Raw genomic sequence first — 60,323 nt, forward strand, 5'->3', positions numbered from 1 at the left:
TTACTCAATGATTTTGAAACAGGTCACGGAATTGTTCATCAGTGTGTGAAGTTAAAGTTTGTACAGTAGCATGGTGACGGTTATAATCGATAGCCTAAGGCGTTTACCTTATTGGTCGTTTTAATCAGGCATTACTATACAGTAGTGGTCAGTACTTTCAGGTTCAAACACATTCGAAATTGGAATTATAAATAATTTGTTTGTATTAAAATACAATGATTCAATCAATGCAAAACTTTACCTAAATGTTTCTGACACACCAAAACCATTATGATGATGATGATGATGATGATGGTGGTGGTGTTGGTGGTGGTGGTGGTGATGATGATGATGATGATGATGATGATGATGATGATGATGATGGTGGTGGTGGTGGTGATCATGGTGATCATGATGATCATGATGGTGATGATGACGATGATGATGGTGGTGGTGGTTGTGATGAATATCATGATGATGATGACGATGATGACGACGATGATGATGATGTTGATGGTGGTGGTGGTGATGATGATGATGATGATGATGATGATGAGCGGGCCGACGGGCATTTTGGCGGGCTTATGGGCGCGCGGCAGGGCGGCATGGCTTTTGGGCGGGCTGGAGTGACGGGGTTTCGTTTGAGCGAGCGAATGATTGAGATGACAACGACGATGATGATGGCGCTGGTGATGTTTATATGCTCTACATGAAAAATAAAATCTGGACGGAAGATTTCAAACCCTGTTCAAGGCAAACATCATTGGCTGAATCAATTAAGGGCGTCTTCTGTTTCTTTCATTGAGAACCCCTCGGTCATTTTCCATAAAAACCACCCCGGATGTATGCCGGTATATCAGTAGAAGTAGTTCTTTTTTTAATAATGGTATCAATTAGTTGTAGTTTTAACGTGTATGTTGAGCCTGACTTTAAACTAATCGTAAATGCAGAGTAAAAGAGTAAAGTTCCACTGCAAAATCGAAATTTCTACGCGATCTACTTGCAGTGTAGTCAAAATGTCAAAACTTCTAACATTGTAAACCGTCCATATACATCCGAGGTTGTTTTCGATGGAAATTGGCCGAGGAGTTCCGAATGTTGTTTTCAATCCATAGGATATATGAAGAAAGGAAAGTAAGGGAACGACAGCGTTTGTGATGGTTAACGTGTACGAAATTATACGTCTGAACGCAACAGATATGGATTTGGAGTAAAGAAGATGTTGTTGTTTTTTTCTACTCACCCAACCGACCCTATTTTTCCTGCCGAGTCCCGACCCTATACTTTTTTGCTGCAGTGTGGATTTTTTTCATAATTTCCTTGGAAGTGTGCATTTATTTAAGTGAACATTTTAAAAATTCACCATTTTATATTTAAAATTTTCTACAATAGTGATACACCCTGATATAGGTCGATTTGGTTCAGGATCCCGATTCTAAAAAAAACAGAGAAAGAAAAGGTTATGCCAGTTTAAAGTTTCCGAGTTTATTCCATATAACTCATATTTCAAAACATGACAAAAAGAGTATTGAAATTTGTATAACTTTATATACACAACTAAGGAGATGTTAGTCAAAATAGAGAAAAAAAGTTATACTATCCTATTTTGGGGGGATGTTATGCGCCAGTCAATTGTAACCACGCCCCCCTCTCCCCAGGTCCGGGGGTATACCGGGGATAGCCGGGGAAATGGGCCGTGTTCTTACCATTCAGGTGGTCCCGCAGTGCCGGGTGAATGCGGTGGTTTTGTCTTCGCTATAAATATAGCAGGGAATGGGCCTTACCTAGGGTCCCTAGGATGCGGGGGCATTTGGCAGGGATTAGCCGGGGTTGACTGGACCGAAAGTCAAAGTCCACTCTATTCCCCGGACCTGGGGGGGGGGGGCGTGGTTAAAATTGACTCGTGAATTAGTGGAAACAACGAATTATTTTTGGTGGCCTAATACAATTCAAGCATGACAATGGCATAAATCCAGAAATTCCGATTACAATCAATACGCTGTTGACATAATCGTTTGTTGAATTGGTGAAGCCTATTGTATTTCACCCGAAGGATTTGTCATGCCCGTTCAAGTTTGTTTTGGTCAGTCAGTGGTCATTCTCTTTTGTTTGCGGTCAAAATGGTGTAAAGTATTTAGCAGCTCTTAGTTTGGTCAAATATTTGACATTGAAATAAATGAATATGCAGCATTTATAAGACTGCTGTTCAAATATGTACCGGTTTGCGAAATTTTGGAATCAATCATATAGTGTTGACATGATTAGTAAATGACCCACATTACGAGAGTTTTTGGCATTCGGACATAATTCGTACAAATGAAATAATCATTAATAAAAATAATATTTTTAAGTATGTCAATTTCTTTCAAACTTCTTCTAAATGTTTGTCCTTGGTGCATCATTTCTCGAAGATTATTGGCCTTTAGTTAACTCATGTTACCATAACAACCGACACGGATTTTGTCCCGCCTTTATTGAATAAAAAAAATACAAAAATGAATCATAATATTTTTTTCTAAATTCATGTTCCATAAAGGTTCTGTTTAAGGAAACAACGTTATAAGCTAGTTGACGTTTTGACACGTTAATTTTGCACGTCATTTAAATAATGTACTGTCGTTATGAATGTGAATGACGTCAAATCTAGTTCTCAAAATATGCAATACAATAAGGTAATTAGTACTGCGTTTTGATCCGGGTGGGGGGGGGGGGGGTGTATTCGACTCGAGTGGCTTCTGCAGATTTGGATTTCACGAGGTGCATTTTCGCATGGATTGGCTCGTTCGAAGACAAAAAATAAAACACTTGTCAAAACGTTCAATCTGTGAGAGTGCAGCTTTAAAAAACATGCAGATAGTCCTGTTAAACAAATGTAAGAATGAATATTACATAGGTGTAATTGGATTCAAGCAGTGCTATTGTTTACGAATTATAAAATGGGTCCGTACACTGGGAGAGTCACAACTTTTAACAAATAAATGCAAATGTCTTAAATAAATAAGAATAGAAATGTTTTCAATTAATTTGTTTAAGAATAGCAGATACCATTTTAGTGATTTTACACATCTTGAAATAAATCCTTTACTCGAAACCTGCGTTCATGTGAACATTATCAAAAAAGAAGAATTCACTTTTTAGGTATTTCTGCATAGGCCCAATAGTGTTTCATATTATAACTAACCCAGTACAATTAAAAGGGGCTCCGATTTAACCGGTAGGTGGGTAACCAACTTTACCTAGCAAATTAAATCGTCGGGACCATAAGAAGTATAATCAGCCTTGATTTTGACTATTTTGATAACGACGACATTTACTAAGATTTGTAAACATATTCTAATGAAGTCTACCTTTAAATTCATACCAAATTATTTTGCAATCAATATTGGCTACAATATCAAAGATATAAGAGAAACCATTGTCATTTAACATTTTTCACCCAGCTTTTTACCGCTATAACAATCCGACAAAGCGTCCTCATATACAGTTTTAAGAATTATATTATCAGTTTTAACTACTTTAAACCAAACTTGTATCATTCTTATATACCTATGTATATAAAGAGAATATCTTTCTAGTCGACCATAGATACATTGCCTAACCCTCAACAATCTCTTGCAAAGTTTAGGTGTATTCTCTCTATTTCTTTTGATTTAGAATTTCCCCAAATTTCACAAGCATAATTTAAATTAGACAAAAAAGCGTCAAACAATTGACATTGTGATAAGGGAAACAAAATCATCAACAATAGAGATAATAATTATCTAATATGAGAGGACGCTTTTCTAATGTCCTGTCCCGTCGGGCTTGTACCGCCGATCACGCAAAGATATACGTCATACATGTTGAAGAAGGCTCGTTGAACGTTAGTTTAAATGCGTGGTTTCAAATGAAATTTCCGTTGTTGGGCCTATGCTGTAAAGCTGCCTAGCCCTATGGTCTGGTGTTTATATCGGGTCGACCGTAAGGTGTGTGTGACATTAGTTTCAGCAGTCAACACAATTTATTGCGTTTGAAGCCAATATTTACAGCTAATGGTTTCACGAGCCCGCAGTGCTACCCCCCCCCCCCCCCCCATTCAACGTATCTGCAAACCGAGACCGTCTCAGAACCTCTACGGCTTATACCGGCTGTCTCCCGTCAGTGTCCAAAACGACTTTGAACCCCGACGACGGAAATATTAGCTGTGCGGTGGTCAAAAGAAGCGCTATGCTCCGTGTTCAATAGTTATACCGTAGCAGTAGCTATCCGTGTATCTCCGCTCCGGCAGTACTTTAACGATGTTTTCAAGCGCTCTTGAAACGGATGCTTAATTGGTTCCTTATATACGGCTCCCGAAATACCATTTTTTTTCTACTAAATTATTTATAGTACATTTACATTAACTGTGATTGCTTAATCAACTAAAGATTATACATGTACACGAAGGTGCTACTTGCATTCTATACTAAACTACTATAAATAATGAATAAAACATAAAACAAATGCTATCGATCATAACTAATTTCGCTTAAATAAGTAAATATTTTATAGCAACATTTCTATACAGTTCATGAAAAGAAACTTAAAATAACACGACACGAATCAACCATGAAATAAGCTTATACTAGCTACCTCTAATGTAAAACTTACATCGAGGTAGATCATGTTATGTACAGGGGCGGTTCAGGATGTCGTGTTAGAGGGGGCGCACGTTGGAAGTGACACAGAGAACGCACGCTCGCTTCCCAAAGAATATGAGCAATGCATGGTTTTAATGGGTAAATTGGGGCTTGAAGGCGTCTCCAATGAAAAATGTGCATATTGTTCCTCGGATATTGATATAAAAATAAACTTTAACAATTTTAACGGAGGGGGGGGGGGGGCGTGCGCCGGGTGCGCCCCCGTCTAAATCCGCTAGTGATGTATACACTAGCGAATGGCAACTATCAATGTGTATGTAAATTAGAGATTTTCAATGATTTCAGTCACACACCAGTTAATCTAAAGCTGGGAGTTCGCAACCTATATCGATTTACGAACATCGATCATACGTAAGCACTATATTCAATTCAGGCGGCATTTTTGTTTTATTCAAGTACATATTTGTCCGGCATGATATTACAAGTTCTCATATTGATTAAGGATGACTACTTCAAGCATTTCGCATACTTAATTTAATACAAGAGATGATTTTTTTCACGATTTTTCTCACGCGTTCCGAATCGTCACTAACATATCGAGGTGTTAAAATAAGACTTAGTGAAAAATGCTATTGTATATTAAATTGAATATAAAGATAATATTAAAACCATTTTTTATACTACAAATATGAAAATAAGGCCTAAAAAGATCCAAATTATAAGGCAAATGAATGAATATAATGGAACATAGAGGATATATTCGATGAACATTTCGGCGTGGTCGTAATGTGCTGGTGTTGGCGTGGTGCCCCGTGGTGTGGTCGGCGTGGTAGTATTGTATTGTGTATATGATTTGGTCGTCGTGGTCGTAATGTCTGGTGTATTTGGTGTGGTAAGCGTGGTAGTATTGTCTGGTTTTGTTGATGAGTGTTCGGCGTGGTCGTAAACTCTGGTTTATTTAGAGTGGTTGGCGTGATCGTAATGTCTTGTTTATTTGGAGTGGTAGGCGTGGTTGTAAACTCTGGTTTATTTAGAGTGGTCGGCGTGGTCGTAAACTCTGGTTTATTTAGAGTGGTCGGCGTGGCCGTAAACTCTGGTTTATTTAGAGTGGTCGGCGTGATCGTAATGTCTTGTTTATTTGGAGTGGTCGGCGTGATCGTAATGTCTTGTTTATTTGGAGTGGTCGGCGTGGTCGTAAACTCTGGTTTATTTAGAGTGGTCGGCGTGGTCGAAAACTCTGGTTTATTTAGAGTGGTCGGCGTGATCGTTATGTCTTGTTTATTTAGAGTGGTTGGCGTGATCGTAATGTCTTGTTTATTTAGAGTGGTTGGCGTGATCGTAATGTCTTGTTTATTTGGAGTGGTCGGCGTGGTCGTAAACTCTGGTTTATTTAGAGTGGTCGGCGTGGTCGTAAACTCTGGTTTATTTAGAGTGGTCGGCGTGGTCGTAAACTCTGGTTTATTTAGAGTGGTCGGCGTGATCGTAATGTCTTGTTTATTTAGAGTGGTTGGCGTGGTCGTAATGTCTTGTTTATTTAGAGTGGTCGGCGTGGTCGTAAACTCTGGTTTATTTAGAGTGGTCGGCGTGGTCGTAAACTCTGGTTTATTTAGAGTGGTCGGCGTGGTCGTAAACTCTGGTTTATTTAGAGTGGTCGGCGTGGTCGTAATTTCTTGTTTATTTGGAGTGGTCGGCGTGGTCGTAATTTCTTGTTTATTTGGAGTGGTCGGCGTGGTCGTAATGTCTTGTTTATTTGGTGTGGTCGGCGTGGTCGTAATGTCTTGTTTATTTGGTGTGGTCGGCGTGGTCGTAATGTCTTGTTTATTTGGTGTGGTCGGCGTGGTCGTAATGTCTTGTTTATTTGGTGTGGTCGGCGTGGTCGTTATGTCTTGTTTATTTGGAGTGGTCGGCGCGGTCGTTATGTCTTGTTTATTTGGAGTGGTCGGCGTGATCGTAATGTCTGGTTTATTTGGAGTGGTCGGCGTGGTCGTAATGTCTTGTTTATTTGGAGTGGTCGGCGTGGTCGTAATGTCTGGTTTATTTGGAGTGGTCGGCGCGGTCGTAGTGTCTTGTTTATTTGGAGTGGTTGTCGAGGTCGTAGTGTCTGGTGTATTTGATGTGGTCAGTGTGGTATAAATGTATGGTTTTATTCGTGTGGTCGGCGTTGTCGTAATGTCTGGTGAATTTGGTGTGGTTGGCGAGGTCGTAGTGTCTAATTTATTTGTTTGGTAAGCGTGGTCGTAGTGTATTTGTTTGATTGGCGTGGTCGTTAAGTCCGCTGTGTTGGTGTGGTTGGCATGGTTCTAGTGTTTTATAAATTAGGTGTGGTTGGCGTGGTCGTATTGTTGGATGTATTTTAATTTGGTGGCGTAGTCGTAATGTCTGATGGTTTGGTTTGCGTGGTCGTAGTACCAGGTGTATTGATTTTGTCGGCGATGTCGTTACGTCTGATGTTTTGGTTTGTTTGGCGTTGTCGTAATGTCTGATGTTTTGTGTGGTTGGCACGGTCGTAGTGTCCAATGTTTTGGTTTGGTTGGCGTGGTCGTAGTGTCCAATGTTTTGGTTTGGTTGGCGTGGTCGTATTGTCTGATGTTTTGCGAGTTTGGCATGATCGTAGTGTCCAATGTATCAGGTTTGGTTGGCGAGGTCATATTGTCCAATGTTTTGGTTTGGTTGACGTGGTCGTAGTGTCCAATGTTTTGGTTTGGTTGGCGTGCTCGTATTGTCTGATGTTTTGCGAGTTTGGCATGTTCGTAGTGTCCAATGTATTAGGTTGGTTGGTGTGGTCGTAGTGTCCAATGTTTTGCGTGGTTGGCATGGTCGTATTGTCCAATGTATTAGGTTTGGTTGGCGAGGTCGTAGTGTCCAATGTATTAGGTTTGGTTGGCGAGGTCTTAGTGTCCAATGTATTAGGTTTGATTGGCATGGTCGTAGTGTTCAATGTATTAGGTTTGGTTGGCGAGGTCGTAGTGTCCAATGTATTAGGTTTGGTTGGCGAGGTCGTAGTGTCCAATGTTTTAGGTTTGGTTGGCGAGGTCGTAGTGTCCAATGTATTAGGTTTGGTTGGCGAGGTCGTAGTGTCCAATGTATTAGGTTTGGTTCGCGAGGTCGTAGTGTTCAATGTATTAGGTTTGGTTGGCGAGGTCGTAGTGTCCAATGTATTAGGTTTGGTTGGCATGGTCGTAGTGTCCAATGTATTAGGTTTGGTTGGCGAGGTCGTAGTGTCCAATGTATTAGGTTTGGTTGGCGAGGTCGTAGTGTCCAATGTATTAGGTTTGTTGGCATGGTCGTAGTGTCCGATGTATTAGGTTTGGTTGGCGAGGTCGTAGTGTCCAATGTATTAGGTTTGGTTGGCAAGGTCGTAGTGTCCAATGTATTAGGTTTGGTTGGCGAGGTCGTAATGTCCAATGTTTTAGGTTTGGTTGGCGAGGTCGTAGTGTCCAATGTATTAGGTTTGGTTGACATGGTCGTAGTGTCCAATGTATTAGGTTTGGTTCGCGAGGTCGTAGTGTTCAATGTATTAGGTTTGGTTGGCGAGGTCGTAGTGTCCAATGTATTAGGTTTGGTTGGCATGGTCGTAGTGTCCAATGTATTAGGTTTGGTTGGCGAGGTCGTAGTGTCCAATATATTAGGTTTGGTTGGCGAGGTCGTAGTGTCCAATGTATTAGGTTTGTTGGCATGGTCGTAGTGTCCAATGTATTAGGTTTGGTTGGCGAGGTCGTAGTGTCCAATGTATTAGGTTTGGTTGGCGAGGTCGTAGTGTCAAATGTTTTAGGTTTGGTTGGCGAGGTCGTAGTGTCCAATGTATTAGGTTTGGTTGGCATGGTCGTAGTGTCCAATGTATTAGGTTTGGTTGGCGAGGTCGTAGTGTCCAGTGTATTAGGTTTGGTTGGCGAGGTCGTAATGTCTGGTGTATGTTGGTGTTGTTGGTGTGGTCGTAGTGCCAAATGGACCAAAATATCAATAAACCAGAATATATATATCAATCATTTAAAAAAAATAAAAAGCGGAATTACAGAGGCTATTTGGGGTAAAAAAAAACATGGTCTGGCTCTTAGCGAAGTAGCCGGGTGAAGAAATGTAAAAAAAGCAATGAGTTTAGAATACCGCTATTCGTGTTCCGGCTATACATTAGTACTCTTTTAGAGAAGAAGGCTATAATTTCGCAGTTTAGTTACCCGTACAAGCGAAGACAACAGGCCTGAAATTGCGCTCACCACATCGTTTCATTCTACTGAAAAAGTATTGGTCATTCAATGGAAGCCTTAATTTCTTAAGACAAAAGGATGCTCTTGCATTCGCTTACATACATAGGTTAGGGGTCATTTAAGCATGTTCTGACCATTAACCATTCTTTTTGATATTGGAAACATGATAAATTTAAGCCACATTTATAGACACTGGAGACATTTGCGAAACTTTTCCTCTCAACTGTAGATGTACATGTCTGTTTAAAGGGACTCGCACATGGTTTGTAAAATACACTTCTATATTACAAAGCATTAACGTGTGACGGAGATTTAAACATAATATACTGACAACTGGAACCCTTCTGCAAATGTTGATATTTATTTAAGATATATGAGAACAGAGAATAGTACTATTTGTTAATATTTGTGTCACGATTTATCAAATTCAATTCAATACAGCTATTTACTCAACTATGTGTCATTAGCCAACGTTAAAACGGGTATGGACTAATTAAATGGGGGTTTATGAATAATGAAAAAAACACTGTTTTTCCTGAGGGGATATTGATTCAAAGCGATTCAAGGCATTTTTATGGGCGAAATCACTGAAGTGGAAGCTCTTTGTTACCTGTTCTTTACAACTGAACCTCAATGTTCTTGCCAACTAAAACAAGAGATCTGACTAGTACATATTGGAAACACTTATTGGGCTTTATAGACCAGAATATCGATACACGTTTTGATTGATTGATTCCTCAACAGTTTAAAATCTGGAATTCCGAGTATTGGAAAGTTCGTCTTTGAGGAGTACAAATCAATGTCGAACCAAATTTAGGGATGAAATATTACGTACAATGGCGAATCACGATAGTATAATATAATTTGAATTCTTTATTTATAGCATAGTGCAGTTTTTGACCAGTTCTAAATGTTTTCATAGGAATTGATCAGTTATAGTTTCCAGTAAAATGTCCGCCTGACAGGATTGAAATAGTTCAAGGGATAACATAAAGTTAAGCTTAAAAGCAGTTCAATTTCAACAGAGAGCTACTTTTAGGTCAATTGCAATGGTCACATATGTTTATAATCGTACTGTTTTGACAAGTTAAAAGCCACAACTCCAGCGTGTATACTGTCACTGTTATCTGGCTGTTGATCAAAGTTGTTTGAAGGTTAATGCCTTAAACATTGTAACCAATCGTATAAAAGATGCGAATTTTGTCAAACTTTGATAATTCAAGGGCCACAACTCCAGCACTTATCTCGCGATCTGAGACAGATAAAACTAAGTCGATATCGTATGTCTGTAGTCGTACTAACCCAGCTTCGTCAAATTTGAATTAAAGGATGACATCGGACCAAGTGAAATTGGTATTTTTACACATAAAGGGCCACAACTCAACAAGAGGCCCAAGAGGGCCTATGCTCTACTGGCATGGCTCTTGTGGTCATTTTCAATCCAGAGCATGTACGTATGAGTAATAGCCAACGCATAGATATAGTTCACTTTTTGTGTTCGGGTTAACAAAAAAACGCTGCATGTTCAACATCTGAGGACAGGAAGTGTTGTAAGCAGATTAGTTGCATGAACTATTTTAATATGTGCCAGTAAAGGTAAAGGTAATCTGAGGGTAAAAAATATTTGCTTCAAAACTTACAAAAAATTGAACAACCATGGTAGTGGACCACTAAAAAAAGCCTTGTTCAAAATAGCAAGGATCTGCATAGCTGTTTCAGACAAAAAGGTTCCAAATTTAAGTATACCAAACCTGTGAAACCCTGGGCGTGGCCAGTTATGACCACAGGGGCATAATTTGAACAAACATTTACAAGCAATTGTGACTATACATGTAAACTTGGCTAAAAACAGACTTCGCTCATGTAGACTTGGCTTAAAATAGACTTGGCTAAATATATCATTTTTTTATACTTTCAAGACCCATAATCTAGGCATGCATGTGCTGATCTGGCTAGTTTTCAAAAGGAACCGAGCTTTAATGGATATCTTAATACAATCAAAACTGAAGACTGTATTATGTTCACAACCAATTGTTGACAGACGCACATACTTTTTTTATACTATCAAGGCCCATAATCTAGGCATGCATGGGCGGATCTGGCTGGTTTTCGAAAGGAACCAAGCTCTAATTGATATCTAGATACTGTACAAGTTTCATCGAGATACAATCTAAACTGAAGACTGTATCATGTTCACAAGCAATTGTTTACAGACGCACTGATTTTTTATACTTTCAAGGCCCATAATCTAGGCATGCATGAGCGGATCTGGCTCATTTGGTTTTCGAAAGGAACTGAGCTCTAATGGATATCTAACTACTGTACAAGTTTCATTGAGATACAATCAAAACTGAAGACTGTATCGTGTTCACAAGAAAAAATTTACAGACGCACGGACGCACATACTACGTACACATTACCATCGCATAAGCTCTTCTAGCCTTTGGCCAGTAGAGCTAAAAATCCTATCGAACATTTTATTAACTCAGTAAAGGTAATACGCCCATAAACGTTGAAGCAAAGGTGTATATATGAACATCGCTGGAAGCGATGTATGCTCCACATATGCCCATTTTCTATGAAAAGGCAGAAATTGTAATACAATGTGAACGTAGAAGGTTAATTGTTGTAAGCATTATTATACACAATTGGAATAATTCATAACATGGAGAGATATGGGCAAGTTTTTAAAATTAAATTTAAATGTATTTTTCAAGAAATTAAATAATATAAGCAGCATGTGAACATCACAGATTGGTATTGCACTTTCTCTTTTTGCCATCTTTCTACAGTTCAAGTTTCATTTCAATCAATTATTTTCCAACTAGTGGCCTGGACAAGAACCCATTTTTTAAAATTATCAGGCAAGAGTTTCAAGTGGAGATTTTCGAAAGAGGTAGGCTTCCTTGATATACAAAATAGGATTATGGTGCTGGTGCACTGTTATTGCTCATTGCCATCAGTATTAATAATCTGTACCAAGATTTAGTTAAATCCCTTGAAGTTATGCAATTGACAAGCACCAATTACAAATAAATGGTCTAAGAGGAGATCACTTTATCAATATGCATGAATGTATTGCGGTTCATGTGCACTGAACTTCCTCTCAATGCCGTCTTTCTACTATGAAGTATTATTTCAATCCCATTAGGTAGTTTTGAAGCTATGCAATTGACAAGCACCAATTATGAATAAATGGTTAAAGGGAGATCACTTTATCAATATGCATGATAGTATTGCGGTTCCTGTACACTGCTCTTAGACATCTTTCTACTATCAAGTTTTATTTCAATCCCACCAGTGGTTTTGAAGTTCTTTTCCAGACAAGAGTGTGACGGACAGATGGATAGTCGAATTAAGCGGCAATTGTATGCTCTCCTTACAGGGAATATAAAAATGCTCACATTAAAGACTGGAAAAAACGATATTCCACAATAAAAGGCCAATTTGTAATGCGATCTGGCTGTTGATCGAATTAAGCGGAGATATCATGCTTAGATATTTGATAAAATTTTGTGTGACAGAGGACGACATAAAAATTAGAGTTCATCTATTTTTATTACATGCAAGGATAAAAAAGTTTACTTATACAACTGTATTTTTGTATATTTATATTTTCAATTTCTATTTGCCGCTTTTTTTTTTAAAAGGAGTTCATACAAAATCACATTCTGTCCCTAATATGATATTTATCTTGACACAGACAATGTGTCAAGTGGGCTAAATTAACTTTAGTTAAGGACAAGCACTATAAGGCTGACGAGTAGAATGGTTTGACGTACAAATGTATTATTTAATTTCGAGAGATAATTAACTGACAAAGCAACGACTAAGGTTGTTTTTAAACATAAATAAAAACGCCGTAGACAAAGCAACTAAAAGACATTTTTTCTTAATTTATTTGCTGTGTATGTACATAGAAGTTATTCCTTCTTCCTGCGGACGTTCTTTCTGATGGCCACAGGCTTCTGGCTCTTCAGGATGGCGCTGGCACGACGGACAGCCGCCTGTGGGAATGAGAGTTGTCAGAGTAATAATTTTCAAGAACAAAGGAATATATTTTAACTTAGACATGGACCCCGTTGGAAATAAGCTTTTGTACTTGTGCAATGCTTTAATGGTTATCCTGTGCAATGTCATTTATTATGTTAAACTTTATTGGTAAAACTTTATTTATTAATAAATTAAGAAAGCTTTATGATTAACACCAGAAGTAATACTTGTTTTAGTAGATCTAGTATTATGTATTTCATGTTAAACTTTCTGTGATATAACTTATTAAGACTCTAAATATCATGCAAATACAATATGTGATATATCTTACATCATGTAAAATGTACTGTTATTGACATAGTGCATGAATAAAACTACTTCTACACCTGATCAGCCCTGCGCTCGTGTTGGGAATCAGATTTTTATTGATTAATTTTTTATTTTCGATTATCCAAGATTGTAAATCTTACATTCCAGGCAAAGTTTTTGAAGTACATGCTCATTATTAAATATTTTATAACAAATATTCTTTAAACTTTTCTGATATGTCCTTAATATTATTTTCAATCATACGGCATTGATTAAAAATTACATTAATAACAATTCAAGAATCTATGTACTGGTAGTCACCGATGATAACTTTTTCACAAAAAATTCCCTACACTGGTGAAATGCTTTCTAGACTTCCTCAAATTTTTTATTTTATATAGCAGAATTTGTCAAAAGTTTGATGCCAAGCAATGGTGAAAAAAAATCAGGCTTGTTCAATAAAAACTTATTTTGGTGATTGCATCAACATTCAGTCCTATTTGATTCCAGAATGCTTTTCTGAATAGATTCATTGGACACTACAATTGAAATTAAGGCTTTGATGTTATAGTTAACAAGTTTTTTAATAAGATCAGATTTTGTTGCTATTAAAAACAAAATGCTTTAAGATTTGATATAAACAAGAATAAGCATGTACATATTCAAGTCCATATAAAGTCAGTAAGTTAATTCAAAAGTCTATAAATCCATTTATAATTATCTTACTTTAAAAAGAAAAAACCCTTATGGTTAAAATCCTCCTAAAGTAAATTACAAACAAAGAAATTTGTAACATTATATTAGGAAGCAATTAATAATGATAAGTCAACACAGTAATAAATCATCCTGTGACTCTGAGAGTGCTCAAGCTCGGTAACTGTTTGTAACAATCAAACAAATTTTCAACCATCACGCACCATTTTCAAGTCCTTCCTGTAGCTGCCCTTGCGGATCGTGTTACGGATCGTCTCTAGGGTTTTGCGTCCACCTTTCTTTAGCTCCACACGGTTGTATGTCACATTTGGACGTCCACGGACTACAAGTAACAACATCTATTTGTATTTGAAAGCATTTTAAAGGTTACATATATTATTTACCTGTAAACAAATCATTTGCTTTTTTTGGTTTTGATCATTAAAGTCAAATGAGCTAAATATAATAATGCTTTGAAATTTATCAAATATTCATTTTTTTGCATCAACTTATATTGTGTGTCTTTAAGCAAAAACTGCCATATTAGGACCATATTTTTTTACCAGCCACCCAAAATTAGTCAATCATCCCCAGATTCTTGGTTGAAAATTTCAAGGCAACAAACATGTTACTATAACACAGCTTTTATACAGATGGACCAGTATACATCTACAGTTTCACTCAGTATGACAACCAACTTTCAGTACAAGCAAATCTTCACACGAGTATTTCCCCAACAAACAGTTACCCATGTTTGGAGTCTACAATGACCATGTTCATGACTGACTTGGATAGCAATTCAGAAGATTGCCTAAATGGTTTAACAAATAAGTTTAATTCTAGACGAAAAATTTGTGTATTAGTGAAGGACATTCAACCTTTTAAAGACAGTGGTCAAAATTAAAAGAAGCTCTGCAAGGGCAAAAATCTTTCCCGGCTTGTTCAAATTCTGGATCTTATAAAGCAGAGCTGGTTAAAAATTTGTTTACAATAAGCACTATTTTAAGAATTCAGGGTTGTTTATTTAATTGGCTGTTTTCCATGACTGTTAAAATGACCTTTATGTGAATATGAGGCATGACTACAGTGTGGTCCTAGTAAGGATGAGAACACTGTTGTGATGGCTGTCTTGGTCTTATTTTAGGGCATTTTCAGAATGAGAACTTTCTTTCTTCAATAAAAACTTATCAGAGTTCGTGAGTGATGTTAAAATTCTTAGTCCTGCATTTCAATGAATTTGAAAATGGTCAGAATATCACATTCTGACAGTGACATGTGGAGAGAATTCTAGGAGCAGTTTGATGTTGCACTTGTTGAAAATCTCTCCAGTCCAAGGAATTAAACTGCTTCTAAGATTACTGATAAAACGCCCGGAAGCTTGTCAACTTTCTGTGAAATGCAAACTAGTTCAATTAACCAACCTGTTGGTTTCTTGGTAACCAGGACGACGCCCTTGTTGTCCTTGGTTGGCTGAACACCGACTGTCCTCTTGTTGATGAATCCGTTGTAGCGGAAAGAGTTACGGGACCTCAGGTTGTTGGGCTCCTGTGGAAATGGGCAAGATTTTCTATATAGCGAGGATGAACAGGTAACATAAGCTCTATTGAGCTCATATCAGGGGTTCTAATACATGAAATAAGTTGATTCTGAAAAATAGCTGGGGGTATAAAAGATTCATGCCCAAAGCTGAGTCAAGGCGCTTGGGGTATAAAAGATTCATGCCCAAAGCTGAGTCAAGGGGCTAAGGCCCTTTTGCAATTGCTTCAAAAGACTTTATATAAAAATTGAAATGTACTTCCTTCTGTTTTGATGCATATGTCTGAGCAAAAACCAAACTACATCTGTTCAATAGTCTAAAGTTAAAGGCTCTTAATCCTGTTTCAGGATTATTCCTGAAACTTAGAACAGTCGTCATGTGAAGATACAAATTACATTTTTAAAACCTGCTATATACATTACCAATTTTGACACTGTCTTTAAATACCATGTCGACAAATATTCTGACCAAGTTGATGAATTGTTGTATTTAAGACACAGAAAAAAAACTTGTGGCACAAAATTGATCAGACACAAGTCTGCAGTACATAGTTTGTAAATTAGAATTACCCTGCTGTAGGTCTGTCTGTTGCCCTTCAGGATAAAGGCGGAGTTGTTCCTGATGATTCCCCACACAAGGTCTGGTGACACGGACATCTTGGCTTACTGCAAAAGAAATTTGAAGAAATAGTAATATTATATAAATCTGTCTGCCAATTTACACTTAATGCTTATTCCTTCATAACGCTATTCCTCCATATCAATATACCTAAGTCACTAAGTCAGCTCAGCATTTATAATAATAGACTGTCTTAATGTAGCTTGCGGGACTGGTATGACGGAGGATTGTTATCCCCTGCCTTTTTTGGAGAAAGGGATATATCAATGGTAGACGTGTGCGTATCTTGTCGGGAGCATAACTTGGAAAAGTGTTGACTTCAAACTTCATGTACTGATAGATCACATTGAGAAGCCAATAACCATAACTCTATGTGCATTATTTTTTAGTTATTGTCCTTTGCTTAATACTTGTTATGTGTCCAGCACATAAATGGAAGCCTTTGAGGTACCGGTTTTGACTTAAAACTTCTTATTCAGATGTATCTCATTTCCGAGAAGAGTGGTACACAGTAACAATTACTCTTGGTGCAGTATTTTTTAACCCCGGTTAGTTATTGCCCTTTGCTAATTTCTATACTTATTTTTGTCCGGAACAGAACTTTAAGTCTTAAGACATATTGACTTCAAACTTCATATACAAATTGATCTCATTTATTGAGAAGTGCAGTGCATAGGAACCATAACTCTGGCTGCAGTATTTTTTAAGTAATTGCCTTTGTTTATTTTCATACTTATTTTTTTGTCCGGAGCATAACTTGAAGTCTTCAAGGTATTTACTTCATACATCATAAACAGATATATCTCACTAAGGAGAAGTGCAGTGCATAGGAACCATAACTCTGGCTGCAGTATTTTTTAAGTAATTGCCTTTGTTTATTTTCATACTTATTTTTTTGTCCGGAGCATAACTTGAAGTCTTCGAGGTATTTACTTCATACATCATAAACAGATATATCTCACTGAGGAGAAATGCAGTGCACATGAACCATAACTCTGGCTGGATTCAAGATAAAACAAATAATGTGTTATTAACTTAAGTCTTTACTGTATTATTAATGGCCCATTGCGCTTTGTTTGAACTTATCATTTACCATATAACTAAATTACTGACTTGAGCGTTGTTTTTTATTCTAGAATTTTTAATAATTAGTAAATGATGTGTTGAGGTATATTGTTCAAGAGATAAAAGGTCATCTGATAAATTTATTGTTTTTGTTTTTAATTGCGGCCAGAGACTGCTTAGCATAATTTCTTCCAAGTCGAAACTGATACAAATGATACATGATGATGCAAAAGGCAACATTAGTTCACTTCGTAATGACAGACTATGATCCTTTACTAATTTGTATTCATTTGGTACCTACAAAAACCCAATTTTTTTTTGTAAATTATTCTGTGCCTGTGTATATGCATGAGTTTTGGTTTATTTCACGCGGTATTGCATATTAAAATCACAGTTTAATTATCGGGAAATAAAATAAGTAAGAAAATGCTAATTTCATTTAATGTAGATAAATTCTAAATGACCTTATTTATTCCGTTAAGTGATGTTTTTATAAAATTTGTAAAATATAGCCAAAAGTTTCAATCAATTTATCACGTGAGAATGGCCAGAACACCATCCAGTCATTTTCCCCCCTCAACAGGTGATTTATTGTAGTCTACTGATGTTAAATATGGAAACATTGTCATTTTTCTGGCAGAATGTTGTGAGCAAACCTAATGTTTCGGGAAACATGGAGCTACTAATTATATGCTATATGAAAATCAGGTGTTTCGTGTCATTTACAAGTTTCCCTACATCATATTAAATTCTTTTTTATATCTAAACGATTCTATGTTTAGTATGTTGTCTTGATCACCGCAACATGTCAAGTTTAATATAGAATTCTAACTTTGCTTTAGTCATAGCTTCCATGACTTGTTTATTTCCTTTTCAGAGCTATTGACTTTAAAAAATACATAGTCATGGGTAACTGCCCTTTTAGAAACTACTATTAACTTTCAACTTTTATTCAAATAAATGCAAAGTCCTGCAGTACAGCAAAATATAAATTATTAAATATAAATCACGTTAACAATGCAAAACAACTTCAAAAGCATAAGTATGTTTTCTAAATAGTTATTAGTCATAACAGCATTCTTCTTGAAAAATATTGAATAATCAGTTGTATTGAGATAATAATCCAATCAAAAGATACGATTTATTTTGTATTTATGTATTTCTAAGAGAGATATAAAAGTATGATTAATACAGGAGACAAACAAAGGTATTAAATTAAAAGAAGTTTTATAATAAGATCAAGGTAATACAATGGGCTTGGAAAAAGGCAACAACATCAAACAAACAAAACTTCAACCAGTCAATGTAATAGTAGTTACCAACAATTATGTGAAATGAAATCTGCCTGATTACAAAATCCTTAACACTTGACAGGAGTAACGTTTAACAAAGTATAAGTATTGCTATTGCTAAGTTGTTATTATACATATTTTATACCATGTATATTTATGGTAAATATGAATCAGTATCAGAATGTAGCTTTTACTTTTAAAGGGGCGGTCTCACAGATGATAAAATAGCGGAAAAAAAAGAATTGTCGAACAGAATGTAGTTTTACTTTTAAAGGGGCTGTCTCACAGATGATAAAATAGCGGAAAAAAAAGAATTGTCGATAAATGACAAACTTGGCATCGATGTGTACAATGCATTGAAACTTACTAACTGAAGTACCACATAGTTTACAATTTATCTAAGTTCAGCAGTTATTTCATATTTTTCCATTAAAAAAGATAACTGGGTAAGTCTACCAGGTAGAATTCATTCCATATGCGTGATTGGCTAGTCGGTGTTATCACGTGATATTAACGAGGTAGGTGTATAGCTTAATTATGTCACCCGATTAGAGTAAGCCTTAATAGCTCAGTTAGTAAGACGTTGGACTTCAATTTTGGGGACGCGGGTTTGAACCCGGTCTCGGAGACATTTTTTTTTTTACATTTTGGTACTTTTTTTTACAATAATGATATCAAAGCGTAACACATTCTATTAGATAATTGTCCTGAGATTCGTTACAGAAAACAAATATTTTTGATGCCAATCTGTGACACAGTCCCTTTAAGGTTAATATCAAATTTAAAGACAATGCCCCCATAGGTATATAAATATTAAAGGTAGTGATACATAGCTGGATTAATTATTTTTATCAGCCATTTGAAATACAGTCAAAACTCAACACAGTGCAGAGAAAATGCTATTATAGGTTTCATTCAACAACAGTCCAGATTTTTAATCTATATAATTTCAAAAAATCAAATGCTTCTGTTCAAGAATTCATACACATAACAAAATGAGAAAATAGTATTGGTTTAATTCCAAGCACATTTACTGTAACCAAAATGTATTTCATTTTACAGGCTATATATAAAGTAGGAAAAATATCAAACAGAGGTTTGGCTCTTGAAAAGCAAATTTATCAAAACAATATGTGCAGAAAATTGTTTATAGAAAAAAAAGATTCATAATATATAATGGTACAAAAAAGACAAAGTCTTCTACCGTAAGTTGTGACTTATTTTCGCTGCACGAGCCCATCATGTTCAGTCGTATAAGGTTGTATTTTTGAAATGCTGACTAAAACATGTATACATTTCATTATTAAATACAGCCATAACAGTGCATTTTGTGTATGAAAAAAAAAATTGAAACGTTTGAAAACTTTGATGTTATTATTTTTTTAACAGTAATTAAAAAACTTCATTTAAAAAGATGAATTGGTCTAACAAAAGATGTAGGAAGTCCATATATTTTTGAATACAAACAGCTAAATTTGAGCAACAAGGCTGTCTGGTACTAATACTATAGAGATGGACTTGTCCATTAGACTTTGCCCCAGCCTGTTTATAGTCAGAATTTTGTTACTGAACCAGACAGATAACAGTTTAGTTCACAATGTGTTGAAAAAAAAACTGGATTTAAAAAAAAGTCATTTAGGAGTCAAGAAAAAGATCCTATATGGGAATTTTTTTATCAAAAATTATTCATGCATGTATGCTTGACAGAAATGTCTAGGTCTTCAACATGTAGTTAAGTTTTGATATGGGGTTCACTTCAGGCAAGCCTTTTCAAAACGGAGCAGGACAACAGAAGTGTGAGCCATACAGGGCACTTTATCATCAGAAAACCAATATAGACTGGACAGTGTGAAAGAAACCAGCCACGCCACCAGTTTTGCCTCTGCTGTCCAAGAGGCGCCAGCTTTGCCACTAGCTTCCTGAGGGGATAGCCCACAAAAGGTCAAGTATGCTCCAAGACCATAGACTTGCTAAATACAAGGGGTCCGTCAGACCAGGGGCCCAAGCACAGGACAAGGCAAAAAAATATGGAGATTGATCACTAAAAGGCAAAGTTATAGATAAGGTGCTTATTTGTGTAAGTACACAATTAAAATAAAAGAAAGCGCACTCATTTTAAAATTGATGAGAAAAAAAATGCACAAGAAAACGCAATTTTTTAAAAGGGACATGCAATTAAATGAAACATGAGAATATGAAACTTATTTCATCTAATTCGGCAAACATGATTTGGTCAATTTATTTAACTCACTGACAGTTAAAAATAGATAATCGTTTTCATAATTGGCTTTAAAACGGGTAAATATGATGTTATATGATTATAGACAGATGCAGGTGGAAACTCACATGTCCATATGCAAGCTTTCCCCCAAACATGTCAAGAATGAGGTCTGTATTACCAACTGAGTCAAACATAATAACACATTATTTAAACCCACCACTATCATTGAAGATTGTTGGTAACATATTGGATACATTAATTACAGAATCAGAGCTGTCGTGTGATGCTAAAGGTTGCGCAGGGGCAATAATTGATCAGATAAAAATCACAAGTTTTAAGTTATATTAAAACAAATGATGCTTTAATTAACACAATGTTTAGATTAATGCCATAATGATATTTTAATGTTATATTATATATCATACTGCTCTAGTCAATTTGTGTTGCAAGTTATTGTCATAATGATATATTTTGTTTATGTCATAGCAAGATACACAGTTGTTCTAGTCATTGTTAGTTAATACTTAGTGTTAAATGTGTTCGTTTTGGATTTTAGTTTATTTTGTAATGTGAACTATACGCTTTACAGCAACTTGAAACACTCAGTTTCACTAATTTTTTAATTATTAAGTAAAGTTGTTTCCAGTTATTGATACACATTTTTTTTTCCAAAGTGGATTAATACTCAAAGACATTGGAAAACATATATATAACTATGAAGATGCATGGTCTTCTGTTGATTCAAAATGATTGGCAGAACAGTTTCCTAAACCCAAATGGAACCCAGCACCAAGGAAGATGGACCACCAATCAGAGGCAGCACAGATGGGATGGCAGCAGGCCTCCAAATGAGACATTTGTTGGTGAAGCAGTGTACATGGACACCACATGCTGGGCAGTCAAGATGGTAAGAAAAGCAGCAAGATGCCAGAGAACTGGAAAAAGAGACACTGGCACAGATCTTTCCTTGGGGTCTGGTGACTGGTTGTGACTAAACCTCTGACATTCTTTGTAACCCATCATTGGACATAAAACACAACAACTAAGGTCACACTTTACAGATGGTCTTGTTGACATATGACTGTTTAAACATAAAGATTAACATCAAGTTCACTGAAAATGAATATAAACAGCTGCAGCAGCAAAATGACAACAATTCAGATGAATATATTCCGACTGAATTTTTCCCAAAAGAAGAAATTGAAGTGGAACTAGGTACAACAGCCATTAAACAGGAACCTGCCATTGGACATAAAACACAACAACTAAGGCAACACTTTACAGATAGTCTTGTTGACATATGACTGTTTAAACATAAAGATTAACATCAAGTTCACTGAAAATGAATATAAACAGCTGCAGCAGCAAAATGACAACAATTCAGATGAATATATTCCGACTGGATTTTTCCAAAAAGAAGAAATTGAAGTGGAACTAGATACAACAGCCATTAAACAGGAGCACGGTCACTGTGTACATCAATGAATAAATGGAACCTACATGGTGTTCCACCTCTTTCTGCCTTTCTGCCTGAACAAAAGAAGTCTTCCAGTGACCATCCAAACCGAACATCATGTGGGTGAAAAACGGCACTATACTACGCAATGTTTGAGACTAAACCCTTGGAAAAAATGAATGTTTGAAATGTATACTTTGACTGCATTTTAAATTTGTTTCCAAATGATATAAATACCTTAAATATTCTGTGTGTATATATACACTTTATCTGAGCAATAGTGTGTTATAAATTCAATCATACACTTATGTTTAAATGAATCACTGTGATGATGAAAAATTGCTAGATTGTGTTCTGATGTTGTCTTCTGTTCATTAATTTAACATACATTTAAAGGAGATACAAATTGTGAGGAAATGTTTTGGGGTGTTTTTATTTGGAATGTTTGCTTTAGAAACACTTATCCATACAGCAACATTGTAAAAAACATCGCCCAATAACATGTTTACTAAGATAACTTGCTTCCATCGCATCTTCACACCCTGTGTCATTAAATTTTTTAAAAAACATGAATTAGACATGTATGCTTGTAAAGGTCAAACATTAAATGTTGCAGTAATGTTTTAGATTTCGTGTTGATTTAGGAAAAGAGATAATCAGTTATGTATGCGAGAAAGGAAACAACTTACCACACAAACTTTGATTTTGCAATGTGTTGTACAATTATTACAGCTATTATCACATGCATGGAAAACCATAGCAAGATAAAAGATTAATCGCTTGAAGACTTAAACTCATCAGATGGAGCATTTTCTCAATAGCATCCATTATGTGAATATATACACAATGTTGTGCAAAAAAATATGCATTTAAGTACAAGTATTACCAATATGATGTCAAAGTAACACATGTGGATGTATATTTTCATCGAAAACGAACATATTCACACTATTTAAGATTTCTTTCGTTAATATATCATACAACCACGTTTTACTTTTAATAAAGCACTTACAAAAACATACATATTTGTGTTTTGCACCCTACGTGTCGTGAACAACCTATACAATGTAGGATATTATGTTTAACAACATAAAATTGGTGGGTGGGGAAATTGGTTTTAGGAATGGTACTAGTTTTAAGCAAGTCATTTGTAAATGGATGGATTTATAATGTTACCAATAAAATAACATTAACATTGTATATATTAATTTGCACAAAAGTACACATATTAATCGTTAAATAGTAGAAAAACAAAATGGATTTCATTTTCACGTGTTTACCGTTTGGGGAGCAATTTATAGAGAAAGAAAGTAGTTCAGATATCCAAGACGTTTTTCTTCAAAGAGGCAGTAACAATCGAAACAAATGTCGGTAAGATAATTATGGTGTGTATTAAATGTTATTACATGACATTCTAGTTTAAGTGCTGTAAAAATATAATGAAAATCAACATAAATATGTTGAACTATATTTTGCGGAGGAATTTTCAATTAAACTCAACGTAATATTACCCAAAAGTTAAACCGTTCTTTAAATATTATCAGATCCTACGCAGTGACCACCCTTTGTACGTAACACTGTTAAGGATTGAGGAATTTATGTCCGAGTGAAATTATTGATTGCAATACTAATACAAACTAGTTTATGGTAGTAATCTGTCCTTAAGCATCCAGTACATGCACGTCGTGAGACTATAATAATTATTGATAGTTTCAGTATCATAATCATCATGATCTTCATCATGGTTTTAAAGCTGCACTCTCACAGATTGAACGTTATGATATCTTTTTTTATTTTTTGTCTTGGAACGAGCAGTTTTTTGCGTAAACATCTGAAAACCAGTGATAAATGACTGATGAAAAAAGATCAGATCGCAGATTTTCATATTTCCTCTTCAAAATTGATGTTTTATGCATTTTTCTTAAAACCGTTAGCCATAAAACATTAAATTTGGAATGGGAATAAAAAAATCTGCGATCTGATCTTTTGTCAACAGTTTTTCATCCATGGTTTGCAGATATTTACGCCAAAATGGTAATTCCTAGACAAACAATAAAAAAAACTTGGAAAAAACGGTTAATCTGTGAGAGTGCAGCTTTAAAGAAATTATTAAAATCAGACACAGAGATTTTTAATGCCACCCTGTCTCACAATGGCTGACTGAAACCCATTGAGAGCAGGCTGCTTGACTGCATTTGATGGTATATGGTTTCAGAGAACAGTGAATGCTGGATAGAAGCTGTGAAGATAGGCTGATTTCCTAGCTGGCTGGGTCAGTTGCTGATTGTCTCAGTTGAGGGGGGGGGGGAGAGGGGGGGGAAGTTGTTCTTATATTAGCAAGCTGCCCTACGCTGAACCATTTTTAGTTAAAGAGGCAGTCTGTTTGTGGGGACCAGACGGGTGACGCACACTCAATGTTAGACAGTCATGTGCGGAATTCAAATTTATTTACCTTGGCTTTGGGTGGTAATGTGATGATTTTGGGTTTGCCTTCTTGGTGTTGTTATGTGTTTTGACCAGGACAGGCCTGGAGTGATTGTAATTTGGCTGAATTGTTGTTAAGAGTTTTTCCATGGAATGTATCCTTTGTTTGGATTATGTTGCATTTATTGCTGACATTGACTTCACTTTTCTAGTTGTATTTAAAGGAAGATTTATTTTACATGGCTGATCCTTGACTATCAAAAAAGTGTAACATCAGCTCTGTCGAGCTATTTAGCGACTTACAGTTTTAAAATCTGCTATGGACATGTGATTTATAGCCATTTATTTCTCTTGTGTTATACTAATACTAATCACAGACAAAGCTCAGAGTGCTCAAGTGTATTTTAAGTCATATAAACACAAAACTGTTGGGGGATTTTCATTGTGGCAGGGTTTTTCAGAAACTGTTGACATAATAACCAATAAATAATTACATTTTTCTCAAGTTTTTGTCTTCATTCCTCAGCAAAATCTTTTTAAAAAGGCGATTGATATGTTTATTACAATGATACAAACAAAACATCAGTACTTTTTTATGTTTTATTACATGATAGTTATATAAATGCCACAATTTCTCCCTGATTAAAAGAAAGCAATAATAAAAAACAAACAGAGAAGAGACCCTCATAATTACTAAAGGCGTACAAAAATAATATGTTTGTTTCCGGTTTAATGCCCCTCCAAAAATAGGGAAGGTAGGTCAGAAATTCTATTTATAAGTCAAATTGTGTCTTTTCTTTCTGTTACCAATAAATATAAACTATATGCTTAGGAACATCTATACAATCGATATAAGCATCACTGGTATTTTTAAAGCCCAAACCACTTCATTTTGTACTTTTAAAAGAAAAATTCCAACAAATGACAAGAAAAAAATTTCAAGGCAATAAAATGGTTTACAGTCCAGGCCAAACACTAGGGTATGTCAGGAAACCGGAAACAAACTTTTGTTTTTTATGCCTAAAATACCTGTACCTACAAAATTTTGAACACCATTAAAATTTGTAATATAGTACAACAGCTCTAACTTTTTTCAACAGCTATTCCTTACAACAATACCCTCTTATAAATTCAGTAATTTAAACTCAATTATTCAAGAGCACCACATGCAGTTGCCAACACTCCATCTGTTGTTTTTCTGTCAGAAAGGGGAATAACCCAACAAATATAAAAGCCAGAGTTATGGACAGTGCTTTACATGCCCTTAATGTCTCTGGCAGCAAGTTTACTAAGTTTCATCTGAAAATGTTCAACACTTTCAACAAGGTTTAGGTCTTGCACACAAACGACACCAAGACTATCATATTAACACAATACCTTGACGAGCTCATCAAATATGTACCATCTGTTATGCATGTTAAAAACATGGCACAAATAATAATAAATATCTACAAGTAAAACTATTTACAATTTTGAGCATACGGTAAGAAGTTATTTACATATAAAGACAACTATAAAAAATAAATAACTACGGATATTCATGATCGATAAAAATGTCATAATTTGCAGGGTTGTTTTCTTTAAATTGAGGGATATATGCACTCCAATATTCTGTGTCCATATAGGTATGTTTTGTTCCAGACAAATATTACACACATGTTCCCATACCAATACTTTTGAAATTTTACAACTGTTTCAAATACACGTTCATAACTACAATAGTATTTACAATAATGAAAGAAATTGAGTGGTTTCAAGAAAAAAATAAAAGAAAATATTTTCCCATGGACAATCAGCAAAATACCGAGATCTCGCCACACTACAAAACAAAGAAAGGAATATGCCTAAAACGTTAATGAAGAGATTGACCAGATCAAAGAACAACCTGATACAGATTGACATTAAATTCATGTAATACCCAATGTATGCCAACCAAAGATTCGCAGACTGTAATGTCCACTTTATCTTTGCTGTTTTTCTGTTGATGTGACATAAGATTATATATTAGCTATAACAAGGAAGATTCTAATGTCGATCAATTCTAGGAAAATGCCCTCGAGATGTATACAGAATTGGCCAATTGTTCAGAACAGTTTAACATCATCGTTGTCAAAATCATTACCGCTCTGGAAGTTTAATGCGTATACTTGTGATCTGCTGTATTTCTAACAAGATTTGAGACCACTGTTTCAGCTTTACGTGTTTAAATAGTTTAATATGTGAGCACACCATCATACAGTAATGGTCTAAAAGTTAACAACATCGTTGATTCCATTGTTAACTTTAACAAAGTTCTCAACAATCAGTCCAATGTCAGCTTCAAATGTATTTTAATTCAGTATGTGTAGAATGTAAAAATGTAAAAGCATTCCACATTGTTGACACCTGGTTTGCACATAAAAGTTCAAGAAATTGTTCAGAGCCAAGGGCCCGCTTCAGTAACGATGAACTTTAGCAGTTAAAAATGTTAACAGGAGAAGTCGTACCAATACAAACTTGTACCGATACAAAGTCGTACAAGATTTGGAAAGTCGGCCCAGATATGTTATATCCCAGAAGTATCCTGTATGCAGGTAAAGGGTGAACAGCAGATAGTTTTTTCTGCAGATTTATTGATAACTTGCAATATAAGTGTTCTTAATTGGGCCTTAATTCAGAAATAATGAAATAAATACATGAATTCAATATGATATTCATCAATATGATATTTACTAACAAATATCAAAATACTGAATCATGTAAAGATTATAGAACATTGAAGTTTTACTAAATAACGCATATAAGGGACGACTTCTCTGAATTATGGTTGACTTCTAAGTGGTACGAGCTCAAAGTGGTGCGACTTCTCTGAAATCTTAAAAATGAACACATTTTCGGCAATAAAAAATCAACCTAGTTGCCATTTGAGACCAGAGGTTTAAATATATCCTTCAATAAAATAGGCCCTACACACCATTCAAGGAATTGGACCCACTAATAAGCTCATTTTCTGATGACTCCATTTACCATGTTTAATTTCATCACCCAATACAGTTTTTGTACACTTTGAAAGATTTCTCATCGCTGATAACTAATGTGTACAATAAATGGCCAAAAGTACAATATACATAATGCTTTTACAGTTTGCATATTAACTTTCATTTCTCTTTATATCAACTAAAATCTGATAAAAAATATTTTACAATCTTTGAAGGATGAAATTTTTTTTTTATATTTTAGGTTGTTTTTTTTCACTTTCTTTTTCTTAACACAAAACTCTTCAAAAATAATGCAAAGATAACATGGATTCACCAGGCATGCATAATTCACATATTTGTGGGTCCAACCTCTTGATTTGACAAAAATGATCACTCTGAATCTGACAAAACAATTACAGGGCCTGTTGAGTCTGGCTCTTGGTAGCTCTCAATTAATCCGGCATTTTCATCATCAGACCAAAGCTGTTCGCTTTTACAAATCTTCGGAGTAAAAGAAGGCTTTAAAATCTTGGGACCAGAGGCTCTTCCCTCCTTCCTGTCCTGAGTGGTTACAAGTTTATCATTTTTTTCATTGTTTGCCGGAATATTCAGTTTAACCATCCGAACCTGACTGTCATCACTTACAGTACTGGAAATTTCTTCTTCACTGTCATGTTTTTTCTCAGATTTTTCCTCAGCATCAATAATGTTAGGTTTAATGGGTTTTCTTTCTTTGTCTAATTGGATATCTACTTCAGTCAGTTCTCTAGTTATATTGCACTTGTCTTGTTTGTTCCCCTTGTTCACAGAATTGTTTTTGGATTTATCAACAGTGATGTTATTCTGAACCGAATCTTGCATCTCTTTGACATTTGGACTGAAATTTTCAACATCATTTTCATCTGAACTAGTTATATCATTAAATATATCAGAAACACTTTCTAAACTGTAAGAATTGCACTGCTGAATACAAGTCTCAGAAATCTCTACAGCACATTTGTTTCCAACAGTTTCATTGGATGAGGGAGGTTCGGAATTTTTGGATTTTACAGAAAACTGTGCACCGTAATTTCCTTCTATTTTCTCAATCTTAACATCAAGCAATCCTGAGATTTTATCTGATTTTCCCTGATTCTTTGCTTTTATATCATCCTCATTTGGTTCAATAATGATAACATCACTGTCTGAACGCTTCAATTGTCTCTGTTGCTTATGAGAGCTCTTTTTACTACAAGCATTATCAATCACAATGAGATCGGCCGAATCAGCGTGTGTATGAGATTTTTTCTTCCGCGGATCTTCAATGCCACGATGTTTAGTCTCTTTAAATCCCTTACTAAATGAACCTGTGCCACTACCACTTTTTACAGTTCTGACTTTCAATATCTGAACCTGGGTTGGATGGAATGTCGAGGGAATTATGGTTTTGGATTCTGTTGAAAGACATTTTTGTGATTTAAATTGTGGAAGATTTGACCGCCGTCCTTCAGGGTGATGTTGTTTGACATAGCGTTGCAAAGGAGGAGAAATGTCTGTGGTTTGTTTCTTAATATTGCCTGATTGATTTTGCAAACCTTTTTCTGTCAACGTCTTCTTCAACTTGTTTAAATTGTTCAACTTTGTCACCAGCTCCTGGAAGTTCCCTCCCAGCATTGACTGGGAAACTCTCTTTGAAGGTTCTATGTTTTTCTTTTCATGGGGATAAGTGGGTGTGACAATTGTTGTGTTCCATGAGAATTTTGGTGAACAAGCATTTTTAGGCGGAGATACTTTTGAAGTGCCCTTAGTTGGCGAACCAGAGCTGGCAGTTGATCCAGGAGATGTCTGCAACTTTTCACCTCTTGCTTTTTCGCTTGAGCCGGTTTTGAATGATTGTGTAGGTGAGGTTTTTACAGGTGCATGCGAACTCCTTGTTAAATTTGTTTCAGCCTGTGAACACATAAACGACTGAAATGGCATGATAGGGGAGGTTTTTATTTGTTGATTGTTTACATTTAATGCTTTATTTGAGGTATTTATTTTGGGAGATACATTAATGTGAGCATTTCCTGATAAAGATGACTTCATGTTAGCTGATATTGAACTGTCAAAGACAATTACATCATCATCATCATCATCTGATTGAATATCAATAACATCTTCACCAAGCTCTTCACCTAAACCTTTAATATAACCCTGAGGCTGATCTTCATCATTTATGCCTGAGAATTTTACTTCTTTTGTCCCTCTTGTTTGTTCATGCAAATGGTCTGTTTGTTCCTCTTTCTGGACTTTTTCAGAATAACTCCCCCCTTCTTCACTATTCTTCTGTTGGTCAGACGGTTTCATTCCACCCTTCTCTGAACTGATATCAGTCCTCATCTCTTCATCGTCGTCTTCATCATCATCACTTAATATGGTCACCATGATAGTGTGAACTCTACTATGAGCCAGCTTGACCACCTGATCCTTCGTCTTCACTTTACCTTTCTCAGCTGACCTATGCTCTGTTGTTCCCTTCTTATTCTCAGGTGTTGAAACCTGTTTACATGCATCAATCTTAGTTGTTTTCTCAACTCCACTTTTTCTTTCCGGCGTTAAACACTCTATATCACTCTTAGCTTTTTCAACTTTACTTTCATCAGAATTTTCAATGTCCATTGTTGCTGAAGAATTGAGTTTTGCTTCAGTTTCAAAAGCATTTTCTGGATTCTTATCTCCTCTGACTGCGCTATCTACCGTTTCATCTCCTCTGACTAAGCAATTTTCTACTCCATCTTCACTGACCATGCTATTTTCCATACCCTCCGTCTCCATTGTTTCTTCATCAATCATTTCACAATCAACATCTTCACTAAGAATCACCACAGGGGAAGAATCACTCTTTCCAAGTGTGTCTTCTGTATGCGGTTTCTCTTCATCATTCAGGTTTATCGCATCGCTTAGTTTTTGTTTCTTCTGTTCTATATTATCAGCTACTGTGTCACTTGAGACATCTTTCCTCTTCAGTCCAAGAACTTCGTTGAATGGAATCTCCTTACATTGTTCATCAGCTAGTGAGGTGCCGGGGCTCATGAAGCGTTTTCTTTCCCCACTTTCAACGTTTTCTGAAAATACAGGAAACATGGTTAACACATTATTTATTTGAGACAGAACAACGTTTGCAAATATTACTAAACTGAAAATATGCCTTAATTACTTTTTACAAAAATCTAAATATTAAAGGACAGAAAGAGATAATCGTTGAAACTGACATAATATTTACACTAAAATAAATGTTTTGTTCTATAACAGGCAGTTTAAATTCTGTAAACTATCGTAAAAATAAACTGAAAAAAAACCACCAACTAAAATTAAGTTTCCAATAATTTGCTGTTTTTAAAAATAGACCCCACAATCAAACCAAACAGAAACAGGTCATACAATAACTCTGTGTACAAAACTGAATAATAAATGTGAGGAGAGAGCAAACAATGAAACAGAGGAAAGGAACTCTGACATTTCCACTGTAACAATTTACGTACCCAGGTACTGTAAATGCTAGTAAAAAAAGGAACCTGAACACTTTTACTTTAACATATTGTACATCTAAGTCATAAAAAAAAAATCGGACACTTTCACTGCAACATACTCTGACATTTTCACTGTAACAATTTACATACCCAGGTACTGTAGATGTTAGTCAAAAAAGGAACCCGAGCACTTTTACTTTAACATATTGTACATGTAAGTCATAAAAATAATAAAAATCGGACACTTTCACTGCAACATACTGTTGAATCATAAAGGAACTCGGACACTTTCACTGCAACATACTGAACATTTGAGTCATAAAGGAACTCACTTCAACATACTGTACATGTAAGTCATTGAGGAACTTGTACACTTTTACTGCAACATACTGTACATGTAAGTCATTGAGGAACTTGTACACTTTTACTGCAACATACTGTACATGTAAGTCATTGAGGAACTTGTACACTTTTACTGCAACATACTGTACATGTAAGTCATTGAGGAACTTGTACACTTTTACTGCAACATACTGTACATGTAAGTCATTGAGGAACTTGTACACTTTTACTGCAACATACTGTACATGTAAGTCATTGAGGAACTTGTACACTTTTACTGCAACATACTGTACATGTAAGTCATTGAGGAACTTGTACACTTTTACTGCAACATACTGTACATGTAAGTCATTGAGGAACTAGGACACTTTTACTGCAACATACTGTACATGTAAGTCATTGAGGAACTCGGACACTTTTACTGCAACATACTGTACATGTAAGTCATTGAGGAACTCGGACACTTTTACTGCAACATACTGTACATGTAAGTCATTAAGGAACTCAGACACTTTTACTACAACATACTGTACATGTAAGTCATTAAGAAACTTAGACGATATAATAATTACTGCATCAGAGCTTTTTCAAAATGCTTCCCCAACTTCAGGAAATGTTTAAAAAAAGAATAGTCATTATCTCAAATTTGAATTTTGAATGAAAATAAATATAATTCTGAATTTATAAAATGTTTACATTTACAGCTATCTTCCAGTTAAAAACAAAAGACTACATGTTCCTTTCAGAAAAATGTTAGTCTAATACAAATAACACTGTTACACTGTAACTCAAAATGTTATTCAAAAAAGTATTATCTACCACTATTAATTGACTGTTACCATGGTTTCCATGTTTTTTTTATTCATATCAATTTCTTAAAAAGAAATGTTAAATGTTACAGACTACTTATTGCTGTGTCAATTCCCCATAGATATACTTAAGTTTCTATTTCAACTCCCTTTTTTCATCTGAACTAAATATGTAAATTTGGCATGGACGGGTAGAAATTATGCACCGGGTACCAGGTTCTTATATACCCTAATATAAATTTCATGCAGCATAATAAACATGACATAGTATATGCACTGTTCTATCTATTGTTTAAAGCAGAATGAAGTTGCCATTTTGTAACAAATACAGCTTGAATTTATTTTCATTGTTTTTGCAAAATGAAAAGCAAATTGAAGTTTTTATGAAAAAGAAAGGCCTTTTAATTTGTTTTATCAAGCAGCAGGCAACAGAGATGATGTAAAACCACCTATTCAGTACCAAAGGTTAGAGAGTATTGTTCACAGGGTACTTAAATTGTACCCTTGTCTGCAGGTACCCGGATCCCTTACATGCCATGAAAGTAAACCACATAATATACCGTAAATGTCCAGTTAAATATGTGCCATGTGCTCGTATTTTAGAAAACCCTGTGTGCTTAAAAAGAACCATTTTTTGGCTCATTTAGCAAACTTTTAAAAATGCTCGTAATGAAATGAATAGTCTGGTTTAGAGTTAACAAGAGGCACATCAGTGCCTGTGCTCCACTGGCCAAAAGGTTCAAGCAAAGACCACCTAACGAACATTTTCGTCAAGTTTCATAGAAATACAATCATCAATTTTTGAGGAGAAGTTATTTAAAAAAAAAATTTACTTTAATAGCTCTGGCTGCCATGTTGTGCAGTGGACCGAAATGATTTGGGCAATTTGAGTAAAGGAGCACCAAACAAACATTTCTGTCAAGTTTTATCGAAAAAAGGTCATCGGTTTCGACGACAAGTCGTATAAAGTTTTTTTTATTTTTTAGCTCTGGCAGCCATGGTGTGCAGTGGACTGGAACCATTTAACAAATTTTGGTTAATGACCACCCAAGGAACATTTCTGTCAAGTTTCATCAAAATCTGATCATCGGTTAACATTTAATCTGAATAGATTATGAAGCAAATATCTAACCTGAACAAGAACTGACGAGATAGAATCGACTTGGTGTTTCACTTACACTTTTCGGCCATTTAAGTTACTAAAAATATCTGTTTCATAAACTTTCAGAATGTCACTTAAACGAAAATTAATGTTCAGTCTATATATACTTTCCTATGTATAAATGCAAGGTTTTTAAATTGATCTTTTTGTGAGAACTTTATGCTTATATGTTTACTCATAACTTTTTATTGTTTAAAAATTATTTAAAGATGCTATACGTGAAAAATTAAGACATTATTTTTTTTCTATTAAAGGGAGGTAATTCAGTAGTAAAATGTAATCAAAGCTATTAAAGCATGGCATTTCTTTTCTAACCATGTTGATATTATTACAGTCTATTCAAGCAAGATGCCTTTTGTTTTTACATAGTACCCATAGGTTCTGAAAAACAAGGAGCACTATTCCCAACAGAAGGATGTCACTCCCTATCACTGCATGAGCATCATAATAAAGAAATGTTTACTCAAACTGCAAGCTGCTCAATTGAAATAGGTATTTACCTCAAGCATACAGTTTTATAATGTGGCAAAATAGTCAGACTACTAGATTGTCATTCTGACTAGTAAAATATGCCATTATGCTAGTCCAACTGGCTAGTAGGTTAAAATGTTTTTCGTGAAGACTGCGGACGAGAAGTCCTTAAAGGTTTTTCTATTTTTAACTCTCGCAGCCATGTTGTGCAGCGGACCGGAACCATTTGGGCAATTTTGGTTAAAGGGCATCCCGATGAACATTTATGTAAAGTTTCATCAAAATCTGATAATCGGTTTCTGAGAAGATGTAGTTTAACGTTTTTTTCTATTCTTAGCTCTGGTGCCCATGTTGTGCAGCAGACCAGAACTGTTTGGGCTATTTTGGTTAAGGACTACCCAAGTAACATTTCTGTCAAGTTTCATTGCAATACGATCATCGGTTTCTGAGGAGAAGTCGTTTAAAGGTTTTTCTATTTTTACCTCTGGGGGCCATCTTGTGCAGTGGACCGAAACCATTGAAGCAAATTTGATAAAGGACCATCCAAGGAACATTTCTGTTAAGTTTCATCAAAATCTGATCATCGGTTTCTGAGAATATGTTCTTTAAAGGTTTTTCTATTTTTTTGCCCTGGCAGCCATGTTGTGCAGCGGACCGGAACCATTTGAGCAATTTTGGTTAAGGACCACCCAAGGAACAATTCTGTCAAGTTTCATCAAAATCTGCCAATCCGTTTCAGAGGAGATGTCGTTTAAAGATTTTGCTATTTTTAGCTGTGGCGGCCATATTGTGCAATGGACCAGAACCATTTGAGCAATTTTAATAAAGGACCACCCAAGGAACATTACTGTCAAGTTTCATCAAAATCTGCCGAACCGTTTCAGAGGAGATGTCGTTTAAAGATTTTGCTATTTTTAGCTCTGGCGGCCATATTGTGCAATGGACCGGAACCATTTGAGCAATTTTGGTAAAGGACCACCAAAGGAACATTCCTGTGAAGTTTTGTCAAAATCCGCTTATCAGTTTCAGAGAAGATGTCGTTTAAAGTAAAAGTTTACGCACGCACGCACGCACGCACGCACGCACGCACTCACGACGGAAAATCTGTGACGACATAAGCTCCATGGCCTTCGGCCAGTGGAGCTAAAAATATGAATTATCAACTACGCTTGTCACATTTAGGTTGTAGGCATAGTCAAAAGCCTGTGAATGACCATCAGTATCTGCTGCATTTTAGCTGTATACACCCTCTGGTGTGTCAATCAATAAAATGGTCCACTGTAAATGGCTTCATTTATATGAATACACTAAGAATATACATTATGGTGTATAACACATGATGCTTCACATCAGAACAAATTGATTCTTCTTTTTTTTGAGCTTAGAGTTAATCAGTTAATTCATGTCTGAATTGGAAAATAGACCCACAAAAATACCCTCGGCTTCTATATTATGGCATGCACATTTTAATAGGACATTCACAGAATGTAAAGAAATTTTGAAGGTAAACCAGAAAAAATATATGAAGCTAACAAAGGTGAAATAGTGTAAGGAAATATAACAACATGGTCGAAACAAGAGTCACGTTCAGCAAACGCTCATCTATTTTTTTCAGTTGAAAAAGGGGCTTACTTCAACATTTATTAGAGCCAGATTTAAGGGACTTTTTGTACATGAGCTAATTGTCACTGGCAACATTGTGTTCCAAGTTATATTTAAATATCGTTAACAGTGTTAAGTGTCTAGTTTCAAGTGTTTTCATGCCTCCGACGACGCAGACAACGACACCACCTCCACTTTTTTCTTTGAAAGAAAAGCTACAAAAAATCCAAAAGAAGTTCTGGCAACAGAAGAGTTGTTAACACACTAAGTTAAGACTAAAATATAGAAAAAAAACAACTCAGAAGTAAAACTTGAATACAAGATCCAAACCTGAACTCTTGTTGGTTTCTGTGAGTATAAAATAGAGTAGAAGAGTTTCATTTTTTGACAATTATTATATTATATTCACAGCCATTTTCTTACCTGATCAACTTAATTAGCGGACATAGGTTATTATTAAAAGTAACGATTAAGGCTACACATTGCACAATTAGGTTACTGTTCGTTAGTAGGTATTTTACAAGTGATATGTAAGGTATGCAATATCCAGATAGATGTATACATAAAACATAGAAAGTAATGTTTTCAAAAAACTGATACCATAATAATTTATCATGCGGGAAAACTTTTAAGATAGACGATACTTAAATGCAGTTGATTGGGAATCATTGTACAGTATTATTTTTTTTACATTCAAAATGTCATTTTCTTCACAAGTTTTGAAATACAGTAAATAATATATAATATGCTTTCAAAACAATGATCCATAAGTAGAAATTTAATGATTCCCGAACATATGCGGATGACCAAAAATTACAGTAAAATTAAAGAGAACCAAAGATGTAGTTACTGTGAAGTCAATAGTTTTTAATTCTTTCTTTTCTCAAATATTTAAATGGAATTTTTCATCTTATGTGATTTTTTATTTAACTCAACATTTCATGTTCGTAACACAACAAATTCTAGTCTGGATAGTATGCTTATTTTAATAAAGCTGTGCTCTGTCAAAATTAAAAAGCTATCACAATGAATACAATGCTTCTAATAACATGTAACTAAGGTAACAGGTAACAGTTATATAGGAGAAAAGTGTTGCAAAAGTCAACGCACGTCTGTTGTTTAGTTTAAAATGGGACATGACTCAGCAATTATTAAAGTAAGAATTATGGACCATGCTACACATGAGCATATCATCTCTGTAAACGAGTGTACAAAGTTTCATTAGAATATCTTGTACTGTGTTTAAGTAATGGCCAAGTTTTTGCATGTTGTTCCCAACGATACCAAGGCTATCGTGACAATACCGCGACTTTTTTCCTTTGAAAAAAAAGACGAGCTAAATAAAAATAAAAGTTAGGGGTTTGACAAATAAATGGATTAATCTAGGTAACCTGGCTTGTAGGACGTGAGATCTGTCAGCAAGAATGAGCAACATTAAACATGAGAATTTTTTGGCGGTACATATTTTTAACCACTGCCTTAGCAACTAATATGATTATTACATGCAGCAAATAGCATGTTGTGTGACTTTTGTCACTGTTATTTTTAGAATCGAAGTGTTAAACTTTAGCAACATGTATAGTTAACAAAAAATATAAAAATGACTGTTCATCCATGTCACTTCATCTAAACATCATGTCATACCAAATTTTATGGTAGACAGTATGCACTATGCAGTTATAATGGATTTGAAATCAACTGTTTCAGTTTCATTTTCCCTGTGTACTGCACATACAGTATTAAAAGATTTAACCCATTTTTAAAAGAATACTCCTGCATAATATCTATCCTAGCCCATTATATACAGTTAAATATGTTACTTATTTTTTAATGAATAGCAAGCAATGATGAAATCTCCACCCCCAAAAACATTTTTAATATTCATTTTAGGAGATTGCCAAAATTAAAAAACAGGGGTACAAATACTATTTTTTCAAAATTCTGTAAGTATAAAACCAGAGTGGCAGAGTTTATTGATTAGCACTTTCAGGTAATTTAAGTGCTCTTACGGATTTCTTTCAATAAGAAATTTAACAATTGCACCATTTTACAAAGCATTCGTGCCCAAAAAAGGAAAGTGACATGCATGAACAAACTTTTATGCCCTACTTTTAACACAGTTAAGATAATCTCAGATCTCTTTAACTGTAAGCCTACAGGCCAAGTAAGGGCAATAATATTCACCTATTTCTATACAAGGACTACAGCCCAGCATGTTACCAGAGCCCACGATAATCTCCCCTGACTCCCGGGAAGCATCGCTCGAGCTTGTCTGCCACCCTGCAAATGCTGGAGACTTTGAGGAACCAGAGTCATTAATCTCCCCTGTGTAAGCTGCACCGCCTCCAAACTTTCTCCCATCCTTGTTAAATCCGCTAATATTGTTCTCGCTGGAATGTTTTCCTTCATGCCTGTTAGTTTCAAGAACATTGTCAACAGCCTCATCAAACTCATCAAGGTCATCTACCCCAGCAAGAGGGTCCTCATCAGCTTCATCAGCGTTGTCTTCATCATCATCCTCTCCTTCATTGTCTGTTTTATCTCCAACTTCGTACTGCAGGGAAGCATACTTCTCAACAACCTGTAAAGAGAATCATTAAGGTTTCAGCTTATTGCAGAATAAGAAGGCTTTATCATTAACTAATATATTTTAGCTCGATTTTGACGAAAGCTGATCACTCTCCAGTCAGTTTCCTTGGCAGAAACCAGAACAGTGTCCTTTTTTGAGAGGCTATGAGAAAAAAAACCCTAGTGGGGATCAAATCCACGACCTCTTGGGTGAGAGGGGGACATCTATATGTATACCACTAACTAAACCACTCTCTTCCTAGTCAGCAGAAAACACATCATAATCTAAGTCAGTTGGAACATTTGTGTATATTCTACATGCTTGCTCGCTTTGCCTTTCTTGATAATTAAGACAATGTTAGCCACCTCATGTCATTTCGGGCCTTCAGTTATAAATTTGCTTTTTTTATTTTATTAGGTTTTTTAATTAAAGGACATTTCAGAAAGTTATACTGTAAAACTCATGATGAAATCAAATAAATTACGTAAGATACATGTTTACAAGTGGGACCATGTATTGCGCATTTTAAATACTAAATTTGTCATCATGCACATGATGTTACTACTAAGGTAAATTATTGAAATGACTGCAAGATAAATTATCAATAAATTGCGGCTTATGACTTAAATAAAAAAAAATCTGTGATATTCTTCTGACTTAAGTCATTACACCTGTGATACGTTACAATTTAACATTAACATCTACCTGGTCCATTTTAGACTTTGCTTCCTTCTTGTTGTGGTCCAACTTCTTCTTGAGGTCGGTATCGATCAGTGCAGGGTCATCGTACACACTGAAATGAAATAGAACTAGAGAATGCTTTTTTTAAAAAGCCCTTGTCTCCCCCGTTGTGTTGTTGTAGCTGAGAAATAATCAATGCCAGACTTGAAATTTGTAATCTTATGACTGGAGACAATCAACAGTGATTTTGAAGTTTGGCCTATTCATCCATATTCCAATCCATTGTGATCTTATAATCTATATATGGGTCATCTAATAAACATGACCAGCTTGCCAGTAAGAAGTCGTGGGCCCAAGCTTTCTACAGTTATTGGGCAGAAACAAAGCCCTATAGACTGAATAATGGACGGACTGACCTACAGGAAACAAAATGTCTCCCTATGAATGGGGACATAATAACACATATTGATAATATTTCACTGATGAATTTCTATTTATCACAGGAAAGCATACATAATTATAAATAAAAGAACATCTTTATTCAATTTCATGTACTCGTTGAATAAAATTGTATATTATATGACGGCTCGTGACAGATCCTACATAATTAAGGAGAGACGTTCATACCACCACATACAATGTAACAGTCCTTGTAATCAGCATCAAATTTTATTTGTGTTAAGCATGCTTAGTAACAAGTTGACCTTAAAAACACATACAAGTTTGTGCCCATTATCGAATATATATCAACAGGAAACAGCTATTAAAAATGTGTATGAGGGATATTTTCATTTTTGCATAACTCGCATTCCACCAAGTTTTGCAACAAAAATAACAACAACAACAAAATATGCATTTTGCGCAGTGCAAAACTTCAAAATTCAATATCAGTAAATGTGCAAAGTGCGGTTTAACAAACAAAACACTAATTGGGGAATAGTGTTTTTGTAATTACCAGGCGTAGCGTAGATGCAGGAAACTGTTCAAATTTTTCTATTTTAAATAATTAGTGATGAATTTCAGTACCTTTCACAAACCAAAGCTAAAAACAGCTATAAATAAATAATCATGACATGTACATGAATATTTCTATGACAAATTCATCACTTGTAGAGCCTATTCAAAAAAAAATGAAATGTGCCATTTTGTCTTTTTCTTAAATATTTTTTGTTAATTAAAGAATACATCAATTTTAACTGCAACGATACTCAAATTTTTACATATTTTATTTTCCATTGAAATTTATCTATACTCATTGAAGATTCATGTACCATCAAAAGAGTGTAGAAAATTTGAAGGCTGTCAGGCTAGCAAGGAAAGTGAAAATTATTTTTGTTTAATTGTCAAAAGAGCTCAGTCACTGGCATGGAGACTGACTATATTGTTTTTTGGAAACCCAGACTCTTTGGTTGACCACACCTTGCAACAGTATAAATAAATATGATAAAATAATCCATAGACAAAATAACTCATTTTTTGTGCTTAAGTTCAAATTTGTGTCATTAACTGGATTAAATCTGCACTACATGTAGACTGATTGGGCTAATGACTTGCTATTATTACTTGCCAGAATCAAATAATACTAGCGTGGTGGTTTATACTAGTGGGTGACGTCAAAGACTAATGTAAGTCTAGCACTAGCCAGTCATTTTAATACCTGAATGCGTTGACCTCTGACCCCTGGAAGTGAAAGTTGGAGATGAAGTCCTTCTGTCGTCGTTTCTGCAGCTGATTTCCAACGTCAGTGAATGCCTCCCGTGCCAGGTCATCTATGTCACGTAACCTTGAACAGGAAAAGCAAGGGAGTTAATAAGGCAAATGAGGTATCCTAAGCATGTAATGCAAACTACCCACATAGCAGCCAAAAACCTACTTCCGTTTAATGAAATTTTGAAATATACTAGCGGCCAAAAAAATACTGTATCTGTCAATGATTAATACAGTTGAACCCTGTTGGCTGTAAGTTCCTGGGACCGACAAAATGCATTAAACCTCAAGGAACTTGAGCCAAGCCAGAACGATTACATTCAGTATTAAGAAATCGGTCCTTAAGCCAATGGTAAAATTGAGCTGAGCGAGTTTGAACAATCTGGGTTCAAATGTACATTTTTAGAATTTCATCCTAAAGATAGCCACATTTTAAAGAAACTAACCTTCTGTATAAAACTTCCATTGATATGCCAAAGTGAAGAAAATATATAAACTAAACAAGAGCTGTCACAGTATGTGACGAATGCCCCCGAATGTGACATTGACCTATGAACAAGGTCAGTAAATGAAAAGTTAAAGATCAAACAAATACATATGGCAAGTTATTTTAAATTGCCCCTGAGCATAAAAATACCACCCATACTTGACAACCTACATTCTTATGTCCTTATATTCAGCATTTCATTGTGAATAAACACCAAGTGTATCTTTCACCTTAGAGGTAGGGACATGGGTCTTGCACATGACACATCGTCTTGGTATGTCGAACACATGTGGCAAGTAATTTTAAAATCTGTCCATACAAGAAAAAAGTTAAAGCCCGGACATAACAACCAATACTAGATGTATCCTTATATGCAGCACTCCATTGTGCATAAACACCTAAGTGTGACCTTGACCTAAGAGGTAGGGACACGGGTCTTGCACCCGATATATCATCTTGGTATGCCGAACACATATGGCAAGTTATTTTAAAATCTGTCCATACAAGGGAAAGTTACAGCCCGGACACGACAATCTATACTCTATGTCGTTATATGCAGCATTCCATTGTGAATAAACACTAAGTGAGACCTTGACCTAAGAAATAGGGACACGGATCTTGCACGCGACATGTCGTCTTGGTATGCCGAACACATGTGGCAAGTTATTTTAAAATCTGTCCATACAAGGGAAAGTTACAGCCCGGAACGACAACATATACTCTATGTCCTTATTATTATATGCAGCATGCCATTGTGAATAAACACCAAGTGTGACCTTGACCTAAGAGGTAGGGACATGGGTCTTGCATGCGACACGTCGTCATGGTATGCAGAACACATGTGGCAAGTTACTTTAAAATCTGTCCATACAAGGGAAAGTTACAGCCCGGACACGACAATCTATACTCTATGTCGTTATATGCAGCATTCCATTGTGAATAAACACTAAGTGAGACCTTGACCTAAGAAATAGGGACACGGATCTTGCACGCGACATGTCGTCTTGGTATGCCGAACACATGTGGCAAGTTATTTTAAAATCTGTCCATACAAGGGAAAGTTACAGCCCAGACAGGACAACCTATACTCTATGTCCTTATATGCAGCATGCCATTGTAAATAAACACTAAGTGTGACCTTGACCTAAGAGGTAGGGACATGGGTCTTGCATGCAACATGTTGTCATGGTATGCCGAACACATGTGACAAGTTATTTTAAAATCTGTCCATACAAGAAAAAGTTACAGCACGGACACAACAACCTATACTCTATGTCCTTAACACCTAAGTGTGACCTTGACCTTAGAGGTAGGGACACGGTTCTTGCACGTGACACGTCATCTTGGTGTGCCGAACACATGTGGCAAGTTATTTTAAAATCTGTCCATACAAGGGAAAGTTACAGCCCGGACACGACAACATATACTCTATGTCCTTATTATTATATGCAGCATGCCATTGTGAATAAACACCAAGTGTGACCTTGACCTAAGAGGTAGGGACATGGGTCTTGCATGAGACACGTCGTCATGGTATGCAGAACACATGTGGCAAGTTACTTTAAAATCTGTCTATACAAGGGAAAGTTACAGCCCGGACACGACAACCTATACTCTATGTCCTTATATGCAGCATTCCATTGTGAATAAACACCTAAGTGTGAACTTGACCTTAGAGGTAGGGACACGGTTCTTGCACGCGACACATCGTCTTGGTATGCCGAACACATGTGGCAAGTTATTTTAAAATCTGTCAATAATATTCGGAGTTATTGAGTCAGACGTCCGGACGGTGCGATTTTAATATGCCCACCTTTGGAGGCATAAAAATAAAACATCTAAAGGCACATACTATCACTCCTCACAATGCTTCAGACCAATCTTAAGTCCACAGAGTTTGTGAAAGGCATCCTTACCTAAGGTTAAGCCTCTTGGCCTTGTTGACCCAATCTAAGGTCTACTGAGTTTGTGAAAGGCATCCTTACCTAACGTTAAGCCTCTTGGCCTTGTTAACCCAATCTAAGGTCTACTGAGTTTGTGAAAGGCATCCTTACCTAACGTTAAGCCTCTTGGCCTTGTTGACCCAATCTAAGGTCTACTGAGTTTGTGAAAGGCATCCTTACCTAACGTTAAGCTTCTTGGCCTTGTTGACCCAATCTAAGGTCTACTGAGTTTGTGAAAGGCATCCTTACCTAACGTTAAGCCTCTTGGCCTTGTTAACCCAATCTAAGGTCTACTGAGTTTGTGAAAGGCATCCTTACCTAACGTTAAGCCTCTTGGCCTTGTTGACCCAATCTAAGGTCTACCGAGTTTGTGAAAGGCATCCTTACCTAACGTTAAGCCTCTTGGCCTTGTTGACCCAATCTAAGGTCTACTGAGTTTGTGAAAGGCATCCTTACCTAACGTTAAGCCTCTTGGCCTTGTTGACCCAATCTAAGGTCTACTGAGTTTGTGAAAGGCATCCTTACCTAACGTTAAGCCTCTTGGCCTTGTTGACCCAATCTAAGGTCTACTGAGTTTGTGAAAGGCATCCTTACCTAACGTTAAGCCTCTTGGCCTTGTTGACCCAATCTAAGGTCTACTGAGTTCGTGAAAGGCATCCTTACCTAACGTTAAGCCTCTTGGCCTTGTTGACCCAATCTAAGGTCTACCGAGTTCGTGAAAGGCATCCTTACCTAAGGTTAAGCCTCTTGGCCTTGTTGACCCAATCTAAGGTCTACCGAGTTTGTGAAAGGCATCCTTACCTAAGGTTAAGTCTCTTGGCCTTGGTGACCCAATCTAAGGTCTACCGAGTTCGTGAAAGGCATCCTTACCTAAGGTTCAGTCTCTTGACCTTGTTGACCCAATCTAAGGTCTAACGAGTTCGTGAAAGGCATCCTTACCTAAGGTTAAGTCTCTTGACCCTGTTGACCCAATCTAAGGTGTTCGTAAAAGGCATCCTTACCTAAGCTTAAGCCTTTTGACCTTGTTGACCCAATCTAAGGTCCACTGTGTTCGTAAAAGGCATCCTTACCTAAGCTTAAGTCTCTTGACCTTGTTGACCCAATCTAAGGTCCACTGTGTTCGTGAAAGGCATCCTTACCTAAGGTTAAGCCTCTTGGCCTTGTTGACCTTCACAATAAGCCCCCTGATATCATGGTAGTCAGGAAACACCTTCTTCTTGTTTATGAACCGCTCGATTTTACGATTCACTGCCTCATATCGGGTACCTGAAACATGAAATATGTTATAAGCACCTGGATAATAATAATAATAATCAGGCATTTGATGATTAACTTTCAGATGAAAATTGCAATGAGAACTGCTTGCCTATTGGTAATTGACCAATCTCAAAAAATATTTCATTTATTTGTCATTTGTTTTTTAAACAGTCTGATAAGCTAAGACTCTTGGAGCCACTTTAATCAAAGGATCTTAGTTTTATATTCAATAATCTTAAGTCATAAGTATTTGAAATAATGACTTAATGTCATTTCACACAAATATGTTAAAAAATAATATGACACTAAGCCTTTTTCAATTTACGACTTAGATTAAGTAAGAAACAAGGCTCTGACAAGCAGTAACTTAATCATTTTTAACAAGCACTCACCTTGGTATCTGAAATACTTTTCTGTGGGTCTTCCTGTATAGCTCTCTGCCTTGTGGAGCTCACATAGCTTCTGGTACACCTGGAAAATGTTCACTTGGGGTTGAAATTCATCTTTGTAATAATGTGGTCATTTATCATCAAAATTTATGTCCAATCATACAGAATTGTGACAATGTTTTTACATTTTTTTAAGATCTTCAAAAATGTCTGTTTTGCAGATAACAATTGCAATTATTGTATGCAATAAACATAAGTAACATAACCCTTACAATCACACACATGTATCTTTAGGTCAGTGTTATGTATCTCACTGTGACAGAATTTCTCTGGAGTTTATCCCCCTGGGAGGATGTAGTCAGATATGTCACCATCTAGATCTTCAGTCACAATTATCTCATTCATCTTGACATTTATTTCACTCATTGTGACATTTATCTCACTCACCATGACATTTATCTCATTCACCATGACATTTATCTCACCATGACATTTATTTTACTGACCATGGCATTTATCTCACTCGCCATGTTATGTATTTCACACACCTTAACATGTATCCTTACCTCGATATTTTTATCACCTTGACATTTATCTCACTCACCATGACATTTATCTCACTCACCATGACATTCATCTTACTCAACATGACATTTTTCTCAATCACCTTCACATTTACCCCACCTTGTTAATGATCCCACCTTGACATTTATCTCACCTTGACAAACTTCCTCTGGAGTTTATCCTCCAGAATATAGTCAGATATGTCACTGTCCAAATCCTCAAGGTCCAGCTCCCGGGAACGCACCTTCTCTATCTGGTCACGGATTTGCTGAAATAGCCAAGAGTCACTAATTATGTATTAACAACTCCTCTAGGTTTTTTCTGGGGCCTTGGGAATCAAGTCATATCTTCAAATTTTGATAAAATTAGCACATAAAATCCTAACAAAAGTATTTCATCAAGAAGTTAGGGATTATTTCAACATTTGGGAGGAACTGCTGCTTTTACTTCGTAAATTTTCAGACATTTTCAGAGGGGAAGACACAATCATCTTGTGTATGGTCTTTTGCTATAAAAATAGAATGAAAAAACCCAGCTGTTAACACTTATATAACTTTGAACAAAATACTACAATCTGCCAATGCCTTAATACTTATTTCTACTAATTACATGTACATGAGTTTTGTGACTTGTTTGCCTTTTGTTAGGCCGCAGTTTACGACTTTCAGGGACAAAAAAGAAAACAATTTCTGACCTAGGCCGAGACAGTAGTTTAAAAAAACAAAAACAGACTAAACATACTAACCTCCAATAAAGCTTCCAGCCTTCGGATCTGCTTGGTTGACCCCTTTTTAGGCCCCTCCTCAGTTGTTTCTGTACTGGTACCCGGACGGGGGGATTTTGTCTTATCTGTATCACTCCTCTCTTCTTTCTTCTTGTGTAATGCATCAGGACTGTTATGCTTATCACTTGAATGTTTTACATGTTTCTTACTCTGATCACTACTGGAATGCTTTGAAAATAATGGAGATTTTGTTTTTCCTTTGTGTACTGATGTATCAGGCTCATTCGCAATTTCACCAGCAACTTCGTCCATTTTTACATCATCTTCATTTATAAACTTCTTGTTATAACCATCACTTGTGTCAAGAGTTATTAATTTAGCTCTTTTCTTCTCAGCAGGCTTTTCTATTTTGTTTTTCAACTCTGTTAAAACATGAGAATAGACCTCATCACTCTTCTTGTGTGTATCATCTATATCCTTCTTGTCGTCGTCTGCGCATTCTTGTTTCTGATTTACACAATCTGTTTCAGATGTTACAACTCTTTCATCATTTTTGTCTAAATCTGAGGCTTTCGCTCTCTTCTCTGAATAATCATCCAGTTCATTTGTATAATCATCAAAATCAGCAGTATCTAAATCTTTGTTCATGTCTATATCAGAGTGTTCAAATTTCACTGGAATCTTTTCCACCATAATGAAAGGATCATCATCAATATTAAACTTATCTTTCAAGAAGTCATCTTCCTTCTTCTGTATCTTCTTCTTCAAATCTTCCACACACATGATTTCATCATCACTCGATTCATTTTCAGTTAATATTATAAAATCGTTTTGTTTTGGAGATTTCTTCGGACTTTTATCTTTTCTTGGACTAGATTTCTTTTTTCGCTTAGGAGTGTAGTTTTCATTATCTTTCCTGAATTCTAAAGACATTCCATAACTTCTTCGTGGACTTTTAAGGTTGATTTTTTTCTCATCATTCTTTACAGGTGTAAACAACAGAACATTCTTCTTCTTCCCAACACTAACTTTGTACTTTTTTTTACATTTTTCTCTAAACTTTTTAGCCTTTTTCGCATAATCAGGATCACTATCATCAGAAGAAGTGTCATCATATTTCAAACTCTTTTTCGCAGTCTTATCTGCATTTCCATCAGTTTCTTGGTCTTCTATATGATCATCAGAATCAAGAATTGCAATTTCATCATTTAATTCTTGTTTATTTGTACAGGTCATTTCATTTTTTTCCTTATCCTCTGAATTCTTTTCAACAATAATGTCTCCATCGACATCAGACAAGATTTCAATTGAACAGTCCATAACATCTTGTTTTGGTTCTTGGCTGGGTTTTTTATTTGTAAATTCACCTGTTTTTTTAGGTGGAGTATTGTCTATTATATAAACACTTTCCTGGCTTTCATTAACTACATCCTGACTAGTCTTGATATGATCTTGTTCATCTTTACTAGTTTCCATTTCAATTTCATTTTCCCCACTATCATTATGTTTGGTGATAGCTTGACTTTTTGTGTCTTCATCTGAGATGTCAAGATCTTTTCCAGAATCAAGATCCCTATCGTTTTGTTTGTGTGTTGTCTTCACAGAAGACAGAACTTCAACACAGTCAATTTTGTCTTTCTCACTGTCATCCAAAGGCTGACCAGACTCTATTGTGTCAAGATATTCACTTTCACCCTCGTCTGCTTGTTCATGTGGTTCCTGAGATTTAGTTTTTAATGATGGTAAGGATGGTTCAAAGTCTGCATCATAAAATGCCTTTTCAGTGGTTCCACTTATGTCTTGTTCATTACCTTCTAGCTCTGATTCTTCAATTACATCATTATTGTCTTCATCTTTGTTAGCAATGTCATCTTTCTCATTTTCTTTCACATAAGATTCTTGATCATCTTCACTATCAGATTGAAAACATACCCTTTGTCTTTTTGAACACTGCTTTGAAGAAGAGTCACTATCACTTTCAGCTCTTTTTTTCCTCTTGCTATCTGAATTAAGTTCATTGGTTTCTTCTGTCTGGCTTTCATCAGAGTCACTAAACTCACTTGTTCTTTCAACTTTCTCTTTTTTATCTTTAAGGATTGCTAGAAAGTCCCTGAGATGCACAAAAAACCTTGCACCGTCAACCCTTAGTTGGGATTTGGTATTTTCTATAAGATCCAAAAACTCCTGAGATTCTTTGTAGCTTGTATCGGCTTCTCCATAACGTTTTGCAATCAACTTCAAAATTCCAGGATTGGAGGAATTACTTCTGCAGAACTCCAGGAACTGAAATAGATTTATGTACCAAAAATTTTAGGTACATGTATCATCCAATAATCAGTGTCAGTTGGTGAGAGGAACTAATGCTTAAGGTGTCATCCTCTCACACAAGAGGTTGTGAGTTTAAGCCCCACTAGGGGTACATTCTCTAACAATATCTAAAATGACCAGTGATTTTTGGGGAATTATTTTCAACGCCTGTTTTTTTTAGCTTGGGAAAATTACAGAATCATGCCTAAATAGCAAATATGTTAGCAAGTATACATGTTTTTATTTTTTCATGCATACATATGCTGTTAAATAGCTAGTCTTATCAAGATTTGGTTTATCTTTTTAATTGCTTTTATGTCATTCACAGGATCAATATTCAATAAATTGGGAAATTATTATGAACTTTTGGGGAAAATGAACATATTTTCGCTAAGGGAAACAGCCTTTAGAAGGCAGTAATTTGCATTACAAAAAATCACTGATGACACAATAACCGATCCTACCAAGGAAACAGTCTCATCAGTAATTCTGATCAGGTAACAGCTGTTTTCACAATCAAACTGAAAAAAATGTCATGTCCCAGCTTAACAACTAACGGCTGGCCTATATCACAGGCCTTAGTCTACTTGGAAACATGGTTTTCCTCAACCCAATTGTAATAAATGTCCATAATAATCATTCTGTAGTGATTTGTCTTGGCATTTTGCCCCTGGTGTGGCACTGTTCTGCTGGAAAAACTGTAGATTATTGATGTTGAATAGGGTTTAAGCCAAATTTTGAAAAGGGCAATTCCTTATGGGGCTTGCCGCTACATTAAGGAGACAGAACCAAGGGTGAAGGAGCACATTGTTTTGGTCTATGAAGGACTTGAATGTATTATGATATAAATTTGACAGGAATGTCAGAAATGGGTTTTATTGAAGTAGTTTTAGGTTTCAACTGTCAGACATTAAGTCTGAATGTATTTAAAGTAATTAATAAAGAAAAAAAATATAATAGGTTTAAGCATTCAATTCTTAGAAGGCAGAAGGGTAGTATGCATGCTGCTCTCCATGGGGGCAGAGGGGAAGCTACCAATTTAGGGCCAGGTGCAGCACCCTCCTATAAGTATAACTCTCAGGCTAAAACCATATGACCTTATAGGGGTACAGGCCGTTTTTACAAAATAATGAAAAAAAACAACAACTAAAAATACATTTTAAACCAGTAACAGTTTAATTGGGAATCGGGGGAGGGTTATATACATTAATTTTAGAAGTCCTATGCATACTAACAGATGTCAGGGTAAGGTAGTTGAAGATGACATGCTAGATGTGCCAGGGTGTCCTTGTAAGAAAATACAAAGCCCTGTCAAGGCCTTTGTCAGACCTGAATGGAACATTACATCAGCAGTGTTTTTTTCTTGGTGTAATGTACATCCTTCCTAATCATTAAGTTAATGCTGTTTCCTGATGCGAAGAGTGTCAGATTTCCTAAAAAAATCATAATTTGCCAATTTGTAATGCATAATTCAGTGAATAAATTAAAAACATTCAACATCTTGAAAAATACACGAGACCTGTACATTCCCTGCAATACAGTAAAATTTATGCCTAAAAAGGTCAAAACATGTATATTTGCGAATATATTGGCTGTTTGGCATGTGCATTTTCCCAAAGTCTGACATTTTTCCCCATTTGGAAGGCAGAGGCAGTGAACATTTTGCATGTGTATGTTTTTACATTTAAGACTTACATGTAGCAAAGAAATGTCCTCATGTATTGTTTAAGTACATCAGCATTATTCACTAATGAAAAAGGATTTTCTATAAAAACCTGTTGGAATTTCTCCTCCATGTGCGTCATTGTCTCCATTGTGGGGCCATAGGAATTATCAATGTTACTTCTGCTCATCTGAAAATAAAAATTTAACCAAATGTTGAAAAATGCCATGTTCTTAGCATGCTTGTAAACATAAATTTGTGTTCAGATGTGTCAAACAGGCCTTTTTCTGCCCAGTTTGGGAAAAAGACCCTAGACATTTTTCGGAAAATTTAAGTCTCGAAATACTAGTATGTCATTTTGAGAAAAAAATCACTTTACATATAAACGATTGGGAAAAATTACAGTTAAAAGAACAAGCTTTTGTCTCCTGCAAATGAAGAAATTTTTAAAATACTATGTTTCTTTCCCATTTCAAAAGACCTGAAATGGCTGAAATATCAATTTATGTGAGTATAATTATCTATTGCAATAAAACATGTCAGTTAATATTGCATACTGATCTCTGTGATAAAAAACAGTGATTTCTGAATTCAATAATCCCAAAAACTTTACATCACACAATTATGATGAATTCAATAATCCCAAAAACTTTACATCACACAATTATGATGTTGATAGAACATTACAGGTAAAAAGACTTTCATAAAAAAAAAAATTAAAAAAACACTTTTTTACTTTTAATTTAGTTAGATTTTTTTCTCCAGATTGGGAAAATATCATACATGTATATTTTGCTAGGGTAATGGGTCCGAGTGTCGGACCCTTGGGAACTTTAGAAAAGGCCTGAAAACTTAGTTGCACTTGTGAAAGTTTTCAGATGCTATTGTCACCGTATTCACACTAATCTAAATTTCAAATGCCCTGATGTTTATTATTGGTGATTAAAAATAGCTAGTGCCGTTTAGGAGAATTTTCCACACGAAAACAAGGCAAGAATCCCTTCGAACATGCCGTGTGAATTTTGAACTCGTGCTTAACACAAGGCACTTTCAAGCGTGATTTTCTGAAAATCTTCAAATAGTATACATTACAAATCACATTTAAACAAACACTTTGCGCAATGATAACATTTTAAACTAAATTCAGTTTTGTTTTATTACTTTTGACACTTACAAAAACATACAATAACCTTTGCTCTTCCATCAGAAGTGTGAAAAACAAATAGAGCTATTGGTGCAAACTCTTCCTATATATAAAAGGCTTTAAAATATATTTAAGTACCAATTAACTTAAAAATGCTTTAACTAACATGCAATAATCCAGCGACCTAATTATCAAGTGTGGGGGATGAGATTGTTTACCCTCACAATCGGGTGAAAGTCATTCTGTGAGCACAGTACAATTTACAATCTTCCTTTTGTACCAGTGGTACCTGCATGTCGGGGTAAGCCACATCATAGCAATATGCCACCTGCATGCTTTTGGAAGTTGTTCGTGATAGCAGTAGATGAACTTGGTGATACGAGTACCACTGCATTGGCTTGCGGAGTATAACCCCCATGATGCAATCCCTCCAACAAAGGCAAAATAATTTTTGGTAAAATAAGCGGGGTTGGTAGTGTGTACTTTATAGAATATTCAAGTGCATATTATGATTAAATTCTAATGCTGTTAAGATCAAAGGCCTATCTAACAACTTTGTCATGGTAAATATAAGTATAGTACATTCTTGCTTTATTATGCTTGTTGGCCCATGTGTTCAGAAGATTTATTGTCAATCTGATATTTAACAAGCCCTTTCCTGGACCATTTAAAAACCGATGTTTTTTTCATGGAGAAAGGGCTAGTCCACCTTTAGCCACAATAATGCGCGTTTAGGGAACTTTTTTAACAATTGGATATTCATTTTGTTCCCTAAATGCCACAAGTTGACTATTCCATATCAAAGTAAAATAAAACATTAACTGTTACTCCATAATACTTCACTGTTAAATAAAACCACAAAAGTAACACTTTAACTATTTTTGCCAAAACAGTTTTTAATAAAACAAAAATAATTAAGTTAATTTAGATGGACTTCTGTCAATAAAGCATAGCCATTTTGAAACCATCTAACAGGTGCTTGTTATCTTTCCGCTCAATATACTTAGCGCTGGGATCTGTCATTCTTGGCAAGGAAAACAACAAGTGGGGTATGGACGCGTTGAGTCACCATATAAAAAATCTTCAAAGACTCTGAAGCGGCTGTTTATACGCACTAGTCCACCTTAATAGATGATACAGGCTTTTGTCTGTTTTGAGGAGTTTTTTTGTACTTGTCAGACTGTAGACAGGGATACATGTATAAGAAATGTCAAAATGATAATCTAGCAATCTTATGCAATATTTATTTGAGATTGTAACAAACTAAATAGTGTCCACGTTTGAAAGTTATTTGAGTTTTTGGTAGAGAATAATCTACCAACAGGTTGGATTAGCTTGACTGCTGTGCAGACAGTGCATTGTTGTCATAGACAGAGTTAGATATGAGCATATTATCTTATTATCCTGCGAGCATTTATGTATGGATTACTGGTTGTAACGCAAAAACCGTTGAGAGCCTGTTCTTGGACGAGAAATTGCATTTACATATAATCAATTACCATCCCAAAGCACAAATTACAAATTTATTTCTAAAAATGATTATCCGTCTTGTACAAACCTATTTCCGCCTCAAATGAAACACTACACCGTATTGTAGGGAACATAGTCAAATCGTCCAAAACTGGAACGGTCTCAAAGAAAAAACGGTTTGTTTATTTAACTTCTTAGTCGCTGCATAATGAAAATCAAATTATATAATTCTGCACAAGTTCTGTTTTTTTTTCTTTTATTGTAAGTTTCATAATATTAAGATTTAATGACGAAAAGACGTGAGTGGGAAATAATGAGAAGCGACTAAAATAATAAGCTTACTGTCATACTTACAAAATGACTATCTCTCGACTAAACTGCCCATGACAGCTACTTCTAAAATGAAAGCACTGACAGTACTGAACGGCTTGAGCAACGATTTCGTCTATTGAATACTGGTTTGGCCCCGCTGCCGCAAAATCACCCATTCACCCACTCATTCACTCGCTCAAAAAAAAATGGAAAATTTTCAATACAGAGCTTTAAAAATTGTTTTTAATGAATACACCTCAACTTACGAAAATCTACTTCATAGAGTTCAATTCCCAACATTACATTTGAGTAGGGTAAGATACATTGCTATTGAAACTTACAAATGTCTGTATGGTATCTCACCAGAATATGTTCAAAACCTTGTAATTTTTAAGACATGTAATTTTAATCTGAGATAAGAAAACTGTGTAGACGTTCCATCAGTAAGAACAACTAAATAGGGAAGAAACTCTTTCCGCTTTGAGGCCAGTCAGGTATGGAACAGCCTCCCAAAGGAAATAAGGGTCTCCCAAAACTACCTGGAATTTAAAAGGCTGATCCGCACGTGGACAGGTCCCTCTTGTAAATGTTCAATGTGTAAATAATACCTTTTTGCTTTAAAAAATAGAATAAATTGAGAACTATAAGATGTTGCACTGAATATATTTTATCCTTTGTCTTAAATAACGGAAAAGATTTCAGCGGACTTCTTTGACCAAAATAATAATTTATTAAATTAAAATACATGGGCTAATATCTTATTATGATTGTTTAAATTTATATCTTATATTTTAACATCTGTCGAACACATACAACTACTTGTGTTTTTCTTTCGGCAAGTATTTTGTTTAGGTGTTACGACATTACTTTTTCATTTTTTTCAATTAACATTCTTTTACAGTGATAGGTGTAATATCAAAAAAACATGATACATATCATACCTCCTCTAAGCAATACTTGCAAAGTATTTTTCCTATCATGCTAGATTAATTATAAGGTTTTTTTTGTTTTTTTTACAAACTACATATCGATGAACAAAGCTGCTTTTCTCTTGTATATTTTGCTACTTACAATTTTGCTACTTCAATGTATATGATTACCCTTTAAGTAATACTGTTGAAATAACTTACCATTTTACAGTAGTATATCAACTGGTGGAACCGTGCACGTGTGGACTGGACTGGGAAAATTTGTTGGTGCTATCACTGTTCACGATGCTCTAATCCTATTTTCCTATTTGTATTTGTATGCATGCTCCAATATGTGTTCTTTTTAACATATATACTTTTATTTCAATGTCACAAGCTTATTGTTATTGTTATTTGATATGTTATGTATGTTTGTTATTCATGTCGGAAAATAGCTCATTGAGCTAATGTTTTGTTAACACATACCCGACTTTAAATAAAGATTTTTGTATCTTGTATCCTGTATCTCACTCATTCACCATTAAGCTATTTTCACTGCTAGAGCAGTACAGAAGGGAAAAAATCGTTTTGAATTAATTACGTATTGTATATCTGAGTTCCCTCCCCTGCAGTTCCTCATTTTTAGAATTATTATGCAATCTTGTTCTAATGAGGTCAAAACCAAAACAGCCAGGAGTTTTCCGATTAAAAGGAGTTTTCCCTTTTATATCCGTGTTGGTTTTTTGGTCCGCCCGGTTAGCTCAGTCGGTAGAGCGTTGGACTGTTAATCGGACAACCCGGGTTCGATTCCCGGGCGGACCAGGTCACTTCTGTTGTGATTGGTTATGAAATCCTTTCTACGACCATTCGCACTGTACCACTGCCCCTGGCATGTACAGAAGTTGTCAGTTCCTTGCAGAAGTGAAGGCACCTAGTACTGGTTCACCGCCCAGGATAGGTGTGCGGTGGTTGAACTGTCACTCTGGGACCCTTCAATGTGCTCACGCCGGGACCCGGTGTATAAACTACTAACACCACCACCATATCCGTGTTTTATAAGTGTGTTAACTGTTAATATATGCAAAATATTAATACTTTTTTTGTAAATCGAACATTATTCCAGGTCTGTTTCACAAACTGATTTGTTTTAAATGTGGTACATTCTACATGTAGTATGATTTTCAACATCACATGGACTCAGTTGAATTTTTGTGGTCTATAACAAAAGTCTTGTGCTTACGCTTGAAACTTTAATTCGGACAGATACGGGGCCTATCTAGTTTTAAGCTATAATACTAAAGATTGCTTTTATCATAATATATCATTTCAAAGCTTCAGTTTGTGTTATTATACTTATTTAAAGAACAACAACATTTGAATACATTTAACGCAGTTTTATCTCGTCTCACGTTTATTCACTCTGCATGTTAATTATTATTTTTAATATATTTTAAGAATGCAAAAACACATTTTATTTAACTAACGATTATTTGTCTAAGAGACGGTTGATAATCTTTTTAATGTTTATGTATAATCAGGAAATGTTGATTAATTTAACAAAAAAAACACAAAAAACAACTGGTGTTCTCATGTGTATACCTCACTAAAAGTATAAGGGCCGTTTGTTCAGAAGTGAGTGAGTGAGTGAGTGAGTGAGTGAGTAAGTGAGTGAGTGAGTGAGTGAGCGAGCGAGCGGGCGGGCGGGCGGGCGGGCGAGCGGGCGGGCGGGCGGGCGGGCGAGCGGGCGGGCGGGCGAGCGGTCGGGCGGGCGAGCAAGCGAGCAAGCAAGCATGAAAGCAAACAAGCAAGTAACTAAGTAAATTGTGACTTTTGTATCTACGTACAAATTCTCAAAATATACAAATCAAGCGGTTAACACCCGGCCCTATGGGCCTATAAGTCACCAATCAGAAAGCTTACAATAATTCAGACTAGATATGCATACTAATTTAAACATACATAATTATATTAGTTTTAAGAATCACAAATAAGGTATGTATAGCAATAGTTGGAATTTCAGTGTTCTAACATTATACTAGTATATCATGAGTAATAATATCATGACTATACGTACATAGTATTTCTTCTAATCAAAAAGGCACGTACTAGAAATTTAGCCAGTCTACGTGGATAATTTGACATTAAATGAACAAGTCTTTCATTACCAATCATTTATATAAACAAACTCATACTACAGCAGTTCATTCTGAGCCTGCTTTATCAGCAAAATAATTTAAACATAAATTAAAAAAAAAATCTTGCTGTAAGTTCTAATGTTGTAACTGCAAATATCGCTTTTTTGTTGTCGATGTGGAAAAGAAACGGAATGTGAGAAGTGTTTTTTGGTCTAACCTCGAATCTTTTATGTAAATGAACATAAGAACTGTAAGCGTAAGTCATAGCGGCGTATAGCGGCGAGGACGGCTCAAAGAGGTTGATACGCCGGATTTTATTTATATTTATACATTTCTTGGTCAATTGATACGTATGGGGATAACAAAACCCGATCATTCCCTTATAAACACTCAAATATTTTCATTTATTTGTGACTGAATAATGACAGATATGTTAATCTTTGTACTCGTAGTTTTGTTTGTTTCAGTGTCGTTATATATATGGTAGTATCGTAAGATCGTAATATATTTCACCGAATTGATACGGCAAAAGCTATATCTAACTAGTGGCTTAGCCACGAATGCAATAGTTACTTATGGTGTCCACGAGGAGAAACATATTGCTATCTTACTCTGAAACAAACAATTTTATTTTTTATATTCTACAATTTTAATTAAAAGTCATGAAATTACACTTCAAGTTTGAGAAAAAATGCATCAATTCAATCCGTCGCTGAAAATTGTGTCCCAGTGTGCGCTGAGGTTTAATTCGGAACTGAGAGCGGGCAAATATTCAAGACAGTGAAAATATCAATTTGAAATATATTATAATATATGTTGTTTGAAATAGTGAAATATCAATTTTATTTTACTGACTAACGGAAAGCATATAATTATTTATAAAAGTCTATTACAGGTACATTTGTTCAGAAATCGCCATCAAATTAGGGACTTTATTCATTCCAAAGTGGGTTTGAAAGGCCAACATCTTAAATGTTTAGATGTACTAATAAGTAGAGCAATTTTCTTTCGAAGGCATATTTTCTTGAAGGCCTTTTCAAAGTATGTTTGCATTAAAAGGGAAAATGCCTCCAACAATATGTACATGTGTTTTTGTTAAATGCTACAGACTGACAAAACTTTAATTGTGGCCACTTGGTTATATATTTTCCAATAAAAACTGATATTGATACTGAAAAAAAAAACTTTCTCAAACCTCAACTTGAACCACCATGTTGTAGGGATAGTGTTCAACATTTTGGCACCAGAAACTGTTTCTATCTGCAGCATGATCTCGTTTGACTGTAATTACTCCTTCGGAACTTCTCGGCCATTTTTACCGAAAGCAGCTACAATTCCTAAATATTTGGAGGTCAACGCTCAAAAGGTAAGTTAAAAAAAGAAAAAGTTATTTCTTACCTCGGTAGGGGAAAAATATAGTTTTTTTCATTAGGGGAGTTGGACCGAATTTCGACAAAATGCACAATGTTGTTGGTGATGTTTTTTATGAGATGTTAACTACATATTTATATGACTATCTAGTATAGTGTAATAGTGAGTTGACATAAGGTACAATCTTAATGATTAAGAATGGGTGTACACTAGTGAGCGTGGCGAACGAGCCCTTCTGAATCATTAAGATTTTACTTCCGGTCATCTTACTGACTAAGCATACAATCTCATTGGCTGACACATTGTCAACGCATCACTGACACAGGAAGTGTATTTCGGATGAGTGGCAGTAGGCGGACCTTTAAACAACCAAAAAAATTCAAATTCTTAATGGTTAAGCGTACTACTAAATGGTTGCTTATCTGCAAGATGACTGGCTGAAAATGTAGATTGCATTCTAAATCTTGCAAACAGTACTCTTAGCATTTAATAATAAAGAAGAAACTCGTGTACGATTTCCCACAAAACATCATTGTATATTAATGGGCTGTGTACATAAAATAATTAGTATTTGCAATGCGATGGTTAATAGAGATTTATACGTGAAATATAAACTGCAGATAACGGTCGGTACCACTCTAAGACATGTAACTTGTAGTGAGATTACATGAAGAAAATTATTAATGAATACGAATATATATATATATATATATATATATATATATATATATATATATATATATATATATATATATATATATATATATATATATATATATATAGGCGGAGTGAGAATAGCGAACGAGCCCTTCTGAATCATTAGGAAATTACTTCAGGTCATCAAACTGTCTTAGAATACTACCTCATTGGCTGATTGATACATTGATAACGCAAAACGCAACGCAGGGATTGTGTAACGAATGAGTGTAAGTAGGCGGACCTTTAAACACCCACGTAAGGTGAAATTCTTAATCAAGTTAATGATTAAGTCTTAGACTAGTACTTAATGCATGTTTATCTGCAAATTCATTGGCCTGGGTTGTAGGTTGTGTTCTAATGAAAATAAAAATGGTTTGTTACAGTGTAATATCACAATATATTTCACCTCGTTAACACCACACGTACACGTGAATAAGAAAATGTATGATAGGCATTTATAATAGTTACATGTGTAATGAGCAATAAATACAAACAGGCTTCAAGTATAAACAAAATGTTATACACCCGGTCCAGTGGACCTATAAGTCACCATACAAACGTGAATGATATTTCATATACCGAGGTCAAGAATTGTTACTATGAATAATGTAGGCAATCAGTATGCAATACATAAATATGATAAAATATGTATGTGGTGAAAATGGTAACAGAAAGAACGTATAGTCGGAATACAACTTATCTGAAACATGCAAGCCTTAAAATGCACCAGTCAACTGTAACTATGGCTCCCCAAAGGTCAGGGGAGTAGCGGGGACTTTGACTTTCGGTCCAGCCAAACCCGGCCGGTAAAAACTTCGTTCTGCGGGGACACACTGCTGATAAAATCACCGCCAAAATGCCCCCGCAACCCGGGGACATCCTAGGTAAGGCTTATTTTCCTTAATACAATTTACTGGTGCATTATAGTTATATATTTTGCTATCTTCCTGCGCCACTTGTGAAATATATTACGATCTTACAATGACGGGAACAATCATTTCTATTATTTTCATTTATTGATGACGAGTGTATGTACACAGAATACGTTTTTAGCAGTGATGGTTGTACTTCGATGATTATTTCACATGCTTCACTACCCACGATTCATTTCTAATCGCGTATATTTGGTAACTGTTAAGTAATAATTTATTGCCCATATCTTACAAAATCACACATAAAAATATCACCAATTTCCGAGCGCGAAATGTTTTAAAGTTATCTCACTTGCTTGTGGCTGCATAATCGTATATCCGCGTCCTAGAAATGGCAGGGCCGGGCCGTCCGCCGCTAGGAGGCGGTAAGGCTGATCATCAACATCTTATTTGTCTAAGATATCCTTTCGTTCATAAATGTTTGAACATTAAGCTGAAAACAGAATCGCTAGTAATAACCATTTCATTTGTTTAACCAAAATAGCTGGGTTCTACATGTGGCAGTGTCTGTTGCTGAAACGCTGGAAGAATTATGTAATTGTAAAGTATTAATTTAACGAAATACATCCTAAATATCGTATTTAAACGTCACAATACGGCGAAAAATATTGATACATTTACACAGGAACTCACCCACAGATTCGATGTAAGCAACACTTTTTAACGATGTTAAAATTGACTTTAATTTAAAGTCAAATACTCATTTTAGCAGAAATTTGCCCTTCAATTCAAGCCTAAAATTTTAACTACAGTTTTCCGAGCGAAATAGAGCATTTACAGTTGCATAATGAGCTCTTATTTGAACTTATGATGATAATTTATCGCCGAAGCAAGCATTTTTTTTTTAAATTTCAAATGAAAAACGTTCCATGTAACGTAAATTATATCCACATAATTATATAATACGCAGTGAATGATTCAGTCTTTAAATCAAAGACGTTCTTTCATGCTGTGACAGGATAAAGAACGATGTAAAATCCTGAATCATAATTAAAATAACAACTTTTGAATGATTAAAATTATAATATATATTGTTTGGTTAACATAAATTAAACTGCACTTGTATATATTAATGTATAAACTTTAATACGAGTATATATACATTACTTAAATCATTTCATTTACAAACATATATGGTATATATATATATATATATATATATATATATATATATATATATATATATATATATATATATATATATATATATATATATATATATATATATCAAAATCTAGTGATTAAATCATAATAAAATACTTTAAATAAGTACATGTACTTAAACAAACATGGAGAAATATACATGTTCAATCTGCGGCAAGTTTAGTCCAATGTATATTGATTTTCCCTTTGTGTACCCCGGAAGCATACTGTTCATAGCGTATGTACATAGGACACTGACAAGTGCCGGTCGGACTTAGTTTAAATCGATGTATTTTAAAAAGTACTGAACGGTTTTTGATGAAATAAACATTATTAGAAAGAATAAGAATTCCCTTTTCATCGTGTAAAATTTGGAAAAGAAATATCATCTAGAAAATGGTTAACTTAACGACCACACCCACAGCAATAGGGAATTCCTGCTTCACACTGCGGCATAGTATACGCGTAATTCCGACAGAGCGAGTGACATCGAATGTGATATCCTGGTGTCCAACATTCTATAAAAATAAATCTGATGTACAAACTACATGTTCATAATTTTGTATAGCGGTGACGAACACATGAACTTCATGATTTCATAAGAATAAATACTAATTAAGTAGTTGGTGAGCATTTTATCGTTTAAACATGCATTCAAGATTATATATATAGA

The 60,323-nt window shown here is 35.4% G+C and overlaps 3 protein-coding genes and 1 non-coding gene across 8 annotated transcripts in view; 1 reads left to right on the forward strand and 3 right to left on the reverse strand.

The window, feature by feature from the left end:
* LOC128223324 (mucin-2-like) overlaps positions 1-8,825 on the reverse strand; it is a 12,637-nt gene extending 3,812 nt beyond the window's left edge. Inside the window, exons 1-2 of the mRNA XM_052932601.1 lie at positions 8,813-8,825; positions 5,547-6,873 (exon numbers count right to left, since the gene is read on the reverse strand). Of these exons, the coding sequence (XP_052788561.1) occupies positions 5,547-6,873; positions 8,813-8,825 (1,340 nt within the window). The remainder of the gene's footprint in view (positions 1-5,546; positions 6,874-8,812) is intronic.
* A 3,861-nt stretch (positions 8,826-12,686) lies between these two features.
* Positions 12,687-16,035, reverse strand: LOC128222720 (60S ribosomal protein L28-like). The gene is made up of 4 exons (XM_052931814.1): positions 15,905-16,035; positions 15,220-15,343; positions 14,023-14,141; positions 12,687-12,810 (listed from the first exon to the last, which is right to left on the reverse strand). The coding sequence occupies exons 1-4, from the start codon at positions 15,989-15,991 to the stop codon at positions 12,727-12,729; spliced, it is 414 nt and encodes a 137-aa protein (XP_052787774.1). The 5' UTR covers positions 15,992-16,035; the 3' UTR covers positions 12,687-12,726.
* Positions 16,036-25,003: 8,968 nt separating this feature from the next.
* On the reverse strand, positions 25,004-52,196 carry LOC128223801 (kinesin-related protein 4-like). Of its 5 annotated transcripts, XM_052933210.1 has the most exons (12): positions 52,180-52,196; positions 49,649-49,726; positions 45,588-47,849; positions 44,997-45,110; positions 44,282-44,360; positions 43,772-43,898; positions 40,153-40,278; positions 38,520-38,607; positions 37,430-37,826; positions 36,637-36,657; positions 35,576-35,593; positions 25,004-30,454 (listed from the first exon to the last, which is right to left on the reverse strand). In XM_052933210.1, the coding sequence occupies exons 1-12, from the start codon at positions 52,180-52,182 to the stop codon at positions 27,759-27,761; spliced, it is 6,009 nt and encodes a 2,002-aa protein (XP_052789170.1). In that variant the 5' UTR covers positions 52,183-52,196; the 3' UTR covers positions 25,004-27,758. The 5 variants fall into 5 exon arrangements, with proteins under 5 accessions (XP_052789170.1, XP_052789173.1, XP_052789171.1 ...); XM_052933213.1 differs by lacking the exon at positions 36,637-36,657 and having other exon boundaries at positions 37,466-37,826; XM_052933211.1 differs by lacking the exon at positions 36,637-36,657.
* Positions 52,197-54,115: 1,919 nt separating this feature from the next.
* Trnan-guu (transfer RNA asparagine (anticodon GUU)) lies at positions 54,116-54,192 on the forward strand. The gene has a single exon. It is a non-coding gene; the product is annotated as a tRNA-Asn (tRNA).
* Positions 54,193-60,323: the final 6,131 nt, after the last annotated feature.

Source organism: Mya arenaria, chromosome 17, assembly GCF_026914265.1.
Source record: "Mya arenaria isolate MELC-2E11 chromosome 17, ASM2691426v1".
Lineage (NCBI taxonomy): Eukaryota > Metazoa > Mollusca > Bivalvia > Myida > Myidae > Mya > Mya arenaria.

Excerpts from the sequence above, each read along its gene's own strand:
- LOC128223801 (XM_052933210.1), bottom strand. Across the intron at positions 47,850-49,648 it reads TGGAGGAGAAATTCCAACAG|TTCCTGGAGTTCTGCAGAAG; the intron begins GTTTTTATAGAA and ends AATCTATTTCAG. Across the intron at positions 45,111-45,587 it reads GGCTGGAAGCTTTATTGGAG|CAAATCCGTGACCAGATAGA; the intron begins GTTAGTATGTTT and ends TGGCTATTTCAG.
- LOC128222720 (XM_052931814.1), bottom strand. The coding sequence starts at position 15,991 with ATGTCCGTGTCACCAGACCTTGTGTGGGGAATCATCAGGAACAACTCC. Across the intron at positions 15,344-15,904 it reads ACAGACAGACCTACAGCAGG|GAGCCCAACAACCTGAGGTC; the intron begins GTAATTCTAATT and ends CCATTTCCACAG. Across the intron at positions 12,811-14,022 it reads ACAGGAAGGACTTGAAAATG|GCGGCTGTCCGTCGTGCCAG; the intron begins GTGCGTGATGGT and ends TCATTCCCACAG.